This window comes from Talpa europaea (assembly GCF_964194135.1).
Source record: "Talpa europaea genome assembly, chromosome: 6".
Classification (NCBI taxonomy): domain Eukaryota; kingdom Metazoa; phylum Chordata; class Mammalia; order Eulipotyphla; family Talpidae; genus Talpa; species Talpa europaea.
In genome coordinates, this window is record NC_140072.1 from 9999050 (window position 1) to 10071138 (window position 72089).

The 72089-nt window shown below is 45.7% G+C and overlaps 1 protein-coding gene across 1 annotated transcript; it reads right to left on the bottom strand.

The window, feature by feature from the left end:
- Nucleotides 1–9734: 9734 nt before the first annotated feature.
- Nucleotides 9735–46472, bottom strand: APOB (apolipoprotein B; the record flags this gene model as incomplete). The annotated part of the gene is given in 29 exon segments (XM_084236008.1): nucleotides 9735–9911; nucleotides 9913–11193; nucleotides 12396–12570; nucleotides 12663–12777; nucleotides 13181–20737; nucleotides 21148–21521; nucleotides 23154–23299; nucleotides 23759–23946; nucleotides 24056–24231; nucleotides 24789–24999; nucleotides 27125–27246; nucleotides 28062–28238; nucleotides 30245–30456; nucleotides 30856–31023; nucleotides 31897–32088; nucleotides 33286–33462; nucleotides 33991–34228; nucleotides 34476–34687; nucleotides 35374–35520; nucleotides 35628–35745; nucleotides 35966–36193; nucleotides 36895–37114; nucleotides 38796–38881; nucleotides 39565–39689; nucleotides 41132–41287; nucleotides 41781–41934; nucleotides 44011–44156; nucleotides 45264–45379; nucleotides 46409–46472. Coding segments are annotated over 29 exon segments (13458 nt in total).
- Nucleotides 46473–72089: the final 25617 nt, after the last annotated feature.

Consider the following 72089-nt stretch of genomic DNA (forward strand, 5'->3'; position numbering starts at 1 on the left):
TCAGCTCACCTCACCTTAGCTCAGCTTACCTCAGCTTACCTCAGCTCACCTCAGCTCACCTTAGCTCATCTCACCTCAGCTCACCTCACCTCAGCTCACCTCACCTCACCTTAGCTCAGCTCAGCTCAGCTCACTTCAGCTTAGCTCAGCTCACCTCACCTCACCTCAGCTCACCTCACTTCACCTTAGCTCACCTCACCTCAGCTCACCTCACCTCAGCTCACCTCACCTCAGCTCAGCTCACCTCAGCTCACCTCACCTTAGCTCAGCTCAGCTCAGCTCAGCTCAGCTCAGCTCGGCTCATCTCATGTCAGGTGTGTGCTTCCCCATCCCGCACCATCTCCACATCCATGTCTGGGGGAAACGGAATGGCCCTGGTCCTGTTCTTGGACCCCACCCACAGCCCACCAGCCTGGTCAGGGATCAGGGAAGCCCTCAGTGCCCTTTCCTCCCATACCCTCCCAACAGGCAGGACAGGAGAGATGCAGGGAGAGTTAGCAGATGGTCTCAGCCCTAACTGGCGGCCCCTCCTTTCATGGGAACGAACCTGGCCCTGCCTTGGTTTAAGCTGACCTCAGAGTAGACATGATGGCATTTCCTGGGAGCCAGACATGGAAGGTCCAAGGCCTCTCCCTCTTCCCCGAGGGAAGGCCATAGAAAATTCAGGGCCCCACCTCCCCCTCCCTCTCCAGTGTCTGTGAGTTTCTAGGGAGGGGGATCATCAGGATTTGCATCTCCTGAAGAATTTTGAGTTTGGTTTTCTGTCTGTGGGCAGCTGGGAAATTCCATGGAGAATTCTGCCCCAGGGGTGGGGTGGGGGCTGGCTAGACTGTCAGGGGTTGGTGAGCTTGAAGCTTCACCTCTCCTGGGGCTGTTTTATAGTCTCACCTCCGACTTGATACTTTGTTCAGAGCTGCTCACATTATCCTTCAGCGCTTAGTTCAATAGCCATAGAAAAAAGATGCTCTTTATGCTTTTTTTTCATCTTTTTGACTTTAGATCTTGTTGGTGCCAATTTCCTTTAAAATAATTCATTACCTGTGGGCCATTGGCGTGAAATCCCAGCGGTAGGCCCCATCGCCCCTCTCTCTGTAATTCCACGGCCTCCCCTCGCTCGCCCTCCCCTCAGGGAGCCATGGCCTCTGTGTTTATACACTCATGTTTTTTCTCACACATTCATTGTGCGGCTTTCCTTAATTTGGTGTCCCGCCGGGCGCCAGCGGGAGGCCACTCAAACATTATGTCAGTGATCTCAAAATTGAACCCCAGGGCTTTCTTCTGCCAGCGGCCAGAGCAGATGTGTGGCACACTTTATTAACTCAAGTACCCACGAGTTGAAAATTTCATTAGTTTGAGGGGAGGGCTAAGTCCCATCCACAGACCTGGTCTGGACAGATTCTTTGTGTCAACCTGACCCCTAGCAAAACGGATTATTGTTCTAAGTGAGACAAGTGACCTAATGTTCTGCCTGTTACCCACACATGGTCTGTAACCTTTTAAGAAACGAGTGTGGGAAAACAGCGCCTTCTGCCGCATCCCTGACTGCAAATTCTTGACAGGTGGCAGCCGGCCTCTTAGCAACGCTACCCGGAGTCTAGAATTACCCAGGGGCCACAGTGGGGCCCCTGATCCAGGTATGGTCCGGGTCAGGAGCAGCTGGCCTGTTATAAGGAAGAACCCATAAAGACAGGCTCTGGGCCTGCAGTGCTGCCCTGTGAAGGCCTTAGCCTGGTGTGAGCTGGGAGGGTGCAGGATGGGCCACTTCATTGACCCCACAGCCCAGTGTTGGGTCCCTAGCAGCATCGGGGGAGCTTTGCCAAGGCATACCCAGGGAAGTGCTGTGTGTTGCACACAGCTGATCAAGACTCTCTTTTGGGTTTGGGGTGCAGCCACCTCCTGCTTGCCTGGGCCTTCTTTCTCCCCTGTGTTCAGTGACCTCACATTCTGTTAGACACGTGCTCTGTGACCTTTCAAAACACACATGTGGGAGAACGAGCACCTCTGCTGCACCCCGCACTGCGGGGTCCTGGCCCCAGTCCCCACGTCCAGTAGGGAGAAGGAAGGATGTGCTCAGTTATGTCTAACACCTCCCCAACAAGGCCCTTGGAAGAGACCCTGGTTGTCGGCTGGGTGTCGGCCATGGCGGGTGGGGCAGTTGTGGATGGATGAGCCTCCAGTCTGGCGGGGAGGTGCTATGTCTGTGTGAGTATGGCTGGAGGAGGGATCTGGGGAGGGACCCCCTGAGAAAAGTTAGAGAAAGGCTTGAAGAGGCCACAGGAATGGGCTAAGGAGAGTCCTGGGAAGAAAGGGGATAAGGTGTGAGGCCCAATTGGGGTTTTGGGGGTGCTAAGAGGTGGCTATGGTTGTTCCCATCCTAGGTGCTCTGGACTGTGCTGTGACTTGGACATGGGCAGTTCCTGGGCTGAGAGGGATTTTTACCTCCTTTCTCCGGTGGGGTCTGTTGTGACATCCACCCCCTGACAAATCCAGCTGCAGTTGCTTCGAGTGCCCGGAGACCCAGGGAGGCAACCCCAGGCCTGGGCCGGCTGGGCTCTCCCTGGAGGCCCTGTGACCTGGCCTCCCAGGGAGCAGAGGAGAGGGCGGCCCTGGCCCCTACCTTCTGACAGACACAAAGCAGAGCTGGTTGTAAAAACTTAATTAAATGAAATATTTTAACAAGAAATTCCAAGAACAGAATGCCCTGCTCATAAGCAAACTCTCACAGAAATAAAAGCTGACGGGAAATGTGTGTTCTGTCTGACAAGAGAACATTTCTGTGAGAGTCTGGGCTGCAGAGCGCTGGCCTGCGTGGGACAAGCGGGCGTGCCAGGCCACGTCCTGGAGCCACAGCCACAGGGCAGGGGCCAGCGCGTGGGGAGGGCGTGGGCTCTGGCCTCCTCTACCCACTCCGTGCCCCTTGCTGGGCGCCTGCTCTGTGCCAGGTGTGCCACGTGTCCTGTGGGAGGGTCAGGGAGGTCGTGACTAGTCTTAGGTCAAAGGCACAGCTGAGTCAGAGCCCGAGCTAGAACCCAGTCCCTCGGACCCCCAAGACTCTTCGTGACCTTCCCTGTTCTCTCCACTGCCATGGAACGCTGGCTGGCCTGGAAGCCGGCCACCTCCAGGACCGGGGTGTACCATCAGGCCTTCCCAGGCAGTGGGGAGCACCACCCAGCCCAGTCCCCCAGGTGGCCGAGATGGGCAGGAAGCAGCAGGCTGGCATGGTCAGAGGTGGGGCCTCAGGAGGGAGGAGACCAGTTCCTTGGGGGCGGGGGTGGGGGGCAGAGCAGAGGCGGGGCTGGGAGAGGTCTAGGGGAAGGGACAGACACATCTCACACTCCCCCATTGCCCTGAGCAGCCCCTGGCAGCTCAGCCTCCTGGGAGGACAAGGACAGTCTCTCTTCCAAGGCCCGAAGTCAGCCTCGTGGAGCTGCACTCCCTGCTCCTCCCGGCCAAAGGCTTTCAGGAGGGAAGGCGCTCTGGTGGAGCAGTGAACAGACAGTGCCCCAGCTGCCAGGCGAGCCGGCTGTCTCGTGGAAGGGAGTGACTGTTTTTGAAGTCAGGACACCTTGGAAAAGGGCTGGTCTCCCTGGCGACACAGCCACAGAGAAAAATATTGAAGGACGTGGACAAAGCCTTAGCAGAAGCCCGCTGCCACGCTTGGTCCATCTCAAAGCTCGACGGGGACACCAGCACGCGCGGGGGCCGTGAGAGATCCCCGCCGCGCGGGCCTGCGTGTGTCCGCAGTGGGGGTGCAAGGCGCCGAGGACCCAGGGACATTTCTGGCTGCACCTGAAAGGATTTCCCTAGTGTGGACGAAAATGAACCCGTCATGCAGCCAGCACAGTTTTGACAGGGCGGGAAGACCCGGGCGAATTCAGTCCATCTGACGAGAATTCCTGTTGAGTTTGCACTTTGCAGATGAAGAAACCGAGGTCACAGAGCGCTGCCGTGACCCTCCCAGACCAGGCTGGTCTCCCTGCTGCCCCCGCACCCCCAGCCTCCTCTGGCCCTCTGGGTCCTCCTCCTTTGGGGCCCTCCCAGCCTGAGGGGGCTCCCCGCTCCCACGCAGCGTCTTGCTCGTTTCCATACCCTGAGTGCTTAGAGGCTGCCTGGCCCCCCAAAGAGCTTAATAAACAGCTGCTGAAGATATGAAATACTTTCCTCTTGCAAAAGGGGTGTTCTTTGATCCAAACCTCTAGGTTGATACCATGAAGTGGGAATGGGAACCACGAAATAAAATACCTAATATGTTCCTGGAATGTAATGGATTTTCCTGTCTGTCTTCTGCTTTAATAAATTATGTAATTGAATTAATTATAAATGTAAGAACCAGCCTAAACGTCATGGCCCAGCATGAGAGTGAGAACAGGGTGGTGTCGCTCAGACCTGCTGTGTCCTCCCCCACCGCGATGGTTAATTACAGTCTTTCTTCATAATTTCCATTTTACAGATGAAATTAGAAAAATCAGTAACTGTCCTGAGGTGACGTAACTCAGGAATGGTGAAGCTTGAATTTGGCCCCAGAGCTGAGTTTTTGGAGAAGAGGGAAGTCCCAGTAGCCCCAGGAGAGCTACGGCAGCAGGCGGTACTCCACCCTCTCCCTGCTGTCCTGGTCAGGACCCTCCATTTCCTCATGTGGTTCTGGAAACATCCTACCGACCTCAGCTCTAATACAGCCACTGGGGCCTGAGGGTCCCGGGAGCTGTCCTGCCCCCCCGCCGCCCCCGTCCCCTGTTCTCTAGGGATCTAGTAGCAGGCTGTATGGATCTCATGGGGTGCAGGAGAAGAGATGGAGAGTTCACTTGCAGAGCAGGGGGAGTTGGTGGAGCTGGGCTATTGACCAAGCTACCTTTCCTCAGGCCAGTGTCCAGTTGAGAGGCTAAATTTTGGTGCTCGTGTGGTTGAGCTATGGTTCTCGCCATTGCTTAACACCAAGGGTGCGGAGGCGGGTCTGGGCAGCTCAGGGACCAGCCACCTCCAGGATCTATTACTCCTCTCACTCAAAACTGGGCTTCAGTGGTGCCGGTCAAGGGTGCAAAATTGCCACAAGGGTCAGAGCTTAAGGCCCCGAGATCACTAAGCTGACGCACCGCCCAGACCTGAGAGAGCCCACGCCAGTTTGTGCAAGAGGCAGCAGTGTCCTCTTCTCACAGAAACGTGGGCAGCCACCCCACCAACTGTATGAGTCCCTGGAATGTTGTTTGCTGGTGGCCACCCAGCCATCCCACCACCAAATGGGGTGCTCTGAAGGGAGGTGGCACTGACCTCTTAATGGGAAACAGCAAGGCAAGAAGATGAGTAAGAGGTAGGGTCTGTCTCTGCACATTCATCTCTGGTTATTAGACACTTTTAGAGGGAACATCTGTTTGTCCACTCTGGCTCCATATTCAGGCCTCCTCTGAGGGCCAGCTTGGCCCCTTCTCTGAGTGAATGGGGACTAAGTCATAGATCAGACAGAAGAGGGCCCTCAAATAAGAAGTCAGGGGGACTCTGTTCATCTCACCATAAAAGGATGTTTGGGCCCCTCAACTGATTTTACTTTTCCAGGGAAAAGTAAAGACAACAGAGGTAGCTCCACGTGTACCCAATGGTGCCCCCCGTCACAGGCCTACGGCTGGACTGATTCTGGGGACCTGCCCTTAGCCTCGGACAGACCCTGCAGCAGAACGAGAGCGCACAGTCGGCCGTGCTTGCTGCTTGCAAAGCTCAGGGGACCTGGCCTGAGCTCTCTTCTTTCATTTCCCTTTGGTTTTAACCTTTGGATATTTGCTTTACAGCAGGAGCGTCTGTGTTTATAGCAGAGCGTCTGTGTCATCTGTGTCATCTCACAGAATGTTCTTAGGAGATGTACCTGCCACCTGACTCTCAGGACAATGGGCCAGTTAATTGTACGAGAGGAAAAGCTTTTCTTAAGTTTCTAAGGGTACTTATAAGGACCTAAAATCAATACAATAACTGGTTAAAATTATCCTTTTTTCCTATTCCTTTGTTTCTATAGTAGACCTCTTCTATTTAACTGCCTGCTAATATTTCTACTTGGACATACCACGGCAATTTGAAACTCACCATGTGATTCCAAAGTTCCTTTCGAGCTGTGATAGTCTGTGATCATAAATGTTACACTCATAAGCTCCCCCCAAGCACAGTTCGCCTGTTTCTATAGTTTTTCAAGTTACGCAGATTCAGTTTCACAATTGTAGTTAACTTCATTCTCTTCTGGCTCTTGTTTCTCCAATTCTCGGCTTCCGGGACTGATTAAGGCAACTCCACTGCCAATGGTGTTTGCAGCCATCCCTTCTGTTCTCAACAATCAGCATCTTGGTTCTGTAGATTATGTCTTCCTGCAGTTTCTTGTACCCAACCACTCCACACCATCCCTCAGCATCTGCAACTAACCCTGGTACAACCTTATGTCCAGATTCAGTCCATTCCAGTTCTCCTGCATGAGCTGCCACATCTATTTTCCTGAATCACAACTCACATTACCCTCATGCTCAAGAACATTCATTGGATGTCCTTTTCCAGTAAAGAGCGTATCACCATTCATTTTGCTCTCACCCTGATTTTCTTTAACTTGCAAGAAACGTTATTTCTGAGAGTTCAGAGACCTTCAGAGACTTGATGCCAGTTTCAGGCAGGCCCAGTTCACCTGGCTTTTGCTTGTCATCTGATGGCTGCTACAGGGCTGGCTCAGTGTATGGTTATATCAATCCATACAGTGTAATCCCATACTGTGTAATCCCACCAGAACTGCCTTCAAGCTCTGTCCTGCTCTTTCTGTACTTTGGCCACTAGATAATCCAGCGCCTTTCAAACATACCCACCCATTGGTCTTTGCTCAGCTTTCTCTTCTTCCACATGCCCTTCTCCCTTATCTCTTGTCAAAATCTAGGTAATTTCAAGATTCATTTCAACTTCTTCCATGAAAGCACCTTGATTCTCATCCTTTTCTGATATAAACCCACATATTAGTTTGTTTATACCCATAAAGAGACAACATATTTCATCTTTGATAGACACAATTGTAGTTAACTTCATTCTCTTCTTGCTCTTGTCTCTCCAATTCTCGGCTGGACAGACTTCAAGGAACTACATTTTGCTGATCTTTATTTCCTCTATAAGTCTTGTGCTTAGCACATAGAAACAAATATTTATTGGATTGAATAGGTTGCCCTGCTTCCATTCACGCTCCTTGCCATAAACTCATCTAAATATTCAGCTAATAAAAGTGACAACAAAAGACTCTATCTATGCTATATTAAAGGTCACAAAATTCTTTCACATCTAGTATTTCAACTGATTTTCATTAACAGCCCTTCAAGGTAGGCAGGATAGATATTAACCTCATTTGTAGATAAGAAAAATGAGGGTCACAGAGGAGAGAAATTTGCCCAAAGCTACAAGCAAGTAAGGAATGTATCCATTAATTGAACAGAGAAGTGTCCTGATGTGCGGCAAAGACTAGAGGGAAAGCAAAGACCAACACTCCCAAGGATCTCTTCTTCTTCTAAATTTATTGAACATATTGAAGATATTCTAAGCCATCTAGGGGTGCCTTGATAAGAGATAGTGTAAGGCAGGGAGGTGGTACTGTGTCATTACATGACCATTTTGAATTTGTGTCCATTTTATCCTTCCTTTAAGATGCTTTCATTACAGGAGCACCAGGAAACTTGAACTCCTCCTTTTTCAAATTAAGGCATAATTTTAGGTATCTTAGCTTGTGAATGAAGCTCTTACAGAGCTATACCAGGAACTGCTTCCATGATAATCTGGGACCTGAGCTTAGTTTTCCTTCTCTCATCCTCAGAACTGACCCCTCATTTACCCCCTCATTCAGTTATCCATCCATACCATTCCATCCATCCATCCATCCATCCATCCATCCATCCATCCATCCATCCATCCATCCATTATCCAACGGACTTTCCTTGAGTACCAGATCCTTATACTACATGTATTTCACCTCCCTAGGACCTCTCTGGCTCCTCAGTTCCACATAGAAGAATCCTATTAAGTTACCAATAGGCTAATATGTTTTCTTTTCCAGACATTGCTTTTACATTTTAACAGTAATTGTCACTAAAAGAATGTGAAAGCTTTATGAAATAAAGGTGTCTGGGGAAAGCATTTTTGAATGAAAGGGGTCTTTTAAAAACAGAAATCACATAGGAATGTGGTGGGTGCAATCTCCAATTTCCTTTCCCCCCCAAATCACACCCTTCCTTTGTTCTCAATGCCACTGAAAGGAAAATTGCAACTAACTTTCCCACTGATATTAGTGACAGCTTTGAGGTATAATCTCTGCAGCCCTCCCTTCCAGAACTCAGTTGGGTGCCCTGACTGGGCATTGCCAACATATGAAATCAGAGCTTGAGGTAAGAGGATGTGGCAGGGGAAACCTTTGGGGTTTGGTTACACTTGGGATGATTAGATATTAAATTCATAGAAATAGGGAAATTCAAGAACATAAATGTATGCTCAGTCTCAGAAATGTTAGGAACTCAACTCCTCATGCTCCTTTCCCATCTTTACTCCTTTGCCTTGAATGGATTCTGGCTGAGCCGCAGAGAGATTTCTGGGGTCCCTACAGCTATAAGACTTTCTAGCCATTCCTCTCCATACCTGGAAAGCTTAGTGATAAAGGACCTGTATGTCTATCACAGAGCCTAACAGAGAGCTTTGCCTGGCAAAGATGGACTGGTTGGTGAGGAGCATTATGTGGCAGATGAAGACGCACAAGATGTTCCTCAGGATCAAATTATGTGAAAGATTTTGTGAATAGTGTTCCTTTCTCACTTGACAAATACAATCCCTGAGATCAGGGATCTTTTTTTAGGTGGAAAAATATTTCCCTCCTTAAATTTTTCCTTCCCCTTTAACTCCATCCCTCAAAATGCAGTGTGTGTTCTAGAGGTTTTAAATCTATCATTTTGCTATCTTTCAACATGAATTAGTCACATTGAGTGGTATGAGACACAGTGAAGAATTCATTTATTTGTTCTCCACCCCCCTCCTACAGTTTAGGACAGTAACTCACACCCTGATTTTCTTTAACTTGCAAAAAACGTTATTTCTGAGAGTTCAGAGACCTTCAGAGACTTGATGCCAGTTTCAGGCAGGCCCAGTTCACCTGGCTTTTGCTTGTCATCTGATGGCTGCTACAGGGCTGGCTCAGTGTATGGTCATATCAATCCATATGGTTTGAATTTACCCCTACTACTGAAAGTTTAGCTGGAACAGAAGAATAAGTAAGAATTGCTATGAAAAATTAGAAGGTGATGGTAAATTCTCCTGGAGCGACCTTTATGTAGGAGCTCATGTCATTGACTGTGGCCAATTGTGCCTGTTTCAGTCACTTAGTGATATAGCTCAGAAACATGTGCTATGTTTGAATGGACAGGTCAAGCAATCTTTTATTTTATTATTTTTTAAAAATTTGTTTATTTAAACAAGAACCAGGGTAGGGGCCAGATGCGTGGGAAGGTGAGAGGATTCACCAGAGACAGAGCGGGGAACAGAACAGGCACACTGACGAAATACACTGCTGAGGGGAGCAACAGGCGAGATAGGAGAGGTCTTCCGCACCATGTGGGACCCTCCCCGGGCCAGTAAGGATTGAACCAGCACTGCAGGGGCTGCGGACAGCTTCACAGTGCTGTGCTCAACCACCTGTGCCACCAGGGGAGGCCCCAAGCAATCTTTTAGATGCAGCAATGAATTTTTCATAGTGATCAGAGGATCAGAGAGTTGGTCTGAAAAGTCCTATAGTTTCTATCTAACTGCTGGTGGCTATCAGAAATGATTTCCTTCATTACAAGAGCCCAGTTTTTAATTACTTCCTGAGCAGAGGTAGAAAGCTCTTTAATCTCTTTCCCTTTTCCACTTGGATCAGTAAGGATGAATGCCAAGGTATTCCTGGATATCTTTCTGCACAAATTGCTCAATGTGACTTGAAAGTTGGAAAGCAAAGTTAGCAGTACTGGCGGTGTATTTGGAATGGAAATTCTTCAGGACATCTACCATGTTCTTGATCAGGCTGATGATCTTTTCTTCGAGTTCATAATATTTCACTGTCCAGCTCACCATACGTGGATCAACATGTTCTTTGCGGCGAGACTCTATGAGCTCAAGGAGCCGCTGTAACTCTTGAGAAGCTTCCTGAAGTTTGTTTTGAATAAGTTCATTAACCGTATCAAAGGTCAGAGATAGGTTTTCTTTCATGAATTCAAGCACATATGGAATATATTTGTGGAAGATGATGTTGTTCTCCTTTTGGATAGCATTAATGAGATAAGTAAATTTCTTCTCCTTCAAGTGTTTAATTTCTCCTTCTATCTTTTGGAAAATGCGCTGCAAAAATCTCTGAAGATTATTCAACATCTCTGTAGTCTTGATAAGCTGGATGTCATTCAGTGCTCTTTGGACACTTTGTGATAAAGATTTTAATAGCTTCTGCAACTGGTAGCTTACATCTATCAGTTCACGGCTTGTAAAAACAAATTTAACTCTTAGGTACTTAATTAATTCAGATTTCTCTATCAGGTTGTGGAAATGGGAAAACATTATTTCTAATCCACTATAGATTTTTGAATGTACCTGGGACAGTACCTGCCCTATTTTTCTCATGACCACAGTGAAGAGCTCATCTCCTGAAAACGTGCCTGCTCTTCCTGGGAGCTGGTATCTGGTGAACTTCAGGTAATCAATGAACCAGTCAATCAGATGCTTGACTATCATATTATATTCCTGAATAACTCTTACTAAGCTGTCAAATACCTTATCATGGATTCTCTGGAAATCAACTCGGCCCTCCTGAGGCCACACTTCCTGGTACAGACTCTGGGCCTTATCCTTCCACTGCTGGTAGGTTCTAGAGGTGCTTCTGGCCACCCTCCAGAGCCTCGCGTCCATGTCATCAATGTGCCTCATGGCCCCTTGATAGGCCCACTCAGCATTGTTCTGCAGGCTTCTTCTCAGCTTTAAAGAAGCATCTCTGAGGGCGAGTCCCGTGTACTCCTCGTGGTACTTGTTAATACGGTCAAAAAGGGCCCCTCTGGCCTTGGACATGTTGTGTCCGAGAGAGTTTAGCAATTTGGAAGCTTCTTCCCAGTTCACTTTGATCTGAGATTGTTCAGATTCTTGGTACTTCATCTCAGCTTTGACTATATTGAGTGTTTTATCTGGAGAGAACTAACCAGAAAAAAAAAAAGGATGAAAAGAATGTTCTCAATAGTCCTGATTATATAACACAGTACACTAAAACTTCACTAGCAGTTGAAAGCAAATATCAGAGACGATCTTTCATATTCTGAAGGGGATTCATATTTCCTATGTTATTTCACATGTCTGTTTTATGGCTACACAAGTCTACTGTAATGTGCTCTTTATCATATGTCCCAAAGTGTAAACTTACCCATGGCATTTGCATAGTAACACTTAACGTGAGGCCTTCCTAGGACTGAAGATCAAAAAAGTGGGAGGAGGAGCAGAAGGAGGAAAAGGAAGAAGAAAAAGGGAGAAAGAAATATGAAAAGACTAATTCAGAGAAAGAAGAAACAGCAAAAAAGGATAAAGTATTCAGGAGAGACCTAGAATGCCAATGTTAGAAGCCATTCATTCTCCAAGCTTATGACAGGCTTTAGTGAGAGAACATGATTACTTCTTCTCTACTAATGCCATCTATGGTTTGGTCCTGGTAGAGCTGAAGTAAATGAGAAATTTGGCAAATCTCCAGTTCCATCATGGGGAAGAATTTTGAAGCCTCAAATGCTTCCAAAACCACAAAGTAAAGATATTCTTAGCAGTTAGCAGAATTTGCCCCTGATTTAGGTGATGAGGCATAACCCTCATCTTTCTAGCTCTGTCCACAATTAATAATCAAAATCTGCCAATTTTAACGACAGCTTTAATAATAATTAAAATCTGCAAATGACCCAGAGAACTTTCTAGAGAATAATTTCTTTTTTTTTTTTTGAAAGATTTATTTGTTTTTATACAAGAGCTGGGGTACAGGCCAGAGGTGTGGGAGGGTGAGAGGATTCACCAGAGACAGAGTGGGGAACAGAACAGGCAGACGACAGAAATACACTACTGAGGCAAGCAGCAGGCGCGACAGGAGAAGTCTGCGGCACCATTTGGGATTCTCGCCAGCCGGCCGGGATCAAATCTGCACTGTCGAGGCTGTGGACAGCTTCACAGCATGATGCTCAACCTACTGCGCCATGGGGGAGGCCCTAGAGAACAATTTCTTAGAGAAGAAGTTCATCCAGCTCATTGCTTATGTTTCACCTAAACTGAGAAAGCCCTGAAAGAATATTTTCTATTGAGTTAAATTTATCTGAACACATTTTCTACTTGCTCTTGGGGTGTACAATCCATCAGATGAGACGCACCTGAGGGTGGTGGTAGACATTCCATTTTAAGATAGCGTCATTGACTTCCAAGTCCATGGCCACAGCGCCTACGACTGCAGAGGAGGATCTACTACCCACATCTCTGTGGTAGCGCAGATGGACATCAGTGAATGCAGTACTGTTGGTATCAAAACGGACCTCTCCTGCCCAGTTCCTGAAAGGAGAAAGTCATCATGAAAGGCTGTAGAGATGGCAAAAATCACAATTATTAGGGGAAAGAAAGAAATTTCAATAAAACTTCCATACAGAAGTCCTTGATATCTGCCATCTTCTTTATATTCTGCATTGATGTCACGGTGGGCAAACGTTCCTTTGGTCTTACACATTAATGCACCTTCTTCAATTTGGTGTGTTCCCACAACTGTGTAGGAGAAATTATAGATTTCATTGGATTAATAACAATAGGACATCCGCAATTTCATGGTGAAAACTAGAAGAGTTATATCATAACTAAAAGTCTTAAAGGTTTGAAACATGCAGTCCACAATTTCTTTAAATACATAGCTAGAAGGAGATGTTATTGATCCTAAAATCATTACAGAAAAATATTTTTTTTGAAACTATTCCTCTTGAATGTCAATAGGTTCTCTACAGGTTGGTTTTTACATGGGTATAGAAATCAATATGTATCTCCTCCCTCTTCCTTTAAATTTTGCTGTATAGAATAATTATACCTCTAGTCATGCCTAAATACAGAATTATTTACTCACAATTCTCATTGAAAACATGTCACATCTAGAAGAGGGGTCAGGACATTTCCTTACCATGGAGGTCATATTCCAGGAACTGGATGGTTGAGCTGCACGTGGATTCCAGGAATGTTTCCATATGATCTACTTTGCTTTTCAAACCAGCACTCCAAGTGGCATTATACAAGGGAGAGGCCACCCCAAAATGGGCACTTAGTTTTCCAAAGGAAGGAACAAAAATTCCAGCAGGTACAGAGAACTTAATGGAAGGAATCTCAATAGTCTGCTCGGACATGATGGTGGTTGGCAACTCGAAGTCTGCAATCTCTTTGGCTGCCTCATTTAGATCCCAAACCACAGAGCCAACTGAAATACTTTTTGGAAAGGTGAACTGGGACACAGTTAACTGGGATTCAGGCACAGTTACCTCAAAAAAGGGAACTGAGGAGACTTCTGGTTCAGAATATTTTGTTAACACATCAACTCTGGGAAATTTCACCTTGGGTAGTGTTGGTAAGTTGAGAGTAAATGGTAAAGTACTTAACTTCTTGTAGATTTTTATTTCACTGAGGTCAAGTGTGTAGGATGGAAGCTGAAGATCTGTAAATGGGACTTGGAATGCAGGTGTGGCAAGAACTAACTTTAGATTATTTAGTCCGGGAACAATGAACTTATCAGCCAGTTCTTGCACAGGGACAGAGAAAGCATAGCCGTTGGGGGTTTTGGTGTACACAAGCGCAGTTGATGCACGGAGATACTGCTTCCTGTCGATGCTGGTGGTTACATCCAGCTTTAGGAGGTCCCATAAACTCTTGTCATAAACTGGTAGCACAATATCTTTGAGTAACTGTAGGTACCCTTCTAAGGAGCCTGCAATGTCAAGGCGAACCTCTTCTTGGTCATTGGAAAGCTGTACACTGTTGTGGAGAGCTCCAGAATGAACCTGGGCCTCACTTTTCCAGCTGACCTTCTGGTTCTCAGTGTTAGCATTCAGGGACAATTCCTGGCCAAGGTAGTTGATATCAAGGAAAGAATTGGGCTGACTCGCATGAACCTGAACAAGGGCTGACATTTCCCAAGGGGAGAGTTCCAGGGTGGTTTTGCCTGACTGCTCTCCGGATGTTAAAAAGAGACCCTTCAGCTGTAAGTGGTTTTTGGTATTGTGCTCCCAGATGGCATATATGCGTTGGAGGGTGGCTTCTCCAGCAAAATTTTCTTTTACTTCAAGGTTCCAGATGCCATCAACTTTGGAAGCCCCTTGCAGCTTCAATGAGGACCGAGTGCCCTTGGAATTCAAGTAAGTGCTGGCCTCATTGGCAAGCATTCCTGAATATTTCTGTGAAAGGACTGAGCCCTTGATATTTCCTTTGTTAGATGATTCAATGGAAAAGTAAGAGGTGAGGCTTTCTAATCTGAGCTTGTGGTCAACTTCTCCTGCAGCAGTAGAGTCCAGACTGGGGGAATTGAAATTGTACTTTAATTCAATGGATGAAGAGACAGTAGGCCTTGACTTGGTATTCCCATTAAGTGTCTGACTGAAATTCATATTCAAAATTGAAATTTGAACTTTTGCGATTGTTGTCACTGATGCTTCCAAGTTTTTTTTTGTTAAGCTAATGGTACTGTTATGACTGCCTCCCACGAATTCATTACTCAGAGACAAGGCTGTGGCTAACTTCAGCCCTCTTTTCCTTGTCAAACTGGAGGTGCCCTCTAGCTTGTACTGCAGAGCATCCACGACAGAAGAAGAGGAACTAAGGAAATGAACAACAATGTCTGATTGGTTATAAAGTTCAGCATTGGTATTCAGTGTGATGACACTTGATTTAAATGAAAAATCATAGGTAATATTGCCCAGGGCAGGAATTAAGATGTTCCTTGGGGTACTCAATATCTTGAATTCTGGAAGAGAAAACTCGAGAGGGCTTGTAGGGACAGGAAGGGCTGGCAGCTCTAGGGACGGCAGGACTAACGTATAGGAGGGCACATAGAAGTCAGAACCCCAGATGGTGAAACTGGGGGTGCTTATCTCTTCGGGGATCACATAGCCAAATGGTAACATCTTTACCATTGATGGAGAAGCTTCAATGTTGAAGAGTGGAATAGTGTATCCAGGAATTTGAAAGATCCTGGGTTGGTTATTGAGGGACTTTTCAACCTTGTACTTATCAAACTTGATTTTTGCTTCATTATAGGCATTGGTAAAAGAAACTAAAGCCTGATGTCTGCCTTTCTCAAATTGCCTGATGAAAGAATTGATGTTATGATTCATAAACACATAAAACGCATCCAAAGGAATGGAGATGGAATGCTTGTCTTTGTTTTTCTTGTACTGAGTCTTTACACTTAAATCAAATGACTGCTTTGTTGTTCTCAAAAATTCCTTCAAGCCTGTTTTTTCCCATATGGAGAAATCTTTCACTGGGGGAGTTGTGAGTGATGTATAAGGTAGAGTCATTTCAGGAATTGTTAAAGGAATGTTTAAGAAATCCAGGTTGGCTTCTCCATTTATTCCTACGTGGGCCTCGATATTGTTCTCATTGTTACCAGCAGATAAATCTTGATAGTATTTATACTGATTGAACCTGGCACTTGCTTGCCAACTGGCTTGTTGGGCACTTGGATTCAGAAGGAGTGCATAGTTATTCAGGAAGTCTATCTTTCCTGTCAATTTCAATGGAAAACTTACTTTCAAATTCCCTTCATTGTTTGTGGTTGCAGTGATCTCAAATGGCTGTGCTGAAAAGAAAAGAGAATTTTTCAAAGTTCCAATAACTTTCCCATTTAAATGAGCAGTGTGGTTGCCCATTATCTCTGCCTTCCTTTCTCCCAGCCGTGCTGTGCCTCTGGCAGTAAGGACACTGCGCCCAACATACTGGCATTCGACTTGTGACTGGATTTCAAATTTAGAAAAGTTAAGGAAGCCAGATTCATAAACCAAGTTTTGGTTTACTTTAAGTTGCTTGCTGTTGATCTTATTAGACAACCCAAAGGAAGTGAGGGGTCCGCCCATGGTAAAGCTGATATGTGATTCATGGTTTCCCTCATCTGAGAACTTGGGACAGGTCCATTTCCATGAACCGATTCCAGAAGAAGTCCATGCTACGTGTCCAGCTTCCAACAGGGTCTTGGTTTCATGGAGCAGGTCAGCCTGACTGGAGAACTCCAGTTTGGGGATGTTCAATTTGTGGGAGTACTTTGTGTTGCTGTCCAGGGTAAGCTGATCGTTAACCTTGACAAGCAAGCCATTTCTCAACTCCAGTGTATTTTTTTCTGTGTGTAACTGAGCCATTGTGCTCGATTTCCCCTCAATAGCATTTCCCAGATAGAGCACTTGACTGTCATGCTCCGTCTCTAGGTACTTGCTGGAGAACTTTATGGACTCCTTCAGAAACAGTGGGTTAATCTTTGGGTTTAAAAGTTGTGCATGTGCTTGAAAATCAAAATTGAGAACTTCTAGTTTGGACTCTCCTTTGACAGTGATGGAAGCTGCCATCTCTGAAGAAGTTACATTCTGAATCTTTGCATTTGCATCTAATGTGAAAAGGGAAGACTGGACTTTCATAATGCCATTCAGCTTGCCAAAAGTAGGTACTTCAATTGTGTCTGAAATGTGGGGAAGCTGGAATTCTGGTATGTGAAGATCTGGAACATGAAAATCTTTGAGGTCAAGATTTGGTATTAGGAATTCTGGAACTGTGATTTCTGGTAAATGGAAGTCTGGTAGAGTGATTCTAGTCAGAACAGTGTCCACTCCCTTCAGATCCTTTAGGTATACTTCTGGAACTGGCCACTGTAGCTCACTGTACAGCATTTGGTCAATGGTTCTGATGATCTTTGCTTTTATCTCTACAAAGTCAATTGTAAAGGAAGGAACATGGAAGGTATTGAGGATAGTAAATTCCGGTGTGGAAAACCTGGATGGGATTTTTATATCTTTCAACTTTTTGAAGTTTATCTGAAAAGATGGAATCTTTAGATCTGTCAGGGGGACTATGAAGTCAGGAGTCTGATATGTAGCTTCTTGAAGAGCACGGAGACTGACTTTAAAGGCAGGCATAGTCCCAAAGGTGGTCTGAATTTCGGGAACAGTAAACCCTTGTTCTACCAAGGCTTTCAGGTCTCTGGCCCAGGCTTGGACATAATACTGTTCTGCAAAGTCAGTAAGGTTCTTAGCGGCAAGACTCCACCAATCCGAAATGTAAGTGACCAGAGTACTATAAACCTGGCCGATCAGGGACAGGTACCGCTGGATTTCCTGCTGAATGTCCATTTGATACACTCGGTCTCGTATATCTTCTAGGACCTCTTGGAATTTTTCCTGCATGTAAATCAAAGGTGGTGAATTTAAAGCCTCCTGTAACCAGTTGAAGAGTAAGGTTATTTTGATGTCTTTGAGGTTTTCCAGATGGACTGAGACCATGTCCTGGATGTCCTCCATAAACAGTTTTAGGGCTTTAGCTTTCTGGGGAAGTTCCAGAGCCTGGATTTCACCATTGATTCTCTGAGTCACCAAGCGAATTTTGTTATTGGTTTCATCTACAAACTGGTGGTAATCAAAAGACCTTAATTTCTTTACCAACATGTCAAGGAATCTGTTTACTTCTTCAATGAATGTTTGAAATGACAATGCTTTAAGCTGCTGGACAGCATCATCAATAAACCCAGACAATTTCTCAAAGTACACTTTTATCTCAACTTGTTGTAGGACATTGCTTAGCTTTTGAACAGTCTCTGTCAACTTAAATTGGTGGACCAACTGTGCTAATTTATCCATTAAAACCTGCATGTGTCGATCTAGTTCATATGACTTAATAAAATCATGGGCTATCGTTCTAAAAGCACTGATTTTCTCATTAACTTTAACATCTTCAATAAGACGTTCAACACAGTATTTGACATGACCAATAATTTCCTTTATTTTTTGAAATGGAATTGTAGTTCTCAAACGATCCAAAAGCACTGTGACATTAATAGCATCTATCTGTTGCTTTAACTTTTCAGCAAGGTGCTGGAAGTCTATGTTCTGAATCTGTGTCTTGAGCTGTTGTAATATTTCTTGTATCTGGATTCTGATTTGATACTTAGCATCCATATTTTGAACCCAAGAGGCAGTGCTACTTCCAATTTTGTTTAAATCAATCTTTTTGATAAACAAAGATAGATTATGGATTGTTTTGACTAAATTCACACGGACATGATAATGTTCATCAAGAATTTTCAATTTCTCAATGATTCGCTCAATCATCTTAGCAATAGCTATTTTAAAATCATGTAAATCATAATTAGCTTTAATATACTGATCAAATTGTATCACATATACTTGTAGTTGAGATAGTATTTCATTAAAGTTGATTTGGGCATTGTTCAAGGCAATTTGTAGATCATTTCCTGTAATTCTGTAATTTTTTGTGAAAGCATTTAGTTTCTCCTTGGCACTTAAAACTTGTCTCTCCCAATTGTATGCCTTCACATAATCATTCACTTGCTGTGGGAGTTTGTCCAAAGCCTCTCTGTAGTTCCTCGTAAACTGATCAATATTGATGAGTTTTAATTCTTTCTGTATGCTTTCCAGTGCTGCTATGATTATTAATCTATTCTTCTCAAAATATGCTGGCAGGATTTTAAAGAATGGGAGGTTGATGGTGTGCACAGCTTGATTCTTATCATATTTTACGGAAGCAACGATTGTGAATTTTTGGGGCTGGTCAACAGTGTCCCTCATCGACAAGACATCGATGATATTGATGGGCTCACTGAACAAAAATGGCACTTGAATGGGTGTGTCCAGCACGCTGAGGTCAGCTAGGCCTTGTCCATTAAGCTCAACACCCACTTTGTCTTTTGTATTGTAAGCATCCCAGTCCTGGCTGTATTCATTTTTGTTCAACTGGGTCTTTACTTTCCAGGTGCTGATCTGCTCAGCTGGAGTGAGCAGGACATTGACTTTATGATCAAGTGCAGCATTGATGCTCCTCTTGGACAGGAGATGGTGGCTTGTGGATCCTTTGTAATCATGAGTGAAAGTAAGGGCCAGAGGTTCAGCTTTCCACTGGAATTTGTTGTACAGCTGCCCGGTGTGATCTCCCCAGAGACGTAGTTTCCCGTCAGCACTCGTATGCGCATCCACAGTCATGGTGAATGGGGCCATGACAGAGCGGAAAGCGTTGCTGAAATGCAGTGAGTCTGAATCATAGTTTGTACTAATGTCGATCGCTGATGCCAACCCAGAGATTTCTGTGTTGAGCCGATGGCTGAGCTCTGTCCCTTGTACCTTCGCCAGAGTGTCTGCTTTACAACTAGCTGTTAAGTCAGCATAAGAAATGGAGTAGATGTGCTTTATTTCATCATCTTGGTATGTTCCTTTAATGTTCCCACCCACATTCAGCTTCAGAGGTTCAAGTCGTGCTTTCCCGTGGTTGGTCACAGTCAGAGTATTGAATTTCAGGTCATTGTTTAAAGCAGTCACAAGCAAAAAGGGTTGAAGCTGCAAATTAAAACTTTGCTTGTAAAACTTGTCAGAGCTGTAAGTGTTGTCGAGTTTGGAGGAGAAGTCCAGCGACAGCCCGGCCACGTTTAGGTGGTTTGTGTAGTCAAAAGTCATTGCAGCATAGGAGCCCATCATGTCACTGGAAAGCTTAAGTCCCTCCCCATTGATTTTGAAGTTGAAGATATTTTTGCCATTGACACCTAGGACCATGGCCTGAAAAGCACTTCCCAAGGACATCTCTGTGAGGGAGGCTTTTCCATCCAGACGGAATTGTGCATTGTGTTCCCTGAAGCGGCCATTCGTAGTTAATAGCATCAGTGCCCCAGAGAGACCCAGGGCAGCATCCAGCTCATTCTCTATCACCAGGGGACTGAACCTCAAGTTGGTAGTTGCACTGGTGGACATTCCATCTTGTCCGATCTTTAGGGTTGCTTTGTGAGCACCACTGCGAATTCCATCAGTGCCAGAGCTGTCAGCGTTTAATTCAAGACCACGGGAATTGAGTGATCCAGAAATCACGGTGAAGAATCTCAGCAACTTGTAGTCAGCCTGATATTCAGAACGTAGCAGTGCATTTTCCTTAGAGAAGATCAGATCCACCTTGTTAGAAGTGACAAAGTCCTCATACTTTCCATTGGTGTCAGATTTCAGAGCCAGCTTATAGTTCTCATATTTCAGGGAAGCAGTATTTTTAATGACGCCATCTTGCAGATCCGAGGTGGAGGTGACAGAGAAGGTTCCATCTTGGTATTTTCCTGTTATCTGGTTGGAGCCCTGAATGAAGGAGGAGTTAAACATCAGGCTGGACTCTCCATTAAGTTGGCCGGTGGCAGGATCCCGGTGATAGGATAGGCCATATGTGCCTTGACCATAGAACGAAAAGACTCTGAACTGCCCATCAATCTTGACTTCCTTGACATACAAGTGCTGTTTCTTTCTTGAGTCCAAATGCACAGAAGCAGACATCTGTGGTCCCCAAGGACTGGAGGCATCAAACATCAGCACACCTTTTGCAGCTGGATTGCTTCCAAATTTTGCTACATGACTCAATTTGATATTTGAATCCACAAGTTTGTGGTTTAGAGAGCCATCACATGATAATGTGAACGTATTCCTGTGGTCATACGTTGTCTCTCCAGATCCTAACATAAAAATTAGAACACATTGGTTATGTTAAGTAATACATTTCCAGAAATTTCTAGGCAGAACATCTTCCAAAATTAAAGTCCCATTGATCTGGATCGGTTATGCAAAAATCCCCTCCATCTATAACCCAAGCATAAAATCTGATAGCAAAAGGCATTCCTCCAGGAAGTCTTGTTGGGTTCCCTTAGCAAATGCTCCACTATACCTGTCATAGCACCTCTCACCCTGCTGTCTTTGCTATTGCCTGGTGAAATATTTGATAACATATTATATATTTAATATTTTAATTAGTTGAATAAATGAATGAAAATATCTGTAAGCGCAAGTCTTTTCCTCCAAGAGGCTATCCCACTCTAGCCCGTGATTAATTAGCCCTGTGTGGTCTCTCCCCCCCAGCCATGTTCACCTTGCACGCTGTAGGAGAACAGGTCCACTATGGAGCTGGCCTTCATGTGGTACTGAGACCGCAGCCTCAAGAGGTTTGTGCTAGTGTTGCCACCAGTGTAGGAAGCAGACCAATTGTACACATTGCTGTAGATATTTGTGGAGAGGTCAAGAACACCCAAGAGAGGTAACCGCAGCTGATACAACTTGGGAATGGTGAACGTGGGGACTTGGAACTCTCGAGATGGCACGTGGAGTCCCACAGCCTTGAGGTTGAGGGCTGGTGTTCGAATAGTCTCTATCATCTTTAGATCTTTGGAGGTCTTGCCACCGAAAGGCACAGGGATTTCAATTTTCAAATTGTTCTTGTTCAAGGTGTATTTAACCCGGCCATCACTGAAAGGAAAAACAGAGATGATGTCTCCACTGTCAGACATTAGGAACTAAAAGTCTCTGCCTTGCAGGCACTAGTGCACGTGCCCTGTTTCCAAACCCATGTGGCACCTTTCCTCCTTCCGTGCCTGGAAACCTTTGCTTTTACCTCCACTCACCAAATACCCAAATTCATTCAAAGTCCTTCAAGAGCTGCTTCTTCCTTTACTGTCCCATCTAAGTCACAGTTAATTTTCCCTGCTCTTAGAGCGATACAGTACCTCATACCTGCCTCAAAGAGGATGTCATTATCCTGCTTATATAATTAGCATTTATTTGCTCATTTGTCAGTGTCCACATGGAGAATCCTTTCTGGAGAAAGGTTTATACCTTATCTGGTTTTTATCTTTGCACCGCAACTCATCCAGTTGCCCATCAGGGACACTCGCCACATACTCACTAAACTAAATTGAGGCCACTTGATGTGCAGAAAGAACATAGTTTGTGGGAGTCTGTACTCTTGGGTTACAGCCTGAGTTTCCACAGATACCAATTAGTGATTTGCCTCTCTGAGACTCAGTGATGTTATCTGTGTATAAAGATCATGGTTTCTTTTCTGCTGGCCTCATCGAGCTGACCTTGGATAATAAGTGAGAAAAAAAAATCCCTAAAAGCCTTGTGCGGTCTTTTCAGTACTGTGCCCAAAGAAGAGGCTATTAGGATAACCCAAGCATGAAGGCGGATGGCAGAGTGCACGTGTAAGCAAATAATCTGCTCCTGACTGCCGGGGACTAGGTGCTTCCTACCCTGGATCCTGAGACTGATGCAGCCCTACTCAGTGCTAAGATCCTGAGCCTCTTCAGCATGGCACAGAGAAGCACCGTAGTGAGGGGGTTCCTGGGTCCCCTGAAGCTGCCATCCTTTTCTCTCATCTAAGTAGGCTTTGCCCATATGAAATCGGTAGATTTCATCCCTATGACACTTATTTGGCTAATTAATCTTTGGCAAGCCATGCGGCACAGGCCACTTGTGTTCTTAACCCTGAAGATAATACAGAAAACCATCCTGAAACAACAGCCGTCTTCTCAGCTCACGGTCTATCTTTTTTTTTTTTTTTCAATTTTCATGAAATAAAGCATTTTGCATTTCTGTAAATGTAGAAGTGAATGAACAGCTTGGAACTCAACTTCCCCTCAAGCGTGAAGCCACACGCCTCTCTGAGGGCTCCCCCATCATCCAGGGCCCACTGGCTGTTTGGATCCTCGAGAGCTTGACCCAAACCTGGAGCCAACAACTCCTTTAGCCACTCCCAGACCCTTCACAAACAGGAGCATATCCTGATCCCAAAACAAGGAGGGGGCCTGCTTATAAAGGAGGAAAACAGAATGGCTTTCAGATTCAGGTTGTGGTGGATAAAGCACCTCAGGGTGAAAGTGCCAGAACCCCCCAATTACCTTCTTAAGTTCTTTCTTGGTGTTACCTTCTTGGTGTTCATATTATTACCTCATGATTATTAATGCAAAAATGCCGCAGTATTTATGCTACAGGTATTCATCTCTCTTAGCATGTCCCTTACAATATGAAGAAAGCTTAAATCATGCTAAGCAAAACCTTCCACTTATTTTGCATGGCTCAAGACATTTTTTCTCATTTTACCTTTTCAAGAAGAGGTTTTCTGGGATGCGGAAGTCTGGGGAACCCATCCTTTGGAGGTACAGCTCTCTTAGGCCATTGAAGTGATCTTGCAAATTTTGGGCATATGGAAGATTTCTGGATGTGCTCTCAAGCCACGTGTTTGCTGCCTACAAAATGACAGATGTCTTCAGAGCAACAGGCAAAGGTGGGTCTCAAAGAACAATGAATAATTGTTGGGAATTCGTATTTGACAGATCACGTGATAAACAGAATGACATGCTAAAAATTAAAAATCACAGGGACTTATGAACTTGGGTTGCCAGTCATTGATCTCTTCTTGCATGCTATAAAAGGAATATCTAACAGGAGCCAACCCCCTACTCAGTGTCCTGATGCTCCCTTTGATAACCTGGGACCAGCAAACTTCCTCTTAGCAGGAATCATCTGACAGCTATCACATCCGGCCTTGTAACTGGCTGGCTGTGCACGCATGAATGTGTCTTTTCCTGCCAGGAATTCCCTGGGGGTGGGTGCATGCTGTAGCCCACCTCCTTCACCAAATCAGAGATGAGCATGTAATTAACACTTATAACCATGCATTTATTGACTGCCTGATTTGTACTTACAACTATTAATTTGGAGCCCATGTGCCGGAAAGTCATGTCTGTTTGAGGAACCCTGCGATCCAAAAGACTCTTGGTGTACTTATGCAAGCTTTTGGGATAATCAGAGAGGTCCACGGGGAAATTGGAGGCCACTTTTTTGGTATCCACGTTGGTACCTGTATTCCATTCAAATTCAATCTTCTCTTCATCTGAAAAGGCACATGTGAAAGAGAGGTCAGAGGCCAGGTCAGCCCCAGCCAAGGCTCTGAGCCCTGCACTTAAGCACCCTGGACGTGCTTGTGGGGCTGAGGTACCCACCGTAATGCCACGTCAGCTTCTTGGCGATTGTTGAGCCATAAGCTGTGGCAGATGAGTCCATTTGGAGCAGCAGTTTTGTGGGAGACCACAGGGTGTGGACCTCACTTCTGGCTTCTGCTTGCAGACGGGGTATGGAGATGACACCTTTGATTTTGCCTTCTTCGTTCTTGTCACAGCTATTAAAATGAAAATCAGCCATAAACATCAATGATTTTGTCCATTCCAAGGAAAGATGAAGATTAAACGGAAGTTCCATTGGTGGTGGTAAAAATGAGATACACAAATGGCTTAGAGGAGTGGCCTTAGATAAACTCATTAGCTTCTAAAGCCTCCTCCAGTACAAAGTCAGGTCTTTCCAGAGAGATACAGGAGAACGAAAAGGTGTTTGAAAACTGTTTCCATCCTATTCTACCATTAACGGGTGCTGTTGCCTTGACCAAATTAATGAGCCCTGCTGAGCTACCATTTCCTTATCTACTGGGTTGTTGGGGAAACAGAGGGAAAAAAAAGCATCATGGCTTTTCCGACAACACAATATAAGACAGGGAAACTTGAACCTGCTGTGCAGTTTGCTTTGAGGACTGAGATCATTTCTTTAAAGCACCCGACTGAGCCTGATGAGTGGTAAGTGGCCAGGGAATGGTAGGGAGATTCTGGCCATGTGCTGAGGGGCAGGATGTGGGGGGCTCTCTCTGCCCTGCACTCAGATCACATCACCTTGCACCTTCCTTACCTTACGTGGCCGGTGAGTGTGACCTCAGTGATCTTATTGTTCTGAATGTCCAGGATGAGCTTATAAGATTTTTTTCCTTCGGCTGATTCATCACGAACCCTGAGGATGGTCCCAAGTTCAACATCAAAATCTGGGACTAGGATTTCACTGGACAAAGTCATACTTTGCCGGTTATATCTGAACCTCAAGGTCGCGTCAGTTTGCTGCACCCCTAAAAGAGTGACAGGAGAACAAAGGCGTAAACATTCAGAAGCATTGTTTAGGAGGGAGGGAGGAAAAGGCAGAAAAATCTCAGTTCTCAATACACGCAAGTGAGGACACAGTTCAGGATTTCACCTTGATTTTCTAGCTCAGTAGAGCTCGTACATTTGTTCCATCTGGGAATATTTATCGACTTCTGTGATGTGCTGGGGACTGCTCTTGGCACTGGGGAGCCCCTGCTCTCATGGAGTTTACATTATAGTGGGGGGGGCTGTTCAGAGGAGAAACAGGTAAATCACATATGTCAGGTGGCAATACGTGTTGTAAAGAAACGGGGAGCTGGGCAAGATGATAAAGGGTAGAATGGAACAGAAGAGGCGCCGTTTCACGAGTGATGCTCACGGATGCTCTGACAAGGGGCAGGTGAGCAGAGACCTGAATGAAGACAGAGGCTGAGCCATGCCATGATCTGGGGGGAGAACATTCCAGCAAGAGAGAATTGGAAACACAAAGGCCCCACGTGGACCACATGGCGCGTGAGGGGAACAGTCAGGCTCGAGGTCCTGGGGCGTCAGGCAGAAGGGTCGTCTCTCTGTTACTCACCTATGATGTCCCTCCTGGTTCCCTGCCCCCCTCCCTGGCTTCCCCAGTCCCCCACAGCACCTCTCTTTCTAACATGATTCCAGGTTTCCTCCAATCCACAGGCTTGTCCATCTTACAATTTTTGTGAAATTGGCATATGACATTTTTGTCAGCAGGCGCCCCACCCCATCTGCCCTCATGAGCTTTGTTTTTCTGATTTAATGTAGCTCCATCAAAAACAGACTTCCAAATGGAATACCTCTAAGTCTCCCCCTCAACCCTGCTCTTCCCACAGCTATTTCCATCTCTGCAAACAGCAGCTCCAGTCTTTAGTGGTCAGCTCAAAACTTAGCCTCGCCCTGGTGTCCTTTCTCTTGCCCTCAGCACCCGCTGTGTCGGCAACCCTCGTCAGCCCACTCTTTAAGCTATGGCCTGAAGACCCCTGCCCTCTCTCCAACCCAAAGCGCTGGAGTTACTGTGCCTTGGGTCACTGCCACAGACCGCCTATCGGTTTCTCTGCCCATGCGTTTCCTCGGATATAAATTAAATGATGAGAACTCTTCAGTGGCTTCTCATTTCACTCATAGTAAAAGTCAGTGTCCTTACCACAGCCTACCAGACCATGGCTCCCCCTCTCGCCACCTCACCTTCTACCATCTTCTGCCCTGCTCTCTGCTTAGGTCATATTGATTTCCCTCCTTTCCTTCACACCTGGCAGCCATAGGCCTGCCTCAGGACCTTTGCACTGCCAACCCCTTAGCCTATAACCCTCTTGTCATATGGCTTATGTCCTTACCTCCTTCAGGTCTCTTTGTTTTTCTCTTTGTTTTTAGTTTATTAATATTTTTAAATTTTATATATTTTTTACATCATTTTTCATTTAGCACAATGTATGCCTTTTCATCTTGGTTATAGTCCCCGTACAATTCCCAGCCCCCCTTATTTTGACCTTAAACCCTCTCCCCCTCCCCACCATAGTGTGTCTCTGGTTTATAGTTGCTTGTTGATTTTGATTTTTACTTTATTATAATTAGTCTTTTTCCTGGTCCCTTATTTAGGTTTTCTAGATTCCTGCTATGAGTGAGACCATCTGGTATTTTTCTTTTTCTTTCTGGCTTATTTCGCTGAGTATGATCCCTTCCAGCGCCATCCATGTTGCTGCAAATTGCATGAGTTTATCTTTGTTGATAGGTCTCTTTTTAATGTCCCCTTTACCAGTGAGACTTTCTCTTATCATTCCAAAGGCCACTGCATTCCTCCAACCTTCTTCCTCCCCACCACTCCCAACCTTTCCTAGACCTCTCCATGGTCTGTCTCCTCCCCAGCACCAACACAACTTTCTGAACATTTATCTGCTTGGTTGTTTACTGAAAAGTCCAAGAGAACACAGCTTTATCTCTCCCTTTGGTGCTTGAGCCTCAGCTCTCAGAACTGGCCTGACCCTTCTCAGTCTCTTTAGTAAATATTTGTTAAATACATCAAATGAACACTTGAAGCTAAATTAACACCTGAAGCTGAGGCCGAGAGGGAGGCATCTTTTCCTGGATACCTACCCTCCGCCTGAGCCACAAACTTCAGTGTGTCCACCAAAGCTCCACCATCTCTCTCGAGTTCGTAGGTTGCGCTGGCCGAATACTGCTCCACTTCTCCCGTGGGCCTCAGCTCCAGCTGGAACCTGCAGATGTTACAGAGTGTATGTGCTTCCCATTAGCGCTTTCTAGATGCTGCTGCTGCTTTCCAAGGAACCCAGACCCAATGGTAGCACGAATGTGGCCTTTAACACCATCTTTTGTCTTTAACTCTTAGTGATCTTTGTGATCACTTTCAGTCCCTCCAAGAGCCCATGGCCCAGGCAGCCTCGGGATCCCAGGGCTTTGGGCCAGCAGAGCAGGACTTGGCTGGTTGTGTCAGCAAAGCTGGGGGCTGCAGTGAACGAGGGAGGGCTGCAGACAAGCGCCCTCAGCTTGGCTTGGCCATGTCAGTGGGCTCTGGAAGGCCACATTCATGTGTGTGGCGGCCCAGACACCAGTCAGTGAACCAGAGGCCAATTGGAACCTGTGCTGTGATTGAGCACTGCCTCACTAATGCCAAAGGAGAAAGAGCAGGTGCCCTCGAACAAAGAGGTACTTTTAAAGGGGGGTCCTTAGTGGCAGTGGGTGAAGTTCCCTTGGAGTTTCCTTGAACTTCCTTGGTTGTTGATCTTTAAGCTAATCCCCTTTAGGGGTTATGACTCCTCACCTTCTCACACTGCCCCCTCTCCCCCAACCTATGGAGAAAGCACCCTACATTCAAAGTTTAGGCAGGAATCTGGGCACCCTGCAGGTGTGTTGGACAGAGGTCCATTGTATTAAATAATCAAAGACTGCACCCCCTAAGGCTGGTGGCACTGGCTACAAGCTGAGGGTCCCCCCCCCACAGCACTGTCAGCGGCCCTATGCAGGTGAGCGATCCTGGGGGGGTAGTGGTGGGGGAGCACTGAGCATCTCTGACCTGGTGTCCCCTGGGGAGTAGGGGCCAGTGTCTGTGGCGCTGGAGCTGGAATGAGAACCCACGGTGCAGTAGTCCATGCCGGGGAAGACAGGCTTGCAACCCGACCAGAACTGTCTGGCATATATCAGAGATGGAACCGCTTCCGTTTTGGTGGTGGAGACCAGATGCAATGTGTTACTGGGGAGGAAAGCAAAACCTGCGTTATCTTCCAGTCATGGCTCAAAATGAACATCACTGATTCTCACAGTGCAAACGCCTCCTTCTCCTGCTCTCTGTCTCCCCTCCGTCTACACCACCGCACAGTCTTTGATTTATTCAGGAAGGAAAAATAGCTCAGAAGAATACCAACAAGGTTAACAATCAAGGGACTCAGGTTTCAGACTTTGCGCTGAGTCCTTTACACTTGTTAGCTGTCCCCAAGAGTCTCATTTTGCAAAGGAAACAGAGGCTTGAGATGTTAATGAGCAGATTACTGGGAACTGAAATCTCAGGGGAAGAGAGATGCCTGACTCACTTTCATCTGATGGCTCTTCTTCTCTACCATCCCCTGCCAGTATTGCTCATGTCACGTCTCTCTCTGTAGACACACACACACACACACACACACACACACACACACACACACACACATTTCTTTCCCTTCTAGCCCCCGCTTGTCTTCCTTACAGTCAAGAAATCTGCAATCTCCACTTTCAACCTGCTTCTTGCTGAGCTGCCTCCGACTGCCCCTCCTCCCATGGTGCTTCGTGAGGCCTTTCCAGCGCATCTCCAATCCCCTTCTTTCTCTGAACTTCAGTGGACATTTTTAGGGTTTATTTTCCTTGATCTCTCAGCAGCATGCAGCTTATAGCTGACTTATGGATAGATCAAAATTTTAAGGTTCCTAGCCACTGAAAACATGACGGCAATTCCCTCCTAAGCATGTACTTAAAAAATTGAGAGCAAGACAATTCAACCAAGTCGTGATCTTACACAAGGATGCTTCCTTTGAAATATCATGTTCATTTGCCGGCATTATTTCCTCATTTTAGGGGGTGCCCTAAGTTTCAGCTTTGTTTGGGGACTGCACCCCAAAGAGCCAACTTTGGCTTGCTCATAGGGTATGCTCCCTTTTGGACCACTCCTGGCTTCCATCACCTTCTGTGGCCTTGGTTCTTTGCCTTGGGTCGTGCCTTTGCACACTTTGCTGCTTATGTTTCCCTGTCCTGCGTTTATATTCTCCACGTTTCTGCTCATGTCCCTCACACACAGTGTTGTAAACCAATGTTACCCCATAAAAAATGTCCAGACTTCTTAAGATGGCTCCTTGGGGGACCCTAGCCAGCCCCTCCACCATCTCTCACCCTGGTCTCAGCATTTCTTAAACTTCTGAACCACATTCTTCCCCCGGGCTAGTGTGGGGCTTTTCTCTCTCCCTGGAAATACCCCCTTGCCTGGATAACCTGATATCACCTTGAGATGCCAACTCAAGTATCACTTTCTTCAGAAAGTTTTCCATCGCTGTCGCGATGTTGGACGCTGGTCCTGGAAGTGTCCACTACCTGAGCTTCACTTTGGAGTTACTGCTTGTTCATCATCCATCCTTCCTGCATGCTGCCAGCTCTAGGAGGTGGGGGCTTCATAGCTCAGCCAGCATACTGTGTAGGTGATTTGATACTATTTTTGAGTTGACAAAGTAATGTATTCAAAATGTGGAGATGGTGGTAAATCAGGGTTTGAGGATATCACCGGGAACAGCACAATCAACCCTGGGTCTCCCCATAGTCCTGAGATTTGGACCTGCAAGCTTTGCACTGAGCCAGCAGCCAGAGGGCAGCATGTCCTTTGGCATTTTTCCTGGGAAACTTGTTCTTTTACCAAGCATGGCTTTTCTAGAGCTAATATTTCTTCATTCTCAAAACAGATGAACATACAACAGCAACAAAAACAAAAATACATGGCCTAGTAACAATTAGAAATCTTAAATCTCAGTTTAGTAGGATGTGTAAAGTTGAGGACGTTATAATTATTTAATCAGTCTAGGCTAGGTTAAAAACAGGTAATCCAGCACCTTCTTTTCCCACAGCCCTCATGTCTACTGGGGCCTCAATTATCTCAAGCTGCTGCCTGGCTGGCCAGGTCCAGCGATACAATGTCAATTCTCTCTTTCCAACTGGCCAGTCAGATCTAGATGAAAGAATTACCTGCCACTGAACAGCCTGACTGGCCTCTCCGGGGAAGGAATGATGAACTTCAGCTGCCCGGGTTTCAAGGCAACTCGCACCTCCAGGCCTGACTCGTGGAAGAAGTTGGTGTTCATCTGGACCCCACTCCTAGCAAAGTCCGGGACGACAATGCCCATATTTGTCACAAACTCCACAGACACAGAGGGCTTGGTCACCAGTTCCATCTGCATCTATAAATCAGAAAGTGACCTGTTCAGCTTCTTAGATCCCTCGGCTCCTGGCTGTCGGCTCTGCAACCCTTCCCCCCTTTAATGGGCAGACACCTCTGGAGAGCTCACACCTCAGGTAACATGACTGTGGTTTGTTCACAGTCAAGTTCACAGTCAGGTTCTCAGATCACACAACCCTGAAGCCCAAGCCAGGAAGTGCCAAGTGACCCGTGCGCATAATGGATGGAAAGATGACAGAAATCCTCACTCACTGAGAGAATGACTGAGCTCTCATGTTAGTGCCACGGCCAGCTGGAGCTGGCAAGGTAGCACATCCTAGCGAGACCCTCATAGTGTTCACACACATCTATGAGGTGATGACAGTGGTGGCACACTTTGCCTGGAACTGGACAGTCTTACATTGGCTGCTTCCAGCTTCGCCCCTGCCTTGACGCCAGGAGTGAGGATGCCAGAGGAAGACACTTGCAGCTGAAACCCAAGTCCGGTGGGGAGTTCAAAGGCGTTGTCCATGAAGAGGTAGTGGAGAAACAAGTCATACTTGGAGCCTTTTTTTAGGGCGTCTCCAATCTGGAGATCAGACAGAGACAGCAGCTGAAAGTGAGTCTCATCGGAGTGGACTTTGTGAAGGCAACTTCCTACACTGGGGCAGAAATTATTCTACTGTACCCAGAAAGGAGGAGACTCCCATATTTTGATTAGCTGAACAGTTTGAAATGTGAAGATAAAGGATTATTGAGTTCAACAAATCACCACAGAAAACAATTGCAATGGGTAGATATGTCATTTTCAACTTGTGGTTCGGAAGGCATTCAAAACCAGGCCTGGCCTCAGAGCTTTCTGACATTTACCACAGCAAAGCTCAGCTTCATTCTGGTTTTCAGGAGTCTACAGGTAAGTCGGGGCTTGCTTGAAATTCAATATATCATGGTAAAACCATTTTATTTTAAACCCGTGAGTCAATTGAGATGATGTACATGTTAGTATGCATTTTTAAAAAAATAACATTTCTAGAAATAAATTAAAATCTATTAAAGCCAACTCCCTATTTATGAAATCCTAGGGAATATATTTGGATATTTCTGACCTTATTAGTAAATTAATAATAATAATAATAAAATCTATAGCTCATATTCAGATAGTACATTACAGTTTGTCAAATGGACTCTCTCATAATCATTACATCATCTCAATATTAAAAGTGATCTGTAGTATGGGTTACATGCACTAAAAAAGATACACCTAACATTATGAATCGCTTAATCTCTAAATGTTAACAATTCATTGCAATCCAAGAATCTTCTTCACTGGAATTCAAAGCTAACTTCCCTCTTTGAAGGACACACACACAGATTATTTTTGGCTTGTGTGGTCTGGATCTTAAGGGGCGACAGGAGGTCTAACAAGAGCTAGTTTCGCTGGCCTCTGATGGGGCCCACTCACCATCTGGGGGATCCCCCGCAGAGTGTGAACACTGCCCAGTAGCATCTTTCCCAGGAGCTGCAGGTCCTGGATTCGGACAAAGCCCAGCTCCTCTCCCAGGATCTGGAGGTAGGCTCTGGCTTCTGGGAATTCTTTGGATTTCAAATCTTTGATCAGGTTCTGAACATTGAGCATAATTCCTTTGACCATGTCCTGGGGTGTGAGCAACAAAATGTCTGGTGAGATGTCAACACCGTCGGACGGCTAATTTAGATTACGGACATGGGGCCTGTTGGCTACAGCCATAATGGGCCACACAGACACTCCCTGTGGGGACACTCACAGTGGATGTCGGCATGGGGAGGGGTCTCCCCTCCTGGATGCCAGGACCCCAGGGGCTCCCCAGGATGAGAGTAGTCTCTGTCCCCTAACCCCTGTCCCTGCTTTCCCCTCTCTCCTTTGACTAGGGAAGAATACTAGGGGTTCCTGGAGATTATGTGGCTGCTCAATAAATTGTTCAAAAGCTTGACAAATGCTGGCTCCTACGTAAGTTCTTAGAGCAGTTTGCAGGCAAATGCATAGGCACTAAGGAGGGGAGTGACCAACACGCCCAACAGAAGGAGGACCCGCAGCCTCAGGAGGCGGGGATCCCTTAGAGGTGGAAGTGGGGCCATTGTGAGCAGCCAAGCGTAAATTACTGCCTTGCTTCTCCAATTCAAAAGTATTTACAAGTACTTACAAGATCCTGGGGATCTCATTAGAATGCAGGTTGAGCCTGGTGGGACCTGGGAACCTGCATTCCTCATGAGAGCTTATGTTAGGCCATCACTGAGCCACACTTTAGGCTGCATAGATCTAAACAATGAGACACTGCAAATGATACAATCCATCTCCTACTTATTATGTGGGGTTCCTGCTAGCTTCAAAATGGATTCTGCTCCAATTAGTTCGTATGCTGATATGAGAGCCAAAAAAGCAATTCATAATAAAATATGAATTTAAAAATTATAATAGTAACTATGGAGTAACTAGTACCAGAATCAGGTACTCTGCTTAACATTTCATGTACTTTATTTTGTTTAGTCCTTAAATCAATGTGTGAGGTAGGGATTATTATCAGCATTTAAGGAACAGATGTATTTAATATCAAAACTTGCCCAGGTGAGCACAGCTTGAAGGGACTGAGGATAGAATTCAAAGTCTTTACCTTTTAGCTAGAGAGCATCTACTGAGTCTGGTTTGGGAACCCTGAATATCCAGGGGACCCACAACTGCAGAGGGTACCTGCCACCACCCCCCAAACCCCCCATAAAACTGGTTAATAACAGCCACCATTGTCACCAGGTTTAGAGAATGTTTTTGTGTTGAGACACACAATTTTCCTTGAGGGCATACTTATCAAAACCATACCTGCTCACGTTTATCATCTTTGGTATAGCCAAAGTGATCCACCAAGACCTTGGAGACATGATCGGGAACTTGACCATCAACCCAGTACAAGGCCTTGTTGACACTGTCGGGGAAGAAGCCTTGCTTCCCAAAAAGAGCTTCCAGTGTTGGCTCAAAGCCTTTCCCTTCCAAACCAATCTGAGAAAGAAAATCAGGTAAGAAAATACCATCAAGTTTCTTTGCTATAATCCACCCTCCACCTGCCCTTTATGTCCCCTGAATGAAGCAAGTGTTTGATGTGAATGTTGGGACAGGAGCTGAATGTCACATGCCCACAAGAGCTGTCATATTTTAATCTCACTAGAATCATAGAAGGTAAAATTTATTATTTGCCCTTTTCCTTAAAAGGGCAAAGTTCAGAGAGAATAAATAATTAAACAAAAACCCCAGAGTTGATAGTGGGCGTGGAGTTTGAACAAGAGCTGTCTGACTGCATAGCTCAGGCATGTCAGGGGATTTGGGGCCTCAGGGCTTCTCTGAGACACCAGTGTTTTCATTCATACCAGAGGCCTATGATTCAGATCATTTTGAGCAGGGAGGCAAGAAGGCTAGGGGATCGGAAAAGCATCCTTGAAATGATGGTGTGAACTGCCTGAGGACTCTTGCGCCTCCCGGCTGGCTCAAGGCTCCCCTGGGCACAGGCATTTCCTTCTGTCTCACACATACCTCAAAGAGGTCAGCTGGAGCAAATCCAAACACTGTGAGTGTTGTCTTCAGCATGCTTTCTTTGGGAAGGTAATTGTTTGGATCATATATGAGATTTCCTTCAATTTTGGTTGAGATTGGGTCAAGTGATGGAAGAGAAACAGATTTGGAGAGGTGATAGTTCTGGGAAATTTTGATGGAGTTCTTGAGACTTGGAAGTTGAGATTCTTTCAGAGCTTCTTCCACTAACTTTTTCAAGCTGGATGAAAAGAAGAAGAGGTATTCAGCTGACATACCAGGTCACTTATCCACTGCTTCCCTCACCCCAGTCACTACTAATCTCTTTGGGTTTCATTTGCCCGAAGAGCTTGACTCAGGTCTGCTCTGCTGTGCTTTCACACAAAGTTTGTTCCAGAATAAAAAACACTCTAGAAAAAGCAGGCAGTGGATAAATCGTAATGGAGGTTGGGAATTACAGCAGAGGGAGGAAAAGAATTCTGACTTACTCTTGGATAGACAATTCTTCTGACTTTAAGATGTTGGCCATGTGGGAAGCTACGAAGTTCTTTACTTGCTCATTCTGTTCTCGGGGGAGAAGTTGGGTGATTTCATTAATATCTGACTGAGAAGGGTCCCTCATCAGCATGAGGTAGGCAGCCAGTCGCTTGTCCCCTGGAGAGGCTTCATTGAGGAAAGTCTGAAGAAGAACTTCCCGGATCTGTAGCCAAAAGAGGAGACTGTTATCACTGACCTTCACATAAATGCTTGCATGCTCTCATAGTGATTTATGACATTCAAGTTGAACTTCTTCCCACTAGCTCTGCAACAGCTGGTACTGCATCTTCTCCACTGTATTCCCTAGAGCAACCAGCTCAAGGAAGTATCTTAGAATACTCTTATCAATGTGTACTAAATTCAAATGCATTCAAATACACAAGTGACAGTCATGATATGATTTAACAGAGACCTGCCATTAAGTGTTTATAAAGTTGTTTTAACTTAAATTATTTCAAAGTGAGGGTAAAGGTGGGAAGCAAGTATAAGAGCTAGGGGCAAATAAATAAGATAGTTTCCAAAACTGGGATTATTGCCAACTAAGGTGAAACCAGATCCACCATCCTAGTTTGGGGCAATGGGGTAAAATCAGGTATTTTGTTCTAGAAGAGAGTGAGAGTCGATCTGGTGGGAGGACAACATGTAACATGCAACACAATTCTCATATTATGCTCTGGAGTGGCATTGGGTCATGTCCATTTACTGCTAGGTTATCTAGTCAGTAGACTTGTTGAGATTGCAATTAGAAAGCAGTAGAATAGAGTCAACAGAATGGTGAGATTTAGACTCATGAAAAATGCTAGTTGCTCCAAATAAGCTTGCCCATGAAGGCTCCTCTGTGGACGATACCTCATCTTGGAGCCCCACTCTCCGCAGGGCCTGGATGGCAGCCTTCTGGATTGGCAGCGATGGCTCTGTACTTTTGATGCATTGCAGGACTGAAGACGTGAGTCTTGGGGCTACCTGTTCCATGGTTCTGCCAATATTTCCAATGACCTGCATTGAAAAGAAAGAAGAGGGAGTCAGGGTGCAGAAGGAGAAGTAAGGGATGGCCAAGATAAGGCTTCCAAAATGGTGCGTATTATACAAAAGACGGACAGTACCCTCAGAATCAAATAGGTGTGCTCTTCGTCCCCGGCGCAGCCATCACGGATCTGTTCTGACAGGTAATCGGCAATGTCCTGCAGGCCCTGGGTCTCCGTGGGGTTTGTCTTATGGTAGCTACAGAATAAGAGTAGGACTCAGCAAGTGTAGTTAGGTTTATCTTAAAGCACAGATGTGTGTGGGCTGATTTCTTATTTCAAGTTATTATTCTCAAAATGACCAAGAGAGAAAATAAAAACGAGAAATCAGAGTTTGAAAGTGGAGGGAGGGGGCCAACTTTGTACAGTGAGGTGGGGTCTTCCTCAGGTCCTACCAGGAAAAACAGGGTAGAACTCACTTGTTGACTACACGAGCCAGCGCATACAAGGTGGCCCGGCTCTGTTGCTCCTTTGCCGTGTTAAAGATCTCCCGCAGCCTCTGAGCTGAGGGCTCTGGGATCAGGGCCACCAGGTAGGTCACAGCGTCTATCAGAAGAGGGTTGACTTTCGCGCTCTTCAGCCACTGGAGGATGTGAGTGTAGCACTGGGGCTGTCCACACTGAATCAAGGCTTGCAAGGTGATGGGGCTGCATGGCACAGGGCAGAGGCGGTTACAGAGATGCCTCCCAGGCAGTTAACATCTCCTTTGCCCATGGTACTCTCTGCCAGGAGCACCCTTATTTCCCTGATTCACTATCCAAATCCAACCATCTTTCAAAATCCAACTCAATCCCAGAAACCAAGAAGCATCCCTACAAGAACGCTGCACTGGAGAAGCACCACGCGATGTCTGCAGAAAGACCTGGACGCATCGCCAACAGAGACCTGACTGTCAGCTTGGCCTGTGGCCAGCACACTGGTGTGTCCCTCACAGCCCTTGGGGTCCTTGCCTGAAGCACAGGGAAACCACAGTATTCCTCTGTGTGCCTGAATTCTCACCCCACCAAAATATAGGCTTTCAGAAGACACAAGCTTCTCCCAAATGTTCCAGAATACCCATGGTAGAACCCAAATTAGAAGATACCCATTAAAACAGTTGGGGAGCACCTCCCTCCTATTTTAACACACACACATGCATACTGTCCGAGGCTGTGTGGGCAGAGGCTTGTCGTCCATGGACCCCTGGCACCCGATCCGGCAGTCTCTGGCCAGCAAACATGAACGATTGACCAAATGATTAACTGGATGGGTGATTCAGTGGTCCCTGAAATTCTCCCTTCAGCCAAGGGTCAAACGTCCAGGCAGCACCACAGTGGTGGCCGACTGCACGGAACCACTTGAGAAATACCTGGACGCCTCGATCAGCTTTGGCAAGAGGGAAGTGACTGCTTCATCGTCGAGGCTTCTCAGCTCAGCGACCAGTTTGTGGAAGAGGTTAGCTCTCTGGGAGTTCTGCTCGGTGACGTGCAGTTTTTGCAGTTCCTGGAGGGTCTTCACAACGGCCTCGGCCTGCTTTGGAGGGGACGTGGACTTGGTGCTTTCAAAGGCGAGCCCCACCTCCTGGGTGCCTGGAAGAGGGAATGTGGTAAAGAAACCTGTGCTTACCTCCATATCTCAGCCACATTTGTTCTACTGGAAGCTGGAACTTGGGGGTGGGGGTGCAGTGGCATCCACAAGGGGGAAGAAAAGAGAAGAAAGCCACGGTTCTTGGTTCTCCATGCCCGGTATGTACCTGGCTCTGTGCCCGGGGCCTGACTTCAATTTTTTCACTTATCACCATACTCTCCCTGGAGGCAAGCATACAGTTTCTCAAACAAAAGATAAGGGAACTAGGGCCAGACCTGAGCAGCTCACCATGCCCAAGACGGCGCTGGGTGCAAGAGGCAGAGCTGGCAGTGAACCCAGGCTGGCTGGGTGTGGTGTCCACTACCTCCTGGCTGCAAGGAACCGGGGAGGTCCCGCTGAGCCGAGACTCATGGGTGCTCGCCCACCATTCCTTCCAGGTGGACCTGCTGGCAGGTCGTGGAGAGGGGAAGACCGTTTTGCGTCCCCACCATCATCTGCTCTGTGCTAGGTCAGTGAGGGGGGCTAAGGCAGCACAGACATGTGGGGCGAGGGGACGACTCTGGCTTACATTAGACCTGGGGCTCATTCTGTGCCGCCTCTAATATTCTGTGACCTTGAACCTGTCACTAAACCTCTCTGTGTGTCATCCTCTCCTCTGAATGGATATGAAAGCCCAGGTGGCACCTGACAGCCTAGGTTGCTGAGAACAAGGAGGTGATGCATATGATAGATTTAAACACAGCGAGTCTCACTTAACCTCCTCAATAGGGGTCATGGCAACTGTGGCTTTCAGCAAAACAACATGCAGTGAAATCCATTGGACTATAGGCTAATTGATATAAACAAGAGTTTAGTTCCTACACACGCCACCATCTTATAAATAAGTACCCAAACACTTCTCATGTTAGATTGATTGACTCATCCATTCATTCATTTTCCAGTCCACTTGTTTCAGCCCATCCTGGCAGCTCAAGGCACAAGGCAGAGACCACCCTGGACAGGATGAACCTTCCCTGCATTCACACGCCCCACACTCACTAAGATGGGGACAGCTGGGGCATGTCAGTGACCTAACTTCAGTGTCCTAACTGCACATCTGTGAGATGTGGGAGGGTTAGTCCCCAGAGAAAACCCACATAGACGTGGGGAGAGCGTATACACTCCACACAGACCGTGGCTCTGGCTGGGAGAGGATTGTTTCCTATCAACACTATAATGAAGTGACAGTGAATGAAGCATTTCTGTTGGGGGACCCGCTGTATAGGAACATAGGGCGAGGGTTGGCCTGGAGAGCCCCACAGATCCTTCCAGCCCCAGAGACTGATTCTGGATTGATTCCTTGAAGCCTCTCCCACCCAGCCCACCTCATCCAGGTCCAAGTCCTATCGTCAGCTGCTTGAGGCTATCAGGTCTGCCAAAGGTAGACTTAGCGGGCCAGGTTCCTCTTGATGGACACCGCGGAGGCTTTGGGAGCATTAGCCCTTTTCCTGATCTCATTGTCAGTGACATTCTGGAGTGAATATGCTTTCTCACAGGAGCAGCCCTTAGCCAGACCCCCAGGGCTGCTGACCTCACCCATCAGCACGCACATTCCATAAGGCCCAATGGGGAGATAAGCCTGCTACATGCTGCATCCTGGGTGGGTTTCCCAGCCCTGGCAGCCACGCGGGTGTCGAGTCTTACCGTCATCAAAGAAGCGACTGTTGCTCTTAGATGTTTCTTCAAGTTTCAAAGTCTGTGTCACCTGTGTCATCATCCCATACTTATTCCTGGTCACAGAGGAAGCACACACGTCAGCACAGCCACAGCCCAGAGCACAACTTTCCTCTCATGTTCACTCTTTCCCCATCCACCTCTGCCCAGAGCCTGCTCCCCTTTCAAAGCATGGTCACATCCAGCCATGTTACCTTTGACCGGCCTCCTGCACAACACCCTCCTCCTCCTGGCCTTGCCGGCTGTCCTTCCATCAGAAGGACATGCGAACCTTGCTCTCCACCAGTGTGGAGCACCCAGGGGTGCTATGAGCACCGTGCCTTCAAATCCCTCTGTATGTCCCACAGGACAGTGCTCACACAAGAGCAGTTACCCAGTAAACATCCATTGATGGATGAGTTTTCAAGATAGATTTGAATTCATAAGTTGCCAGTCAAAATCCTAAGTCTTCCAGAAAGCCCTTCTTAGCAGGGCAGCCTGCAGGGATCCCCACTTTTTCTGAGGGATAGCCTGCAAGTCTGGGTCTTGCATATCTTTTCCTGGACTGTCTTGTTTTGCATGCCCACGATTTTCCTGCCAGATGATCTGTTAGCTTGAAAAGGAGGGCAGGGATGGGTCTGCTTTGTGCCTATTCACGGCCCCCCTCCAAGCACAGCCTCGTCTGGAACAGGCCACCTGAGAAGCAAGCAGCTTACTTAGACCCCGTAAGTTATGAATGGGGGCTCAGATGGTGACCTACTGGCGGGAGAAAGGCAGGAAGTGGTGTTGCTCCTGGCACGTGGCCTCGGTCACGTGCTTCCTCTTGGGCTCCAGGGAGTACTGGCAGGACTGGTTGCTGCTGATCCAAGTTGACAAGGGGTGACTCTGAGAACGAGATCAGGAGATCAGAACATTTGATCAGTCCCTGGGGCTTGAGACATGAGTCTGCCTTGGTGTTTACATTCAACGAAGATGGGGCAGGGAGTTCTGCAGCTCAGTTGAAGAGAAATGGGTCCTTGGCATGTAGACAAGGCAGTGCAACAACTCGCATATCCTATGCTGCCTCATGCTACAGACTCTTTTTATCCCACCAAGAGACCCTGCATCCTGCATGAAGCACAGGCAACCTGGCCCCTGGCACCTCACCACCCACCGCCCCAGCCTTCCACGCAGCTGCTCACTGTGTCTTCTCTGCCTGGAAGCCGGCCCCTAGGCCTCGGTGCCATTTACACATCTGGTAAATGTGGTCTCGTCCAGGTTCATGCCCCACATCCTTCGTGACATCTTGTGGTACACAGAGGCTCCCCCAGCATTTCTTCTAACTGGACCTACTCACAGATTTGCCGACAGAGCTACGGGAACAGCGTTTTGTGCTCGCTCCTGGTGAGGCCTCGCTGACCGCACTGCTCAGTCTATCACTTTATCAGGTGCCCCGTACTGGCCAGTTCTTGTGACCTGAATGGTGTCCCTGCCTGGGCCGTAAGCACCAGAGGCAAGGTCCCTGGTTCGGCTGTCACTGTCTTTCCCTCCGTGCTGCCCACAGTGGTGCTGATCCCACAGCAGGTGCCCATCAGAGACAGCTGATTTAGTGCTCTGGCCCTAATGGCCACTGTCTCCCTGTTTTCAGCTCAAGGACAATGACCGGGAACGTCGCCAGGCACGGCAGTGATTGCCCAAGCCCTGCGTGTTTACTGACGAGCTGTGACTCACGTCCCAGAAGGTATTACAAGGCACTAGGCAAGCTCAGGCACGTGCGCTCTGTGACCCTAGAGCAGGTGTCGCAGAGAACTTCGTACGGAGGGGGTGGCCCAGGCAGGAGGCAGAGGGGTCAGGCATAGGTGGGGTGGTCCGTGGGTGGAAGGACGATGCTGACACTCAGTCACGTCACTTCATGGAGTGGAGAGGGAAGCAGCACATGCTCTCACTTCCCTGGGAGCCAGAGGCCCAGAGCTGGGGCCCCCAGCCCTTGCACAGGGGGGACATCGGGTGACTCTGCTGCTCTGTGACAAGGCCCAGAGCTTCTCAGGGCTGAGCAGTAGGTCATTCCCCTCAGGTGGTGGCAGAAGGTGTAACACCAGTGGCAGGAGGACAGCAAGAGGACGAAGCCGTGAGCAGGAGTCAGGAGCCTGGTTCTAGTCCAGGTCAATGAGCAACAGGCCGTGGCCTTGGGTGGCCCGTCCCAGCCTAGCTCCCAGTGTCCTGCTCTAGCCTAGAGGGAGGAGGGCCGGGCTATTAGCTCCAGAATCCCTATTAGCTCCAACATTCCAGAGTTTTATTAACGAAAAGGACCCCACGCAGTGTGAACAGCAATGCCGGGTGAGACTCACCAGGCCTCGAATCAGAGCAAGGGGGCTGACTCCTGTGCTCACGGGCTGGAAGTGATCACACTTCTTCAGGTTTCTCTTGATGGATACTTCTGTCGCCACGTGTCCTTTCCTGGTGTTCACCGAGAAGTCGCTGGAACAGTTTCCGTACACTGTATCCTGCGGGAGCAGATATGACAGATGAATTCAACACAGGAAACCGACTCAGGTGCTTTCGGGAGCAGGGAAATGAGCCAGGAGAAAAAGGAGGTGCAACATGGATTTGGGGGGCACTTCCTCCTCTTGGGGAGCCTGGCATGGCTGCCACCCGGCCAGCTAGAGATGGAATACGAGAGCCTGCCAAGGGTGGTTCTGGTTCCGAGGCATATGGCATGGCCTCCAAGGATCAACCCCCTGAATCCATGCCCCTGTTCCCCCAGCAGTGCCTCTGCAGCTCACCCAGGCAGGGCTCCAGGCCACCTGTGTTAGGTGGGTCTCGGCATCCCCTCCACCCCGAGCCCTGCATTCAGGCTGTGATCTCGGGCCTCTCTGTGACTTGCCAGGCCTCTCTGTGACTCTCAGGTGACTCTCTACATTGTCACCTCCTTGGCTCCCCTCCAGGATGTGAAGATGGGTTTCCAGGGCCACTAACACCAGCTTCATAAGTTCTCACCAGAAACAGCACTTGCTTGTCCTCTTCTGTCTCCAGGGGAACCAGGAGGGCGGAGATGATGCCCCTCTTGATGTTGAGGATGTGCTTAGTTTCATCCTGCTCCGGGTAAAGCACGACTCGCTTCCCGTCGGTAGCGGCCAGCCTGAGCTCATACCTGCCCAGGCGGAGAGTGGTCACTGAAGGCCCTCGGGCCTCGCCAGCCCGGGGACAGCAAGGCTGCGGCTGTGCTCCTTAGTGTGGCTGTCTGCACTGACACACGCATCTTCCTGACGTATACGAGCCTGCGTGTGCGCCTGGCCTTTTCTTTCTTTTCCCTTCTTGTTTGGCTCACCCACTGCCTCTCACCCACACCGGTTTCTGCTCTCACACCCCCCAGAGAACAACCTCCAGGGGATTCGCCTGCTCTTCCACCCTCAGCATCCAGAGAGGTGAGAGCAGGTGGAGACATCCACAGGCGAGAGTCATCATTCTTTTTATACCAATGGTGGTGTCTGATGCACGCTTCTCCTCATCTGGCTTTTCTCACTCAACTATAATCTACAAAATCCCTTCTGAGTTACCCTCCATGGCTCTAACCCAGCCTCTTTCTTCTCCACTCTGAATGGAAAAGTTTATAGAAATAACTAAATAGTTGTATTTCCTATACTATATATTTCTTATAGTATTCTATTTATTTTCTTCTATAATTTCTCATCTAAAGACATTCAAAAGAGCTCAAACAAATGAGTAAAAAGAGCCTGAATCAATCATCAGAAACCTCCCAACACAGAAAATTCCAGGACCAGATGGTCTCACCAGGGAATTCCACCAAATATTCAAAGAACAACCAACATCAATCATCACCAGGCATCTCCAAAGGACGGGGAGCATGGGCAAGCCCCCGACTCATTCCACGAGACCAGCTCTGCCCTGTCCTCAAGCAAGAGGATTCCCAGCCCCCTTTGTCACTCTGGTTTGTCCTCGGTCACCAGGTAATTGGGGTGACTTCAGTGTTAGCGGATTGCCATGGAGATGGGGTGCAATCCTCCTTGATGCTTACGTTTCAAAGAGATGGTTTCCAGACCATTAAGAAAAACATTCCTGGATTGTGAAGCCGGCAAGAGCCTTCAGCAGATTCATTTTGAAAGACTACCTCAAATTCCATTTTATGGTCATGTAGAACTCATTCACATAGTCTCCTATTTGGTGACATGTCTTTATTCTGGCTTCCCCCCACATGAACAACACTGAAATGAAACAAACTTATGCATTTATCTTCACATATTACTGCCATCCTTTTCATGGGCTCGAGTCCCAGACATTAAAATCTGTGGTCTCAGACCATGCCCAAAGCCCATGTCAACTCTGATATTAGGGACTTCCATTTGGGGACTTCCTTTTGGTGGTTTCAAAGGGCCTAGGCTGCACCTGCTCTAGTGAAGTCAGAAGAAGAAAGCCCACATCTCTACACCCTCTCAGAAAGTTCCAGACAAAGCAGCACTGCAGGCTTGGGAAAACTTTGCGGTCAAGAGCAGGAATCCCTTTTATTTGGGTAAGGACCGAAGAGTAACTGCTACTTCTTTCTGTCACTGCAACTGGCTCCTTCACATAGTTCCAAGTGTCAGATACATGAGGCATATTTCTCAGCAACAGAGGCACAAGGGCTACGCTGCAGAGAAAGGACTGGCCTCCATGTCTAATGTCCAATAAAATGCAAGGGTGTCCATGGGGACCAAGACCACAACTCCAGGACTGCCTGCGCTGCCTGCACTGCCCATGCTCAGGACCCTTCAGATGGCGTTTCTGGCCTGCTAGGCTGACCTTGCCCCACTGACCAGACCTGTGAGCTGCACCACGGGTGGGCCACAGCCACAGGACACCGGACCCCCCCCGAAGCCCATAAAGCACCCATCTTGCAAAAGTCTTTAAGCAAGAACTCATTGTTCCAACAAGGCCTCTCCATTTGATTATTTAAGGAGTTTAAAGCTTGTGATCTTGGCCAAGCACAGAGACATGGTGATTCTGGGAGCTTCTCCTGGGGAGGGTAAAGAATGCATGGCCTCTTTTTGATTGTCATGAAAACTCAGCCATTTTCCCGATCCACAGTGAATACAGAAAATGCCCATGATCATGCCTCATGTGAGCACACACGTTCCTCCCTCCGTGGACACGCACACATATGACACACACACATACAGCACATCCGGCAGCTCGCAGAGCTCAGAAACGCAAACACAGGCCCATGCCTTACTTGGACATGGCAGCAGCGAACTCCTCAGAGTTCTTGGTCTTCTTCAGCAAGGCCTTGCCCTCCGAGTTGAAGCTGTAGACCTCTCTGAGGGAGCACTGGCTTATCTTCAGGATGAAGCTACAGGGTTGAGGGACCTCCAGCTCCACCTGAGATACAGCAAGACCCTCCATCAAGAACACAATGTCCCCCAGGTCCCAGGGCTCGCTCGATTAGGACCCCGAAGGAAGTGCTGTCTGGGGACATGTCACCTGTGCACCCACCCCACCTGCGTCCCCAGCATGCCTCACGGAACTTTGTGGAGCACCAGCCTGAGTCCTACGTCTGACCTGCCCGTGTCCAAGGGCACCAAGTTTCTTAAGTATGTCCCACGCATGTAAAAGGGGGGGTGTCTTTTTATTGTTCAAAATGTACTCACTTAGCTGTTAAGAGGTACAACTGACTAGAAGAAAGAGGAGCTGTGAGTAATTGTTAGGGAGAAGGGTAGGAAACAGCAGGGGCTGTCACTGGTTTTCAAAGCACACATTTACTTAAAGTCACTAAAAGCCAAGCTGTTTGTCTCCGTAAAGACCTAATCAGACACCTGGTTGTTTTCCGGCACAGTGCAGAGAGCTTTCTGTGGAGAGGGGAAGTCTGACCCAGGCCGCCAGCCACAGGCGGCCCAGGGTGCCTGAGCTGTGGCTAGCGTGACGAAGCACGGATCTGTAATCGTATTCAAGCACCGCGTCAGAACAGGCCACAAGCTCTCAAAAGGAGAGGCAGCACCCTAGTTAGCCTGACGGCTCCTCCACCCGTGAGCCCCAACAGTGGCCCAGAAATCAGTTTCTTGTGAGCCTGGACACAAGGACAGCCAGTCTCAACAAGAAGTGAAGCTGTACTTGAGCAGGAACAGCATGCTCACATTCCTCTGGTTTCAAACTAATTATTACTTTTAGCAACAGAATCTACTGCCTATAAACTTCACTCAGGGTGAGGTCCTGAGACACCCGTCACCCTTGGCTCACCCACTGGGCTTTCTCAGGTCAGATCTACCGGGCTGTGGTTCTGAGATTCTAGGTCACATATTCCGATTGTGGAAGTTTACAGGGACATAAATCTGGCTGGCCCAGCTTTCTGCAGCAGCCATCTCAGCAAAGCAGCTGACTGTCCAATAGCAGGCCTGTGGCAGTCCTTGAAGATACAGCAGGCCTAGGGGGGCATGGTGTGCTCAGCTGGGCTCCAGGTCTCTCGCACCCCCAAACCCTCGTGCCCCCTACCTTGCAGTTGATCTTGGTGGCACTTCTTGAATCCCCGGTCCCGGGGAACCCACTGGACCCCTCTGCCTCATAGTTGTATACATAGTTCCTGAAGTGCTTAAAACGAGTTGCATCTTCTAAAAGAAGGAGAAAGGTGTCAGTCAAGCCATTAGAACCGACTCCCGAGCACAGTCAGTTTTGGGCAGGGAGAGACCGTGGCATAGACGATCAAAAATAGCTGGAATTCAAATGACCTTTATTCGACGTAGTGCTATCGCTCATGCCTTTATGGCTTGAAAATACAAGAATCTTTTTCAGTGCTACCAACAATCTGGATGATTGAAGAAGGCACCCCAAGAAGGAATTTCTGGAGATTTCTATTTGTGCTCCAAAGGAATTTTCCCAACAACTTGAAAAAAAGAACATTTGTGGCCTGAACCCAGGTGCAGTGACGGCAGATGCGCACGAGGTGGCAGCGCGGCTCCATCACAGGCCAGACGCCCGCTCTCCGGGGAACACTGGGTACCACCGCAGGGCCAGCTCCTTTGACCCCTAGCGGTCAGGTAAATAGGAAGGCGTGGGGGTCTGGATTTTTGCACAAAGGTTAAAGTCAGCATTTCTTCACCCTCATGTGCTTTGATCAATGATTAGCCATTGATCGATAGGATGGTGATGGGCGCAGAGAGAGGCAGCCCCTTCGCTGCCCCACCCCCTGGCTGAGCTGTGGACAGATAGAAGGGCCAGCAGAGGGGTGGGCAGAGGCCCAGGGAGCTGGCTGTTGGGGCTCAGAGGGGTGCGCACGGGCCACAGCCCTTAGTGACAGGTGCACGGGGGGCGGGGATGGCCCGGGGTGGGGGTGCTGGCTTCCCCAGTGGGCAAAGGCCTTACTTGAACAGCTGAGGCTGGCAGTTCCCGGCGCTCCCTCTTCTGCAAGGCAAGGAGAAAGACAACTGAGTTTTTCTGGCCTCCAGGATGGGCCCCAGATCCCACAGGCCGGACTCTCCCCTATCAGGAAGCGGGCTTTGGGGAGCCGGCTCCTGGGTGTGGAGGAGCCTCTGCCTGTCCAGCCTTCGTCCCCCGCCCTGACTGTCCCCGCCGGGACCCAGGCCCAAGCTGTGGCGGACCCCCGCCGGCCACAGGCTTCTCCCCGCCGGCCCCGCACTCACGCGCCCAGGCGCCCGCGCCCAGCAGGAGCAGCAGCAGCCGCAGCGCCGGCCCCGGGGGGCCCATGGCGGAGCCGGGCGGCACCCTCAGTGCGCTCTGCCGCTGGGTCTCCCTTCGCAGGCTGCTCACACACCCGCGCCCACCGGCTCCGGCGGACCCCGCACCCCGCGATGGGAATGCGCGGCTGGCCCCGGAGCTGTATTTATACCCGCCCGGGCCGCGGCTGGGGAGCGCAGAGGGAGTTGCAAAAGGTTCAAAGGGCAGCGGCCAGGGCCTGTTTGCTTTTCCACACCGGGCTCTGCTCTGGGCCTTGAGGAGGGGCCGTCAGGGGCTCCTCTGGGACCCAGTTCCCTTGGCCTTTCCTCCGACCTGGCCAGGCCCCTGCAGCCTCAGAGGGTGGGGTCCCGGGAGCGTGGGCCGGAGCCCGGGGAGCCCCCAGGACCCAGCGCTGACTCTGCAGTCACCTGAGGAGCCGGTGAGGACAGCATCTTGGCTGAGGCATTTTCCTACCTGCTCTTTTCCACCTCGGTGGGCTCTGGTTTCATGGGCACCCCTAATCCTGATCAGTGCCTGTGACCTTGGGTTGCCTGCCCTGGATCCGCCCCTTGGGAGACAACAGAAAGGCCAAGGAGCGAGGCGGGTGGGTGGCAGATGGCTCTTTCCTTCTCCCTGGTCATTGCAGGATTCTGGTTGCCAGAATCTTCCAGAAACCCCAGTGAGCTGGAGTCTTGAAGTGCAGACCCCTAGGACCCAGCCCTTGAGCAGGGTCTTCTTGGGGAATGGAGGAGAGGAGACTTTCCCCTAGAAGAAGCAGTCTCTGGTTTCCTCCAGTGATGGGGAGGCCAGCAAGGGGAAGCAGGGTAGCCAATGCACCAGTTCTTCCCTCCAGACCCCCATCCTTCCCTTCCCTTCCAGGTACAGTCCATTCCCCTCAGGAAACCTGCTGGGCGCGCTTCACCTGCCCGGAGGTAGGATCAGGCACAGGATAAGCGTTTCAGCAAAGGTGGTTCAGCAACGCTGACCCTGAAGCCACCCTCAAGGGAAAATGTTGAAATGTCCTGTGAGGGGATGCGCAAAGGACGGAGACTGGCCTGCTGTGGGCACCTCCAACCTGCTTGGGGAGACAGGAGACTGTAGGTGGGCCATGAAAGCAGGATGGAGGTAGCCCTGGACTGTGTGGCTGTGAAGTGCTGGAGGAAGGCAATGGTGGAGGGAGTGGAGGCACCTCAGGAGCAACGTGTGTGTGGAGGGGCTCACTGTGGGCTGAGGGGGACTCCTCTGAGGACTGAGGGGTCTATTCTGTGGACTGAGGGGGACTTCTTTGTGGACTGAGGGGGAAATCTTCTGCGGATTGAGGGGGGTTGAAAGGTCTGGGTAACAAAATTGCCTTTAAAAACCCATTTCTCCGAGCCTTTGTTTTGAACAATTTTATGCGGACTGACTTTCTACAGGAGCCCTCCATCAGTGTTTCAGGAAATTATCCAGCTCCCAGGCATATTGAGTTGAAGGAAAGTGAGTGAGAACATTTGGGCATAACTTTAGGCGTAACTGCCATCACAAACTCAACCCAGACTTCTCTGTGGGATGGCAGGTGATGTTAGTGCCATGGGTGTCCTGTAGTCAGTGGCTGGAGAGAACATGATTTTTAGGATGTAGAAGTCAAAAATGAATCTGATAACTAGGGTGAGCAGGAAACTGATGTTTGGGTGCTCCTGAACTCTCTCTATCACCATTTCCAAAGGAGAATGTCCGTGAGTTGGAAGAACAAGAGTTAATCACTGACCCTGATTTCCTCTGGAAAGTCACCCTGAGCAGACCTCATCCTCCAACAGAGTCTGGTGTAGTGCCGCCACGGCAAGTATGAATTGTGGCGTCGACATGAGAACACTCACAGAAATATTAGAAGGATTAATGTGTAGATTTTGTCTTAAAGTATAAAATCCACCTTTTTTGTCAAAAGATGGTTTTTCAAAAGCTTTTTGAAAAAGTAGTGTTATGGTGACCATAGCTATCACCATCTATCTCTTTCTTTTGAGTAGAGCATTTCTCAGTTCCTTCTAAAGAAGTTCTAAGTTTCAAAGGCTATTGACCAGTTTTCAGAGAGATATCACATAAAATCAGGAGTCAGGAAATCTTCAAGCGTGAGCAGTGAGTCAAACAGAGAAGTCCTGGTCCAAGAAGCCAGCTGATGTAAAGGCATCCGGTGTGAGCACTGCACTCAGGGACACCCGTGGAGGAGGGAGCCTGTATTTCTGAATCATAGACAGTGTTGTAAACCAATGTCACCTTCATGAAAAAAATATGAAAAATATAAATAAGTAATGAAAAAGAGGCCTGGGATCAAATCGTAGCTGACTTCTTGTGAGTTTTGTCAATGTGGGCAAGTGACCTCACCTTCTGAGGCCTTATCATCCTTAAAAAAAGGATTCAAATCATCATCAGACATTTTTGTGAGAATTAAGTGAAACAACTTGGGTCAATAATTGTATTGATGGCATGATGTCTGGCCAGGAAAAAAAAAAAAACACAGTAAATAGTATCTGTGATTTATTGTGTGTGTGGGTGAGTGGAAGTGTACCTGTAGGGCCCGTGCTTGAGCGAGCTGGCCACATGCAGGTATAAACAGTTTACTAGAACAAAAATAGGAATTGGGTGGAGAGAAGGGAGAATCAAAGAAGAGCTTGGAAAGGGCTATGCCAGCTTTGAGGGAGCGTCCAGCTGTCTGTGAAGATTCCTAACATTTCTGGGTATTGGGAATCACTGTGCTTTCCAAAGGAATGTTCTTTCTGGCCAGCCTTGTGATTCTAGTCAGGGCACATCCTGATGTCACAAAGATTAATCTCAGTTAGTGGCTGTGACTTATAGGCACATGAATACAATGTCCGACAGGTGAACTATCAGTCTGAGTAATCACAGAGGTCTGGGGACCCATTAGAAAGTCACGTGACTGCAGGAATTTCAAGGAGTGAGATAATGGTGAATATTCCAGTTCAGCCTCCAGAAGTGAAACTGTGCACTCTTTATCGGCAGGTGCCAGAAGGCTTCTGGCCAAGTTCAGGTAACTCTGGAAGCTGTTAAAGGCCCCTGATAAGCCCAATATTCTGAGTCCCATGCAGTTCTGTGTACACAATTTGCTGAATGCAAATGAGTGAATCTCCGCCGTTCAGTTATACCCCAGAGCTTCCATATTTATACCTCATTGCTTTGATATTTATGTACAGTGACCACGATGCCAAATAAATCTTTTTAATGACATAAAACAGGGAAATACAAGCTGATGCAAATTATTCCCAACTATGCTGTTCAAAAACCTCATCTGGCAAATAGGGGCCAGTATTGACAATGATTAATTAGCCTATCTTTTTTCTGCTTATGACAGCATTATAATTGCAACGGATGCCCAGAAGCTAGAAAGTAAGCTTTAAGGATTATAGATGGAGCCATGTCCCGGGTGGAATGGACATACCAGTGACAAAGCAGGTGTGAGTGTGCACATGCTTGTGCACACACACGTGCAGACACACACACACGTGCAGACACACACACACAAGAACTGCCGAAGAAGTAGTGAGTTTAGGTGATGGTCCAGGTGGGTGGCGTTGGGGTGGCCAGTGTCAGGCAAATGCAGACATTCTTCAGGGATGATTATCTCCCTGTGATTAACTCCCACAGATAAATTTAGAATGTTGAGCAGCAGCTCTTCCAGGGGACGGAAGCCAGAAGTCAGCCCTGTTCCAGGCGCAGTGGGCTTCTATGGATCGGCAACATCACCGCCTGTTACTCTGAAAATCTCATCCACCCCCCAGGGCTTGCTCCAGCCCTGCCTACTTTGAGGAGACCTTCTCTGGCCCAGTCCCCTTAGACCCTCTGCTTCTGAGCCTGCTCTCCGTCATTCTGTTTCTTTATAGGGCAACCAGTCATGAAGGGCCCTCCTGTAAACCCTCTGTTGTTGCCCCGAACTTGTGTTTGATTCTGGCAATACTATTTTTTCCGTGTTTGTTTATTACGTTGTCAACCAGGGAGATAAGCTAAGAGAGCAAGAACTCTGTAGTTTCACCTTTGTCTCCCTCTTCCCTCTCCCTGGGGAGCACCTCCCCCTGGGCCAGGCAGAGAGTAGCTACCAGGTAAAGGCTGTGACTATAGTGTGAGGGGGTTCTTGTGAGATGGGTGTCTGCTTTTGTTTTTCATACTCACTTCATTTTCACTCCTGGTGCTGCAATGTATGTTTCTATTTTATTTTATTTATTTATTTTAATATTTATTTATTTATACATACGAAAGCTGGGGTACAGGCCAGAAATGCAGGGGGGTGAGAAGACTCACCAGAGACAAAGTGGGGAACAGAACAGGAAGACTGACCAAAGCACACTGCTGAGGAGAGCAGTGGGCGAGACAGGAGAGATCTGCCTCGCCATGTGGGTTTCTCTCTGGCCGGCTGGGCATGGAACTTGTGCTGCAGAGGCTGCGGACAGCTTCATAGTGCGGTGCTTAATCCTCTGTGCCACCAGGGAGGCCCCGTATGTTTCTATTTTAATTGAGAGTACGTGGTGAACGTGGTGAAATTCAATCAGCGTGGGAGAGAAGCAGCCTCTCTAAACTTAGCTCACGAATTGCTCTCTTAGTGATGAGTGGCCAGGTAACCTCTTAGGCCATTCCAGCTCTGACCACTTTGTGCACATGGGACGTAAAAGCCCAATGTATAAATTATACTGGGTTCAAACCTCGCGGTAGTCAGGACCTATGGCTGAGGTTTTGGTATCACTGAGCCCGGTGGATTTTCTGGAAGAACACCTACCTCTACAATGACCTGTACTCATATGGCCATGAAATATAAACTTCACCCATTTTAAATAAACTTCCAACTAAGGAGAGGGCATGTGTTCCTGGGGTGCTGAAGAACTGCCAGGAAGTTCTTCCTCATGTTTACCTTTAGGCTTCACCCTTGCCTTGACCTCAGAGAATCTTTCTTAGATTTACCTCAGCTCTTCCTTTGAAATGCTTCTTGCTGACTTTTGTTGGCTGTACCTGAATGATTAAAAAAAAAATTTCTTTAAGTTTTCACAGGACTAAGGTCCAGAATGCACCACCCCCAGAGGCTGAGACCAGTGCTGATGAGAAGAGATGGCTGGACGGGTAACTAGGCCCCAGCATTCCCACACCGCCCCTGATGCTCCTCACATGTGTGGGGTCCCTGAGCATGCTGGCCTCTGAGAACTTACAGCTGAGAAGGGCATGGGTACACATCTCAGCTAATATGAGTGTGCGTGACGTCCCCGGTGTGGGTCCACATATCCAGGCGGCTCTGGCCCTGCGGGTCACAAGATTTGAGAGAAGTGAGCCTCGAGCTGTGCCTGGGAGGAGGGGCAGGATTTGGGTAACTGGGCTGGGTGGTGTCACTGAGGGAGCAGTGACAGGAAGCTGAGGCTATGGCTGCCGTGTCTGAGACAGCCAGGGAGTCCGTGGAAAAGGTGGGCAAAAGGGGTGGAGGATCACGTGGTCCCCACGCCAGAGACAGAGCTTTCTGGATAACTTAATCTTTGATTGAATTGGAGGCTACTATACAAGCTGCATATTATTTATTTGACATGAAATATTATGCATGTAGCATTAAAACTTAAGATCGTGTGAAGGCCGTGAGTATTGAAGGGAACTGGAACAACAGGGCATTGTCCATAGAGTGTCGGACATAGCAAGGGTCTTAGAGACCAACTCTCAATCACGCCCTCAGTTTACGGATAGGGAAACGGAGGCATGGACAGTCTGAGGTCTCTTTGTTTTTGTTTTTTTTTCTTTTTTCCCTATGACAAGGGTAGTGGTAGGGCAAGAACTTTTGTCTCCTAATTCACAGTCTAGAATATTTGTGCTGTTCTAATTGTACTGCATCTTTGTTGACAGCATAACACTGCTTGGAGATGGCTTTATGAAGATGAATCTTTGATATTAGTGTATGTCCTTATATTATGTTGTTTATTAAATGTGAAAACTTTAATTGATTTTTTTTGTGGGCTTGTTTTCAGAATAAAAATAGCTAGGAACGAATTGTATGGAATCACCCAGCGTTAGGGCCTCCAAGGGTTTATTTAAGGACATTGAATCCCACTCATGTCTCAATATGAGTGTCCCATCTGTCTCCAAATAGCTGGGTATCTGCTGACATGCTGCTGAGCTGGTGGAATTTTCTGAAATTAGATAACATGTTAGTCTCCATAGCAAGTTATAGTCCCTAAGAGGGACTATTTCCAGTCCAGCCCTGCAGATGACCAGATGATCCTGCATACACTACTTCTGGTCAAAATCAGGTCTCTAGTCTCTGTTCCCCATCAGATCACAAACTTTCCACTCTAAGGAAAGCAGAGAAGGGCACTTATTTTAGAATGGAAGTTTCTTTGATAATGTCTTTACTTACATTCTGAAGTCAACACTCAGTGATGACCAGATTGCTGGTATTTTCATCTGTACATTCTTCCTTCCTTGTTAGCAAGGTTGGAGGTGAGGAGGGAGGTCTGGCTTTTCTGAGAATCCAGTCTGTTTTGGTGACTTAGTTTCCAGAGCAGAAAGTGATAGAAACTTGTGCCTCTCAGTATCAGGGGTTCTTGTATTTCTTTTTAACTGGCGGCTCTTAGCTTTTAGTAAACTTATCTAAAAAAATAATGGCCACCTTCAGCTGTTCTAAGATCCATCCTGGAAAGGGATTTCTTTATTAACAGCTTGAGATAAAATTCATGCTATGAAATACATCCATTTAAAGTGTTAGCTCAATGTCTTTTAATATATTCACAGAATTCACAGAATAATTTAATATATTCACATACATTTAATATATACAATCATTCCCACAATCAATTTTAGAACTGTTTGATCACCTTGAAATGAATTCTCATATCAATTAGCTGTCACCCCTAACTCCTCATTCCTTCAGTCATAGGCAGTCACTAATGTACTTGCTATCACCACAAATTTATCTATTCTGAACAATTTACAAAAATGGGAATCATAAAATGTATGTTTTTTTTTCACTTAGCATAATCTTTTGCAGGGACATCCATGTTGTAACATTTCATTTCTTTTTATTGCCAAATGATAACCCATTGTATGAACATAATGCACGTTATTTATCAATTCATCCATTGACAGACAATTGTGTGGTTTCCACTAAATTGCTACTTTGAATAATGCTACTGTGAACATGTATATTTGTTTTCACATGGACATGTATCTTCAGTCCTCTTGGGTATAGACTTAAGAGTGAAATTGTTTGGTCATATGGAAATTTTGTGTTTAATCATTTGAGGAAACTGCCAGACTGTTTTCCAAAGTGATCATAACATTTTACATTTCTACCACCAGTGTTTGAATATTCCAATCGCCCCACATCTTTGCCAACACTTGTTATTACCTGTCTTTTTATGGCTTTCCTAGTGGGTGTGAAGTGGTCTCTCATTGTGGTTTTCAGAATAGCTAATACCAGGGTAGCTAATATCTTTTGTGTTTTCACTGGCAATTTGTATATCTCTTTTAGAGAAAAATTTATTTGAATCCTTTGAGTTTTGAATTTTTTAATTGAGTTGTTTTGCTTTGTATTAAAAAGTTATAAGAGTTCTTTATTCTGGATACAAGTCTCTTATCAGATCTAGGCATTGCAAATATTTTCATGTTTCTGTGGGTTTCTTTTCACTTTCTTGTTGGTGTCATTTGAAGTACAAAGTTGTAATCTTATCTATTTTTTTCCTTTTGTTACTTGGTCTTTTGGTGTCATAGTTTAGAAAGACTAAATACAATAAGGTGAATAAAATTTACTCCTATATTCTCTTCTTGGAGGCTTATGGTTTTAGGGCCTGTATTTATGCCTGTGATCCATTTAGAGTTAATTTATGTATATTGAGCCTTCAGAAGATTCTGGGCTCTGTGAGCCTGTAGGTGGACCTGAGTGATCTCCTCTGTCTCTGCTATAGGGCATAGCCTGTTCCTGATGAGGATGACATCAACCCATTGCTCAATGAGTGGGATCAGGCCTTATCAGGGTGCTGCTCCTCCCAGGTGCTTTCCAGGCAGTGACCAGTCAACAGGACTGTGAGCCACAGTCACTGAGGGGGACAGGCCCTGGCTTTTATTTTGGAGAAGGAAAAAAGAGGATTTTGGTCTTTGAAGCTGAAACACTCAGCTGCTTTTGGAGTCCATTACGCTTGGATTAGCATCCTTCCTTTTTCCTTCAGGATGTGGCCAGTGGCTGGAGAAATGGAGCTTCTCCACACCTCAAACAGCTCAATGTGTTTTACAAAGAAAATAGAAAATTAGTAATGAAGAAGTGACATGAGTAATATCCAACACCTTAGAATGGTTACTTAGAGGGAAGAGGACAACAGAAGCTGGGGAGAAGAAGGGGCAGTAGATTGGGAATAAACCAGCCAACCAGTTAACAGACAAGACGAGACAGGCACAGTCACAGAACCATGGTTACAGCATTATACATAGTTTTAAACACCCTAATACTTATCAAGCATAGAAGTATACCCATCATTGTAAGAGTTAACTTTCATAAATCATTTCACTTAGTCATCTAAAAAAACTAGTTTAATTACTGTTCTGACCAATAAGGAAACCAGAGCTAAATTCCACACAACTCAATGCTACTATCTTCATGTTAGCAGTAGAGATACCAGGGGCGATTGTGAAAGTATAAGAGGATCAAATGGACGAGGCTGTACCTCAGTGATTGGACATGCACACGATTTGCTCTCTCTCTGGAGAAATAAGCTAATGTCTTATTATGAAGAGCTGTGATTGCACTTGCTTTAAGATTTGTTAAAGGGTTTGGCTCCATTATTTCTTTCAAGCCTTCTAATAACCCTGTGTGTTTTATGTTAGGCAACACAGATGAGGCAGCTGAGGGTCTCTGGAGTCATGACTTTCCAGACCACCAGGCAGTAATTAGCTGAGTTTGACCTCAAACTCAGGTGTGCTGACTTTACGTGCCAGGTTCCCCCCATCTTGAATGGCAATGAGAAAAGAAGCTACATGACCGTTCACGACATTGGTTAGAGAAATAAGGTTTGGGGGCACAGAGCCCCAGCTGACTCCCAGAGAGGTCCCTCAGATAGCAGCACAGAAATAGGATGGCAGTCCACTCCCAGGACGCAAGGGCGGAGGGACATGAGATGAGGTGTTGTAGGGTAAGGAAAAATGTCAGGCTTTTCTGCCCTCCCGCCATCAGGACAGATGATGGATCCTTGCGGTCCTGAAACATGCCTGATGGCGGGCGCCTGGAGTAGGGTGTGGGCAGAGGTAGATGGGATTCACCTGGGCTGAGACTGGACTTTTAAGGGCGGTGTCAGGGGGACACCAGCAGAAGCCGAAAGAGAAGCCGAGAAGCAGAGAGAAGGCCAGAGAGCCCAGATAGAGTGAGGATTTGCTGGGGGTTGGGAGAACTGCCAGCTTCCCGGCCCCCCAGCACCCCTGCCTGCCATATGCCTGGTGATCCCCAATAAAAGCCTGCAAAAAGCCACTGAGGACTCTGACACCTCCTTTACCTGGTCTGCTGGATCTTAGAAAACCTGCACTGTGGTCCTTTCCTGCCACTACAGGTGTGTTCTTGGAACGTGCAGATTTGTGATGAAGGGTGGGCTGTTAACTCCCTTGTATGAATGAGGCTGGGTGCAAAAAGCAAAAATGAAGTGGGATTATAGAGTGGGGATGGGGGTAGGGGGAGAGAGAGTAGAGAGGGAGGCTGAGAGAACAAACACCCCGGCGCCTCTCCGTATAAACTATCCTGAGGGCCCAGCCCCCCTGACCTTGTCTAAAACTAATTCCCAAAGATCCTACCTGCAGACACCATCATATTGGGGACAAGGGCTTCCACAAGTGAATTTGGGATGGGCACACTTCAGCACATAATAGTCTAAATCCGGGTAATGGGGTCTCCTACAGTGCACAGTGATCCAGACCCGCACTTTCTACCCGCACTCTGTTTCCAGCAAAGGCCTTTTTTTTTTTTTTAAGCAAAATTTTTAAAGATTGATTTCTTTATGCAAGCACTGAGGTACCGGCCAGAGGCTCAGGAGGGTGAGAGAATTCAACAGAGACAGAGCAGAACAGGCAGACTGACCAAAGATACTGCTGAGGGGAGCAGCGGGTGAGGCAGGAGAGGTCTGCCTCGCCATTTGGATATCTCCCTGGCCAGCTAGGAATCGAACCAGTGCTGCAGAGGCTGTGCACAGCTTCACAGCACTGACCTCAACCTGCTGCACCACTGGGAAGGTCCGCAAAGGCCTTTGAAAAACTTCAAGAAGTTCCTGCTCACTGGCCAGCTGAGGAGGGACTGGGATTCTGACGGGCTTGAAGCTGCACTGACTAATTAGCTTGGCTTCCCAGGTGCTTCCTGAGGTGGGTGTTGAGGGCGGGAAGCTGGGGGGAAAGGAGCTGGTTGGAGAAGGTCCACCATGGGCGTCACTGACCGCTCTGGCAGCTGCACAGTCATGGAATCGGTGACATTTATTTCAAGAGTGAGGCAAACCTGGAAACGACCGCCCTGGGACACCAGGCAGCCTGACAGCAGCAAGGAACTGTTCCAGGAAGAAGAACAATAAGCTCCCTGACTCTTGTTCTTGAAGAGCTTTTTTTCTCCTTGCAGAGGAAACTCACCTCTGGGGGATTTGAGGCAGATTGTGGGAGAATCTTGGGGTCCTGGGCACCTGTGGTCAGGCAATACCCTGGGCTCAACAATGCCTCCAGCAACTTTGGCCTGATCAGGAAGAGCAGGTCAATGTTTGATGTCTTGAAAGCTTTGGGTAGGGAACAGAGAAATAAAGCCGCCTTCTGCAAGGATAGAATAGGTGGAACATTCTCCAAATTAAATACTCATTTACATAGGATACTAGACTTCAAGAAAGTGCCCCCAAAAGTATATAGGCTGTATAGGGGATTCAAAAAGCAACACTATTGGTGACATTACATTTGTAGAAGTGTGAACCTATGCCCTATAGTGTTGCGAACTGTTACCTCAATAAGCATAATCAAAATTAGGAAAAATAGTTCTACTGACACACATCAGCCTATGAAGAAAGGCACAGTGATAGTATTTTTAGTAAAAATATCAAAACAAGGCCAAAGTAAGATGTTACTTGGGTCAGTAGTCTGATTCCAGTATCTGGGGTTCCCTGCCAAGTCTCCTTCAGTCACAGTATCTGATCCCCGTAGTAGTTTGACTCTATTATAGTTAGGGAATTTACTGGGTATGATTTCAGTTATTTTAAATTTGTTGAGATTTGTTTGTGGCCTAAAGTGTGGTTTATGTTGATAAACATTTCATAATCACTTGAAAAATGACATGTATTCTACTGAGTTGTAGTCTTTTGTCAATGTCAGTCAGATTTTGTTGGTTGATGGTGTATTGAGTTCTTTATGTCCTTACTGGTTTTGTCTGTTGATTTTATGAATTTTTGTGGGTGGGCTGTTGCTGTCTCCTATATAAATGAAGCTGGAGCCCTAAAACCAAAAAGAATTAGGCTTCCTCCTATCAGCCAATCCAGTAGTCAATTAAATACCGAAGAGCCACTCAGTGATTGTTTCAGCATCCATAGCCCTATATTGGGTGGTAAGAGAAAAAGGAGATAAGACTTAGTTAAGAAAATTGGCTATTTACACCACACACACATACACATACATATACACACATACACATGGAGCTACAATTCTTGCCCCACCCTGGAGAAGTTTCTAAGGCTGGAGTGTGGGCTAAATGCACAGCCCATACCTTCATTCTTTCTGTCACACAAACTCCTGTCAAGATAATTGGTTCTGGGAGTGTCAGTCAGTGCACTGGCTATCTGGCTCACTCCAGGGACCTCTGGTGACACGGTAGCAGTCATCTGCACTCATTATTGAAGGATAGTACCTGGTAATGTCATGGACATGGATAGTAATGTCATGGACAAAAGAACCAAATGGTCAGCCTGACATCACTGACCCCACTCACGACTGCCAGGTGTGGTCAGGTTAGGGTTTTGTCACTTGCACTTGATCCAACCCAGCACCCAGCACTACCAGCCTTCCTCATCTGGAAACCCTTCTCTCCTGAAGCCCAGAGGAGTAGAGCACCAACTTTCTAGAAGCTTCCTATTAGTGTTCTGGAGCTCCCATGGGGTGCAAGCAACAACACAACCCCTAGTAAATTATTTATTCCCAAAGTATCTGAAATGTACTCAGGCCAGTCACTATTCTAAGAAGTTAGAAGAGACAGACACCTGGACTTCTGGTTGTCCTTGTAGTCATCGGAACCAGCAGTTTCTGGGATTCATGTTAGATTAGTCTCAGGGCTCACAACCTCTTAAAGGTCTGTGCAGAATTTCCTGGGCATTTTAGATTTCTTTTGTATGAGGATACTAGCTCTGATCAGATCACCCCAAGCACTACATGGTTACCCCAATTTTTAGAATGATTCTTTTTTTAACTTTAATTTGTATACGGCCTCATATTATGATATATGAAGCCTTTTGAGCGTAGGAAGTTGGCTTCTAGATGGTCTACCGCCTGACACTGATGTAATACAGGTCAGCTCGCAGCTTGGAACCATCAGGAAGTGACCACCTCAGTAGAATCAAGTGCCCTGCAAAGACCAGCTAAAGGGCAATGGCCACATCTAAGGACTGACCATTGCTTCTGAAAATGCAAGTCATGGGCACTAATCCTTATAACTTGTGTGCAAGCATCTCAGTTTCTAGCTTAATTATAGTAGCCATTGAAAAACAAGTAAAGGGAAGTTAGGTGATGTGTTGGGCCACACAGCCCCTCCATAGGGGTCTGTCGCCAGCGTGAGGAGTGGAGATTGTCCTGCAGTGGGATCTGTCACTGTGATTTCTGCTAAAAGGACCAGGTTGGCCCTGCCATATCCTGCTGGGCCATGAGGTTTCTTTTGAAGCTAGTTCTTTTAAAATTCAGAGTCCCATTTAATTGCTATTTGATTGCATGTGTATATACAATCTGAGTTTTGAAAACTTGAATCTAAACAAATCTAGAATTCATTCTTTGAAATAGCTGTTTCTCTTTGCTTTTATCATGGCAGAGTTCTTTTTTTTTTTTTTTTTTTTTACCTCAGAGGCTATTGCTGAGTGTCTGAGGAGGGGAAAATTTAGAGGAAAGGAAGCTGACCTATCCTCTAAATTACCAAATAATCTTTAACAGTTGTGTCTAAATCTAAAGCCACATTTTTTGATAAAAATATTATCTGTGACCTAATTTCACAGTTTGTAGCTTTCCTGAGTCCAAAGGGCATTGATTCCACACCTCATGGATGGCGTCTTTCTCTTTGTCTGATGCTGCTTTTACAAAGCAGGGTCATAGCACAGGCGTGTTTGAATTCTAATTATTTAAAGTAATAAGTTTCCTTCAGATAATTAATATTAGCAAAATTAATTCATTCACTTATTTATTTCTGCTTTTTTAATTCATTCAATTTTAAAAGCTGTGATCTGGCAACCAATGAAAAATTCAGGTGGTTTTAAAAGTAAGTTGTTCTCTATTCATTCTGTCCAATACTCTAAACCAATAACTATGACAACTGGGTCACTATTGGTGAAATATAAAGATCAGGGAAAGTTAACAATTAACTATGCCATTTGAGTTCAGTTGTGAAATGTTTATTTTGTAGAGTTGTGTGAAAATTGTATAAAACAAGCTCTGGTTGATTGTTAAAATAATAGAAAATAACATTAGGCAGCTTTATGACCAGTGAAAATCTAACATGACACTTTTAAAATATCCATTTAGTTTATGATGCTGCATTTCAAATATACATTTAGATGATAATGGGAAAGATGATTCAAGTTGGCCCAGTGACATTTTTTCAGACAGCTTAGAAATGAGAAACATATTCTTCCCTTCACAGCTTTGTGTTTCATTGGTATGAATTAATAGGATCTTTTGCTGAAGAAGCAATCCAGTCATCCACCATGCAGCGTTTGTATCTCCAATTCCATTTAGCTAATTCATTTTTCCAAATCCCAAGGAATTTTACTACAGTAAAAATTATATCTCATTACTGAATCATAAAAAATAATTAAAAAATGGCCACTGTGCTTTTGATCAGACTAGAAAATATTTTATAAAATCAAAGGATTTTCTCAAAACTCAAAGGAAGAACATTCTCTATGTTCTCTATGTAGCAATTGCTTTAAAAAGAAAATCTGTCACACTTAGACATGCAGATTCTCCCCTTCATTATTCAATAAACTTCTTGAAATTTGTGAATGATGTGTGTGTGCACACACAGAAGTTTTAAAAAGGATTCTGCAATAGCAGTTATCTTTGTTAATCTTTTAAAATGTATGCCAGATAAAAAGGAAAGTTTTCCCTTGAAACACCCACATTCTGTTCTAGCACAACTGTGCATCTGGGAAGCTTTAATTCAAAAGATTAGTTTTGTGTGGAACAGGGAAGTGGCCTCGGGAGCAAAAGAGTCTTATTTATCACCTTTTATGGACAAGTGAGGTCTAGGAAGGGGACAAGCAGTAAATGATACATGAGAATGAATAAAGCATGAATTTCCATCCATCAAGACACAAAATGTCTTAATTAAATATTTGCCACCAAAGGTAATGAAGATAGTTCCTTCCCACACTCATAACACAGAAGATGGAAAATATTTGTTCAACAGCTTTATACATTCACCCAACAAACTTGTCATATTTGAGATGTTTGTGTGACATCTAAGTGGATATGCTTGGCTGTGCCTGGCTCTGAGCTGACAAACATGGACAGGCATCGTCTCTGCCTTTTAGATTCTCCAAGTGATGAAGAGATGGGCTTCCCAATGGACACTTACAGAGCAATCAGATATGACTGTAATGGAAATACAGATTAGCATTAGGAGAAACAACTAAATTTGCTGAGGATGTCAGGGAAGGAACATTCCAGGCAGAGAGAAAGGCACCTTCAGGGACTCAGAGCGTGAGAGAGCTTGAAATATTCAGGAGCCACACATGGCTTTGTGTAGCTGTGGCTAGAATGCAAGGCTATTGCAATAGGACAGGAGGGGCAGGTCCAGGCCAGTGGCAACTAGTGAAAGGAGGAGAGACAGGTGGCGAAGGAGATATTTAGAAAGTAGTTGATTAAATTTTATGATTGGCAGGGGGCAGAGGTAAAGGAAGAAGACTGATGACTCCTAGGATTCTGGTTTGAGCACATGGAAGACAGTGGCAACATTTACTACAATAAGGAAGGTACGTGGGGAAGAGATTTAGATGCAAGGATGGGTGAGATAACATGTTCTGTTTTGAGCATGTTGTGTTTGAGATTCCTGCAGGACATCCAAGTGGAGATTTTGGTTGGCCAATTACTTATAGGTGAGGATAGTATAAGCCTTGGAAGTTCAATTTTCTCTTTCTGTAATGCAAGTGTCTGAGTTAAGTTTTGATTGCTGAGGCATCTAATACAAAGAGGTAGCACATCAAAGAAGGCTATCTTGAATAAACACTTTATGGGCCATATCATTAAAGAGCCAGGCCATCTCCTTCCATCGAGTATTTTTGTTGTAGAGATCTGGGTTGATTTCAAAACCTACCCATTTGGATTAGTTATTTTTTCTTTCTCCATGCTTTAACTTCTCATTTTTTAAAAGAAAATAAAGTCTATAAAAATAAAAAGAAATACAGAAAAATCTATTATAAAAATTATTATACTTGTGACCCAGCAGTATAAAAATATATATAAATTGTGTGTTCATTAACTGTGTTATTGGTTAGGCTACTAGTCAACAATAGGCTATTAGTAGAAGAGAAATATTTTTAAAATAAATAAAAACAATCTTCTCAATGTAGAGTTGTTTAGGAGAGTGGGTCTCAAATTCATTGTACTTAAACATAAGTTGCCAACACAGGTAGAAACGCAGACTCTAAGAACTAGCCTGCTTCTGATTCAGTGGTGACAAGGCATGGGTACCTTGATGTTAAAACTCTTCCAGGTGGCACAGATGCAGGTGGATCTAAGACTGATCTTGAGTAAGAATGGGTAGAGAGTGTTTTCTAAGGATCTGATGTGAGCTGTCACATTTCACAGTATTTAAATTAGATATAATCCTAAAATTTAAAATGATAAAAATAAAAATAAATTTTCACTCTTCTGTTTTGGAAAGATTATGGAAGAGTGAACATTCAAAACCCTATAATGGTCCCTACCCTCAACCCCAATAAAAGCTAAACCCTATACCCATGTGCGCTCTTGCTCTTCCTTTACCAAGAACTCACTGTTGCCTCCAAAATGCTGTTATTTCCATGACCTGTAGTAATAAACATTGTTTTTTTTTTTCAGTTTCCTGATGGTTACTACTGAAGAGTGTCCTGCAATAATAATAACCAAAAGGTCTGGTCCAACCACGACACTGCTTATTGACAGACTGAGACAAGCACAAAAGTGAGGACCCCAGAGAAGAAAACTGGGCTAAAGATTTAAACGTGGAGCCAGCAACGTGGAGATAAAAGTGGAAGTCACAGTCAGATGAGGTAAGAGCAGCAAGGACAGAGCCGGGAGAAGACTGGCATTTGAAGAGCAGGTAGAGCAGCAGCTGTGAAAGTTGGTTGCCTGCATGCAGAGTAGGAGAACTAGTGGAATGTAATGACATGAGCTCTGGTGGGGAGAACAGGACTTCAAGAGGACACAGAGTACATCAGTGTAAACACTGGGCTGCTGCCATCGGATGTATTGGACCAGTGTGGGGGTTGTGATCAGGTCATTTTCATGGTTTTTACCAGTGGAGAGGGTGTGTGCACAAGATTGGGAATAGGAAAATGGAGGTAACATATCTGTGAACTACAGTTCAGAAAGACTGGGAAAATCAAATCAAACTAGAAGGTGGCAGTTTGTGATTCAGTGTCAAAACATTTTCTTAAAGATGACAGGGATTGGCAAGTTTTACATGCAAACAGCATAGAGTTTTTTCAAATGTACACTTCTGATCATTTTCTGTATGCTTTATTGGTTAATCCTAAAATGAATTCTTTGAGAGCTGATGATGAGAATAATACTAATACCTAACATTTATAGGGTGCTTACTCTGTGCCAGTGTCCTAACACTTTACCTGCAGAACCTCCAGAAATCCCCACAGCAACTCTTATGAGGCAAAGGGTTTGTTAACCATCACAGCAGATGAGACATCTCAGCGACAGGAAAGTAAAGGCTGTCCCAAGGACATAGAGCTAGGAAACAGCAAAGTCGACATTGAACCACAAGACTGATCCCAAACCCTTTTAAGGGTAAGAAAGTTGAGGATAAGAGGTGAAACAGTCTGCTCCAGGGTGGCCCATCAGTGGTTCCCGAAGTATAAAATTTAGTGTTACAATCATACTCTAAGTGCTATAACTAAAAAAATTTAGTGTTTTTATTTCAAATGAAAAGATAAATTCCATCTAGTAAATAAAATGTTGGGAGCACATATAGTAAACCACAAGTATCACCAAAAGCCAGCTGGTCTCTCAGTCGACTTCCAAAGGAACTATTTGCAAAATCTTGCAGAGATTTGGGTCTTTCGTCACAGCTGTTTATCTCCCTGAGCCACACCACCAGTGACCCTATGACCCCATGACCCAGTTATCCCATAACCAAAATGGCACCTTTTCCAAGGCAATAAGATTTGGTCTTATGATCCAGTTATTTTTATAGGTCCAACTCACCCTCTAAGAGTGTGAATGAGTAGGAAAAAATATTTTGATTAATATGGGAGCCTTGGGAAATGTCTGAAGCAGACATCAGGTGTGCACACCAGAAGATCAGACATTTGGGAGAAGACAGGGAGCTGCATGCAAGAGGATATTTGACAGACCAATGATAACAGGGATACTTAGGGATTCTTTACCAAGGGTTGGAACAGTGCCAAGTAGCTTATCTGTATTCACTCATTTAATCATCAGAAAATTTCATCAGGCAGGTACTGTGTACTATGACTCCCAAGAGATTAAATAACAGGCCCGGAAGTAGAGAGTGTCACATACTGGTTTCGGAGTGTGTGCTTTTTAACGCTCAGTTAATCCACCTGCTAAAAAAGATACATAAGCAAAGGAAGCACTGGGACCCAGTTCAGAAAAACTGGTGTCTTGCAGGGCCTGCCTGGGATCAGCTCGCTCTGCAACAAAAGCAGGTTGCTCAATAATGATCCAACATGTGGAGGCTCTGCCTTCTTTCTTATTGGTCCACATGGTTAACCCTGAACCAAGTCTGGCTAACCTAATGAATTAATCAAGCACATAAAAATGTTTTTTTTAAAGATTTATTTTTTTATACAAGAATTGGGCTAGAGGCCAGAGGTGTGGGAGGGTGAGAGAATTCACCAGAAACAGAGTGGGGAACAGAACAGGCAGACGGACAAAAGCACTGCTGAGGGGAGCAGCAGGCGAGACAGGAGAGGTCTGCCACACCATGTGGGTATCTCCTTGGCTGCCCAGGAATTGAACCCATGCTGCAGAGGCTGCAGATAGCTTCACAGCGCTGCTCTCAACCCGCTGTGCCACCGCGGAAGCCCAGCACATAAAAATCTTATACTTAAACTGTGTGTGGTGACCGGTCAGGGTTATGGCTGAGGAAGATGATCCAAGGGAGAGAAGTTTCAGTCTAAGCTTGTTGAGAGCTGGGAGTTAGAGTTAACGAGGCAAGCAGGATTCTGCTTATGGTCACAGGAGACCAGTAAGGAGCAGTCTACTCTGTTTGGATGGCGCTTCCCCATAAGCCCTGGTGAACACTCCATGTGGCACCTGGACCCACACTTCATTCTCCCCCACTTGGCTCAAGCTCTGTCCTCTACTCTAGTTTCCTCTCTTTTATTCTTCATGAGTCAAATCCTACCCTCTCTCTAGGGTATTTTCTCAATAAACTTCCCAGGAATTGCCGCTATTATCTCAGCTCGACCTCCCTTCTATGGCCTCCTGTTACTGAAGAGTAATGATTGCCTGATATCCTCAATATTCTACAGTCTACACTTGTGTCTTATCATCTTCCCTAGGTAGGTCCTTGAGAACAAGGTATCTAAGGTACTGCCCCATGGGACTGAGTATTAAAATCAAGAAATACTAGGTTGTACGAGCTAAGCAGCCAATCATAGAGAGGCAATAAGGGTGAATCTAAATAATTTTATGAACATTGGATGGAGAGGGCAAGCTTAGTATTTTCCAAACTTTTTGCAAGTGACCCATAGTAAGAAATTTTTTTCCCATCATGATACAGCACAAACAAATATATATATATATATATATATATACACAGAGATATTTGTATATCTGTGTGTATTTATATATATATAAATACATTTTATTTCTATATTATATATATTTTATATTTAGATATATATATATAAAGTGATGAAATGAAAACAAAATGAAATATTTACTACATGTACGATACTCTGATATTTTTTTATTTGGTTCCATTTTGTTAAAAAGAAATGCTGGTCACTACCCACCAAATCAATTCCATGATTCACCACGGGTGGCAACTTGTTGTTTACAAAAGCACTGACTTTACTTATGGGATCATATTAAACTAAACAGGGAATTCGATCCTGCTTGAAAATTTTCTCTAAAAACCATAAACATATTTTCTATGTATACATTATTTAAATAATAGCCAAAGAAAACAATTCCTTCCAGCGCTTCTGAAGTAGGTTTGTAGCTAATAAGTAGTGAAATTTAGAGCCATAGCCAGTCTTAAGATTCTAAATTGAAGGTTATTTCCATTTATCACCTTATTTGTACCTGTCTAGCTTCCCCTACTTTCTTGGAAGCACCAGAAAAATCAAAAATACACCTAACCCAAGCTGGGAGCCCAAGAGGTACTTCTTGAAGACCTGATATGCAGAAGGGTAGAATAAGCTTGGCCAAAAGTCAGGTCCTAGTTTGACATTGTATTTTGGGGCATCTTTATCCCAAGGCCTTATATAATACTTTGTGATCATACCTTTTATCTCCCCATGTATGGTATAATATCTCTGCCACTTCATGGGTCATTGGTTGATGAGTTGGCACAGGAAAAGTTTGCAAGCTTATAATGCTGCTTTGGTGAACTGAGGAACACTCTGTGGTTCCTGCCTGTGCTTGGGCCTTTCTCAGAGCTCTAAGAGCTCTAGAAAGGCCAATAGAAAATAGGAAGGTCTAGCTTCTGCTAGTTTTCCCAAGTGTCTGGTTTTCTGAAGGCTACAATCTGTAGGCCTGGCTTCTTACCAACCCCGAATCCATCATCAGTGGTTAATTCTCAAGAATATTCCTCAGTTTCTTTTTTTTTTTTTTGGAGGGGTCTCTTACACTAAATATAATATCCTTGGGGAAATGCAAACATGGATTTATCTTAAGTATAGACGTGTATATGGGGGGCAGGGTAAGAGTTAGGACTAAATAGGCACTGACCAATCATCTGTCGAATGAATGAATGAGTATATGGATGAAAAAGTCAGCCTGTGAATATGTATAGCGATGTGTATATTGCTTAGGATTTTTTATATGTGTTTATAGGAGGTTCTTTTCCTCAGTGATCTAAGAGAACAGGTGACAATGCACAATATTGTAGGTAATTGGAAAGGACAGGACAGGCGGAGAGAGGAGTTGAAGGAAGAAAGGAGAAGGTAAGGAAGAGGGGAAAGGAATGAGGGATTTGTGACTGGAATAGCAGGAAAAAAACTTGGGAACACTGAATGTTGATCACAATCTTTGTTCTAGAATTATTTTTATCTCTGCTGTTACTTTGGATACTTTGTTGGGCTCCAAGTATTGTTTTGTTTCCCAAAGTATACGGAAAGTCCCCTTGTTTAGTTGTTTTTCCTGACCAAGCTTTAAAAGGCCCATTTAACCATCCTAGTCTGTTTCTTATTAATGATCTACTTTGGCGCTGAGGTGAGGAACTGGAGGAAGCAGAGTTGTGGTGGCTTCCTAAATTCAGTTCACAAGGAAGAACTGACAGAGGTAGCCTTCCTAATATTCAGTCAAACAGAATCCTCTCAGTAGGAGGAAAATCGGGGATGTTGCAATAACTACACTCACCTTTCAACCTTGTGTTTGATAAAGTTTGGGGGGAAAACTGCCTTCTGTCCAAAAGTCAGGTCAAAGCCTCTCCAAACTCTGGTTTCTCAATCCAGGGCTAGTAATGTCAAATAAAACAAAAGATCTTGACCAAAATAAAGTCATTAGCAAATATTTCTTGTCTCTGCTGGGACTGTTTTCTCTCACAACATCTTTTTGGATCATCGTTTCATATTGAGACAAGAGTTTAACCTCTCAAATGAAGTATATGACACTGGAAGAGACCACAGTTACTGAGGCAGAAGAGATGTCCGTGGCGGCCTTTGTGCATGGGAGAAATACAAAGATCCAAAACGTATCCTCTGGGGCCAGACTGCCTGGGTTGAAAATTGGTTCTGTGACCAGCTATGTAAGTTACATATCCTTTCTATGCCTCATATATGAAAGTGGGATAAAATAGTCTTAAAGGAATCAATAAGTTAATACAGGTGATGCCCTTCAAACTAAAAGCAGTGTCTGCAAGCTTCACTAAGCACTAGTTATTACTAGGATATAAGAAAAGAAATATTCACTTGCTCAATTCAAAGCTTATCTTGGTAGTTTGTTTCTTCGTTTTAATAAGAACCAGTGGTTACAAGAATCCTGGAATGCTAAAACTGAAAGGAATGTTTATTTTACAGATATGTAAAAAAGTCCAGAGAGTTGAGCTCTCCAAGGCCACATGGCTACTGGTGGCATATTTGAGACTGGAAGCCAGATTCCTCTTCCCTGGAGGAAGCTGTCCAGGACCAGGAAAGTCCTGTCAGAGTAATAATAACAACCAGAGCTGCCTACCTTCTTGAGAGCTCCCTTGTTATTCCAAGGACGATCTCAAGTTGGTTCATCAGTTCATTCATTCATTCATTCACACACTCAGCATTGAGTTAGGCTCTTCATGGAAGGAACAGAGAAGTAAGACAGAGCTCTTGACCTTAAAGGATTTCAGTTGAAATTGAGTAATAAGTTAGGTGGAGATAAAATGATACAACAATACAATCATTTGCTCTATGTGGAAGATAGTGGAGAAGTTATGAGCATCTTTTCCTATAAAACCAATTGGAAGTGTAGTAAAAGAATTTATGGTAGGGTTATTTAGTTTGTAAATGGCTGAAATAACTGAAGTTGAGTGGGTTGCCTATGAGTTGGGCTGTGTTTAATTGTAGCTGTAGCATCAGAGACTTCGGATTTCTGTAATGTCTTTGTTTTTGTCTCCCCTGCCATCTTGGGGTCCCCTAAAATCACCTGCATAGAGTTTGTGCCTTGCTGTCCTTGCAGCTCTAACCCACTGTTGCATCCCAGCCTCTCAGGGGTGGTGGTAAGGTGTCTGGAAGGGCACCTGTGACCTGATGGTTAATTCTCAGTGTTTTAGTGCACTTGGGTCTCTGGAATGTGATCTTCACAGGCATTTCTAAGGCCTGTCTTCCCCCCATACTCCCCATTTAGGTAATACAGGAAAGGGAGATTGGACTGGAGGCAAGGCCGGATGCTACTCCCTGGTAGGGTAAGGCTCTGTTAACATCTTTCCCTTTTTTGTGGAGGACACTCTGGGCTTATTTAAAAATGAGAGCTTTTCCCACCAGCTGTCAGGGCCATGAGGATTTCTTGGTTCTTCACTGAGAGAATCTGGTGGGTTTCCTAGAGATGAAGCTCAGAAAGATGTGAGAGACTTATAAGATCAGACTCCAGAATCTCTTATTCTCATGCCAGTGCATACTCAGTGTCTAAGGACTGGTCAAAATTACCATGCAGGTCTGCGTATCAATTACGTGGCTTAGTGATTTCTGCTCCAGGTAATTGTCTGACTTTGTTCTCTGTCCAGATATGGGGAAAGCTATTTGTCCTGCAATTTTAGCCCCCTTGTGTGTCCAAGAAAAGTCATAGATAAAGCTCAAAAGGTAGCTATTTCAATGATGTTCTATAATTTTAAGTACATGAATCTTATCTTTCTTTTTATTCTAAATATTTTATTCCATTGATGTTCTTTAAATGGGATTATTTAAATTCTAAATTTCCTCTTTGGATTGTTCATCACTAGTGTATAGAAATAAAATCAATTTTTGTGTGTAGATCTTGTATCCCACAGCCCTGCTGATCTGCGATGGTAGAATGCTTCTACTTGGGTGATCAGTTAAGGCTTCTCTGCAGTCAGGGGAAATTGGATTTTAAAATGTCCCCAAGAGCCATTGCTATACTAAGAAAGCACACGCTTAGTAAAATGGCAGGTAAACAGCTAGAATGAGATGTGGGATCCAGACCTTCATTTTTATTGTGGGCCTGGCACAAGTGTGTTTCTGGACTGAAGAGAGAGCCCCATGGGAAGAAGAAGTTTGATATTAGAAATAAAGATGGATGACAGATGAAGAAAGTGCCAAAGTTGTCAGAAGAGGGTATGTTAAATGCAGGCATGCACTTTGCGATCCCTTAAGATTTACCTGTCTTGGACTCTGGGTAAGGTCAAAGACGTAATTGCAAATAAAAGTGTGGCCGAGGACTAAAAGCAAGAAGCTGATGGAGAGTATGTGTGATGAATTCATTTTCTTAATGACTCCCGGTGACCTGATGAAGGGAAAGGTGTTAAGGAAATCCTGAAGGTTTGGAATAATTGTTGAGGAAATTAGAGAACAATCTGCCCAAGGATTAGTAACAGGGTGAATGAATAGGTTTTGCTAAGAGACCAATTGAGGCTGAGCAAAAAGGACGCCGTGAAAGGCACATAGGTCTTCAGTGCACAGTTTGAAGAGTGGTTTTTTTTTTTATTTTAAAAAATGCATAAACCTTTACTTCTATTGAGCTGTAGGATATTTTCATTGCTCTGGAAATTTCTCTGGTCACTCTTCCCACTCAATTCCTGCCCCTTTTGAGGCAACCATAGTCTTGATTTCGATCATCGTGAATTAGTTTTGCCTGTTTTAGAACTTCAGATTAGTAGATACATAGTAGGTATGTGTTTGTGTCTGGTTTCTTTTACTTAGCATGACATTCAAAGCAAGTCCTTCTAATAGAAATTTCACAGTACTAAGGTGACCATATTCAGTCCTGCATGAAGGCAGAGGGGTACAAGATCCCTGGTGTGTTTCTACCTCCTGAATATTTTGCCAAGAAAGCCAAAGACAAGTCTTAGGCATTACAGGAGCTCTCGTGTGATCAAAAACCACTCAGTTTTGTGCTCTATTACCCCTCTCCCTTCCTGAACTTTTTTTTTTGTCTCTACAATGAACCAGTAAGAAAACACTCCCCTCCCATACCTCTGAAAGGGGTAGTAAACCTATGTGCTTCATAAGAGGATTCTGTTTCTGCCTCGGGACTTAAATAGAAAACTCTGGAATATATTCTTCAACTGAGAAGTGAAATTCCAGTTTACACATGAAATTGTGGGATAGATTGTGTAACATCTGTTTCAACAGGAGCCAAAGTCTGTCTTTTTCCACTCCTTTAAACAGTGCTTGCCCATGTAGAGGTGCTGTAGGCACTCCACATTCCAATGTGGAAGAACTAACCCCCAATACAAGGGTGTTCAGCATGAGATGAGGCTTAGGGTTAGAAGAGGTGATGAGGGTGGGGTCCCCATGATGGGATTAGTGCCCTTACAGGAAAAGACACCAGATATCTCCATCCCTACCCCAGTCTACATTACAGTCTGTGAGCCAAGAAAAGAGGCCTTAGAATTAAACTACCTTTCTGTCACCTTGATATCCCCTCCCAGTCACTAGCGGTATGAGAAATAAATTTCTGTTGTTTAATCCACCCCATTTATGGTATTGCACATGGTGGTTCAAGGTGACTCAAATAGTAAGTAATAGTTATTTATTTATTTATTTATTTTTTAAAGATCTATTTATTTATGCATACAAGTACTGGGGTGTAAGCCAGAGGTGTGTGTGTGGGGGGTGTGAGAGGATTCACCAGAGAGAGTGGGAAGCAGAATAAGCAGATATACTGAAATACACTGCTGAGGGGAGAAGCAGGAGAGACAGGAAAGGCCTGTTGTGCCATGTGGGTTACTCCCTGGCTGGCTGGGGATCGAACTTGTGCTGCAGTGGCTGGTGATAGCTTGATAGTGCTGTATTTAACCCCTGTGCCACCAGGGAGGCCCTAGTAAGTAATATTTATTAAGTAAAATTTACATGCTAAGCACTGTGTCAACTTTATCTTTTGAGGCATAACTAGGAGATAGGATCTAGTATCTCCATTTTGCCAGGGAGGAAAATAAATGTTAGCATCATACAACTAATAAGTAATGGCAGATATCATCAAATATCCCTCGAGTCTAATGAAACTGCACACATTTATTCTCTCATTAACAATCCCCATACATTTGCCAATCTTGATAATTAACCATTTTTAAGATCTTTGATTGGGCTGTCTCATTGTAAGGCTCTTGATCTTGATGTCTTTATTCTCTTTTTGTTAATTGTTTTATTTTGTATTGAAGTAATGTTGGTTTAAAACACTGAAGATAAGATTAAGGGATTAATTAAACACCAGATGATATTTGAGACCCCCGCCAAGCTAAAGTTTTCAAGATCCTATACCAATTGACTTCCAATTATTTTCTAAGTCTCATCTTCTCTAACTCCTTGATATAAACTTTCTTTACATTTGCCATTAGAAATACATTTTCATATCACTTCAGACAATATAAAGTTCAACATTTAAGAG